Source organism: Mesoplodon mirus (assembly GCF_964341445.2).
Source record: "Mesoplodon mirus genome assembly, chromosome: 12".
Classification (NCBI taxonomy): Eukaryota; Metazoa; Chordata; class Mammalia; order Artiodactyla; family Ziphiidae; genus Mesoplodon; species Mesoplodon mirus.
The window spans coordinates 85,247,282-85,319,370 of record NC_138988.1 but is presented as its reverse complement, the minus strand read 5'-3'; the positions used below and the strand labels follow the sequence as shown (position 1 = coordinate 85,319,370).

General features: G+C 39.8%; 6 protein-coding genes across 7 annotated transcripts; 4 read left to right on the top strand and 2 right to left on the bottom strand.

Moving 5' to 3' along the window:
• Window positions 1–37,487: 37,487 nt before the first annotated feature.
• LOC309813535 (histone H2B type 1-J-like) lies at window positions 37,488–37,871 on the bottom strand (the record flags this gene model as incomplete). Its single annotated transcript, XM_082638510.1, has 1 exon — window positions 37,488–37,871. The coding sequence occupies exon 1, from the start codon at window positions 37,866–37,868 to the stop codon at window positions 37,488–37,490; it is 381 nt and encodes a 126-aa protein (XP_082494636.1). The 5' UTR covers window positions 37,869–37,871.
• Window positions 37,872–38,192: 321 nt separating this feature from the next.
• LOC309813926 (histone H2A type 1-like) lies at window positions 38,193–38,845 on the top strand (the record flags this gene model as incomplete). Its single annotated transcript, XM_082639121.1, has 1 exon — window positions 38,193–38,845. The coding sequence occupies one exon, from the start codon at window positions 38,193–38,195 to the stop codon at window positions 38,586–38,588; it is 396 nt and encodes a 131-aa protein (XP_082495247.1). The 3' UTR covers window positions 38,589–38,845.
• LOC309813169 (histone H3.1-like) lies at window positions 38,648–39,294 on the top strand (the record flags this gene model as incomplete). Its single annotated transcript, XM_082637749.1, has 2 exons — window positions 38,648–38,656; window positions 38,773–39,294. 2 exons carry the CDS (start codon window positions 38,648–38,650, stop codon window positions 39,139–39,141), a joined length of 378 nt encoding a protein of 125 aa, XP_082493875.1. The 3' UTR covers window positions 39,142–39,294.
• Window positions 39,295–45,270: 5,976 nt separating this feature from the next.
• LOC309813655 (histone H4) lies at window positions 45,271–45,582 on the top strand (the record flags this gene model as incomplete). Its single annotated transcript, XM_082638716.1, has 1 exon — window positions 45,271–45,582. One exon carries the CDS (start codon window positions 45,271–45,273, stop codon window positions 45,580–45,582), a length of 312 nt encoding a protein of 103 aa, XP_082494842.1.
• A 1,133-nt stretch (window positions 45,583–46,715) lies between these two features.
• LOC309813555 (histone H2B type 1-K-like) lies at window positions 46,716–47,117 on the bottom strand (the record flags this gene model as incomplete). Its single annotated transcript, XM_082638540.1, has 1 exon — window positions 46,716–47,117. One exon carries the CDS (start codon window positions 47,115–47,117, stop codon window positions 46,737–46,739), a length of 381 nt encoding a protein of 126 aa, XP_082494666.1. The 3' UTR covers window positions 46,716–46,736.
• Window positions 47,118–47,430: 313 nt separating this feature from the next.
• On the top strand, window positions 47,431–53,014 carry LOC309813436 (histone H2A type 1-J; the record flags this gene model as incomplete). Of its 2 annotated transcripts, XR_014295497.1 has the most annotated exons (3): window positions 47,431–47,825; window positions 50,073–50,250; window positions 52,948–53,014. XR_014295497.1 is itself a non-coding variant. In XM_082638299.1 (2 exons), the coding sequence occupies one exon, from the start codon at window positions 47,431–47,433 to the stop codon at window positions 47,815–47,817; it is 387 nt and encodes a 128-aa protein (XP_082494425.1). In that variant the 3' UTR covers window positions 47,818–47,825; window positions 50,073–50,266. The 2 variants fall into 2 exon arrangements, 1 of the variants encoding a protein (XP_082494425.1); XM_082638299.1 differs by lacking the exon at window positions 52,948–53,014 and having other exon boundaries at window positions 50,073–50,266.
• Window positions 53,015–72,089: the final 19,075 nt, after the last annotated feature.

Sequence of the window (72,089 nt, the reverse complement as noted above, 5' to 3'; positions counted from 1 at the left end):
GGGTAGATTGTCTTCTAACTCGTGAAAGATTACCACCAAACTAAAGAGCACTAAGCAAATGTGCTCTTGGAAGCCCACAGGAATTCTGGATGTTCACACACTCTGAGATAGCCTGCAACGGCTTCGTGGTCCTTCCACATTCACCCCCTTCCCAGGCTCAGAGAGCAAGCCTCCCTCCGACGCACCGAGGAGAAGCATCCCGGAGAGAGACAAATGGAAAGGCCCCGGGACCCACACAGCAGCAGAAGTCTCTCCCGCCCATTCTGCCCACTGAAAGTCCTCCTTGGAATGCTCGAGGAGGTCGGAGTCTCCCGAGTGTTTGCACTTTTCGCGGTCGTCTTGAAAGTATCCGCCCCCGTTTCCGCTAGCAGAGCATCCTCCGTGTCTTCAGGATTGGTGGCCGGGTGGGGTCTGCACCTGACCACAGTCCGCCTTTGTGCGCAAGATGCAGTTGCGGGACTCCGGGAAGGATGGAGGTACTTGGACCTTTGCGACCGGAGAAAAACTCTGAATATTCCTGCATAGGCCACGTAATGCGTGACCGGAAAGAAAATATAGGAGCTCCAGTGGCGCAATCGGACAGCGCGCGGTACTTATATGGCAGTATGTGTGCGAGGGATGCCGAGGTTGTGAGTTCGATCCTCACCTGGAGCATCATTTTCCAATCGGAGATTTAACATCCCTTGAAGAGACCCTTTCCCCTTTGCTTTCCTGTCTACTACACCATCTTCGATGTGTTTGTTTGAATTTGTCCTATAGCATTTATTCTTACCGCTCCCTTAGCGCCAATTAGCGTCAAGCAATTACCGACTGAATGAATCTTTTGTGCTGCAGTGGGTTAGCTTCTCTAATTCTTTATCTCCACCTTGTCTTGCAAGTTGATCTCAAATAAAGAACATTTCCTGACGCCCCCCCCACACCACCCCGTCTCACTTTGCTCTTATGACCACCATTCCTCAGGGATCCCCTGGTGCGTACTTAGAAATCGCTAAGTAACTTCCCAGAGGTGATAAGCATTGAACTCCATTAGAGGGAATCAAAAGTGGGAACTTGCATGGAGTTCCTGCTTGATTAAAGCTCTGGTTTGGGGGGAAAATAAAATACTGTTTTCTGAAAAGAGAGTCACCTGTAGTATTTTTCCCGCATTTAATTTCACCCTGATGAACTAACAACCATGCAGCTTTTATCAACTGAGAAACAAAACCTGGCATCCTCAAATGATCCAACTGTCTGGGCCTGGAAAAGGATGAGGGATAATGAGGCCCAGAAACCAGAAATCTGTAGAACAACATTACAGGAAAAAGCATATTGTTGTGAGTGGTGTAGGTAGGAAGTAGGTAATGATTTTGACTTAAAAATATGCTCCCCCTTCCACAAGGACACAAGGAGTATGCCTGGTCATACATCTTATCACATGCCTCCCTACTTCACCCCAAGAGGGTGAATTGAACTAAGTAATTTAGAGTACTTTTCCTAGCTGTAAATATTATCCCATACTTGAAAGCATGTATGTCCCACCCAGGACAGGTCACAGAAGGTGCATGTAATGAAGCTAGGTCCAGAGAACTCTCTCTTGAGGTCTGGATTCCTAAATATGTCCTGCATGTACCAGGACATTGTCCAGTCACAGAGTCATCTCCCTGGGAAAGGTAGGGAGGTCCCATCCAGAAAAGCACCAGATAATAAAGTGTATACTTTATCACTTCATAGCTCCTGCTAAGCCACGAGAGTATCTTGGAAGTATATATTTAGGTTATATGCAGTATTTTGTATCATACTAGACATTTTGTTTTATTTAATATGATTTTAATTTCTTATATTTAAAAACTTAACCATTGCACCCATTGAAACATAAACTGAAGCACATTAAAATTTATAAGGGTTTATTTGAGCAAGCACCCATTCAAATTAAGGAGTGCCAGACAAAAAGTGGTTAGGAGGCTCTGCAGGCAGAAGCTAGAGGGAAGACTTTTGTAGAGATGTCAGAAGCAAAGCAAAGCAATTATTTGATTGGCTATAGCTTAAGACTGCTTTACATGGGAAAGCCTAGCTGGCTTATTGTGATAAGCTGTTCTTAAATTTCATTTTCTCAGATTCCAGTTTTGGTTTGCTTACCTAAGCTACCAAGGCATTTAGAGCCATCTCAGTCTAATGGTCTCCTTGTTTAATTACTTTAACAAAGCCCTACGAAATTGTGTTTTCCTTTTACAGAATAGTATAAAAACATACAGTAAACATACATTGTAAACTTAGTAAAATAAAATTGGGCTTTATAAAATTAGAAACTTACATGAAAAGAGTAAATATGGTGTCTTAGTTGGTTTGGGCTACTATAACAGAAATACATAGACTGGGTGGCTTGTAAAAAAAAACCCAACATTTATTTCTCACAGTGCTGGAGACTGGAAAGACCAAGATTAATACACCAGCTGATCAGGCATCTGGTGAGAGCCTTCTGGTTTTGCTGACTTCCTACATAGTGGAAGGGGCAAGCAAGCTCGCTGGGGCCTTTAAAAACATTTTTTTATTGGGGTGTAGTTGATTTACAGTGTTGTGTTAGTTTCCGCTGTACAGTGAAATGAATCAGTTATACTCTGGGGCCTTGTAAATGAAGGCAGACATCCCATGCATGAAGGCTCTGCCCTCATTAGCTAATCATCTCCCAAAGGCCCCACCTCCTAATACCATCACCATGACCATTAGATTTTCAAAATATAAATTTTAGGGGGGCACAAATATTCAGACCATAGCACATAGAAAACAAAGTAGTTCTACTAATATATATTTTCAAATGCTTTTTTTTTGAGAAAAAAAAATGTAGTCAGAGCATAATATAGTCAGAAAATAATGAAAATGAGATATCTTAAAGTTTATATGATTCTGTCAAGGCTCCACTTAGGTTTCAATTCTAATCCTTAAAAGCTTCTATAATTACAGAGAACAAAATAAATATATGCACCACGGCCTTCTTTTTTTCCTCATTAAGTGTCATCACTTGCTCTGGATTTGTTCCCCACAACTGTGCCCTTGTCTTGGGTGTTGTAGAATGGTAAACAACCTCATAGAGAAAAAACATGAATGTTTTGACTACCTCCTTTTAACACATCCAGTTATTCCTGGCTTTGAATCTGCCTCAAAAGCCGCTGACCCAAAAGCTGGAGAATGTGGGTATCGATCCCACTACCCCTTGCATGCAAAGCAAGTGCTCTTCCACTTGAGCTAATTCCCCTCCACCTGTGAATTAGCATCATCGATGTCATCTCTATAGCCATATGTCTTTCAGGCCCTCTAGGATCCATTGGTGATTTTATGTCCACCAAGGCCAAACTGTATGGAATAGAGGTGGGACAACTCATAAGCAGCCTCGTGCAGGAATCCCCGACCACCGAGCAAAGGAGAGTGAAAAACAGCTAGACCTGGAAGGTCTCTCTAGGAAAGCTCTAGCTTCGCCCTATTTTAACTTCCTGGACCTCTCCGCAGAGGAAGAGGAAGCCCTGAGCAGGACCACCGACTCATCACTTAGCTCTCTCCAAATGCTCTGCACTCCTCTTATGTAATAAAAGGAGGGCTATCACTGAATAGAGAAGTTTAGAGACTTCTGCAGGTGTAAAGAAGAGCAAAGCTCCAGCACAGCCTCACAGTCCAGGCTTTTCCACATGTGGCTTCTGAAAAAATATGAGCTACTCTCACACATTTTCCCCAAAGAAGGTATTTTGATTTTCCCCAAATACATCGCTACCAAATACGGGATGCAGCCAGAGTGTGAGTGGAAGAGTGCAGGGGAGGCTGGTGAGAGAGGGCAGAGGTCTATTGCCAGGGTGTAGGTCATCGATAGTTATTAAAGGGTTTTAATCAGGCTTATAGTATGCTCAGGGTGCCAGTTTACAGTCTTGATGTCTGGGTAGACAGTGGGCTGAAGCTGGCATGCTGATTACTTAACTAGGAGACCTCTGACATCCACAGAGCATGGCCAGAGAGTGAGATAACTCAGTCAGGTTTTGAGAGTTAAGTCATCATGAGAATAGTTGGACCGGATGCCTAAAAAGGGAAGAGATGGATGAAGGCAATGAGGAGCAACTTTAGTCTTGATTTTAAAATGCAGGAGTGGAAGAGAGTGGCAGGGCAGACTATTAGGAAGGTAGTAGTCTTGAACTTGCAAGCTTACGTTACTCAAGCCTTGCACTTTTGTAGAAATCTACTGAGAATAATTTTGCTTCTTGTTTTACACATAGACCATCTCATTTTAAACAGTGAAATCTAGAAGCATTCCTACTTTGTAGACCCTTAATGGCAATAGAAAATAAATGGAAACACAAGTAATAGACAATAGCAGCATAAACAAACAAACAAAAACTATTGTTCTCTCCACAGCTGTTCCTGAAAATAGTGGCAGAATTGGCTGATTGAAAACTATTTATTGAACAAATTATACCGATAACTTCTAGAATTTTGAAGATGAATGAACACACTCTTTATCTATTAAAGATTCTTATTGAACAGATGAAAGGAAACACAAAATAATATAATGCCTGACATTAACCTCACAATAATATGGAAAACCAGCTTGGCAAAATGTTGATAATTGTTGAAGCATATGTGATGCGTACTTGGAGATACTTGACTCTTTCCTATTCTCTCAATAATTTCTTTTGGGACTATGATTAGATATATGGTAGAACTTCTTTCCTAGCCTTCATTTTTCCTATTCCTCTTTCCTAATTTCCAACTACCTGCATCAGTGGATAGTATTTTACATAGTTCCCTCAAATCTAACTTCCAGTTTCCTAATTCTCCCTTCTGCTCTATCTAATGTGCCATCTAATAAATCTGTTTAAGTATACATTTTCAGTGTTTTAATTTTCAAATTCCTCTTTAATAATTTCAAATACATGAGATTTAGTGCATTACTTTCCCAATGATTCACCGCCCCTTCCTGTGAAAGGCCTATTTTTGACAATTTTCCTGTTAATTATATTGTCCTTCCTTGTGAAAGTAATATAATTCCTTTACCCTTTGCTATCAGAACTGACAACAGGATGAATCATATGATTGCTTTGTATGCCTCCTTGCCTTTGCTCAGGCCCTTTCTTCAGTCTGGGACAACCTCATTCTTCACCACCGCTAGAAAACATGCTCCTCAAGACTCACCTTCAATATTACCTTCTTTTCCTGGGCATTTATGATCAATCTGATTAGTCAGAATTAGCTCCTATTCTTGTTCGTTCATCTGTCCGTTGTGTTCATTCTTATGAAACAATGAGATGGAGCTGAACACTCTTTTATTCCCTCTTTCTTCCTTCGAATTATTTTCTCGCTAGTGTTGAGTTTCTTGACGTTTTCAGTACCAGAACGCTTGGAAAACCTAGTAAAAGTTGGACAAACTCTCCCTAGAAAACACACTGGTTCTGGTGGGGCGCGGGGGCCGTGGAGGAATCAGAATTCGTGGTTCCTCCGATGCGGATGACCCGGGAGGAGAGCCCCACGAAGTTAAAGATTCTTCTCTATGCAGTTTCACCCTAAAGTATTGTAGAAGCGGCAATAACACGGAATAGAAATTGAGCCCTATTCAGATCTGTCGTCTAATTTTCCAGACTGCCTCATTAACCACGAATTAGGGGTCCACATTCGCCAGCTCCCCTGACAGCGACTCCAGTGGAACCGGCTCTGGGAAGCTCTGCCCCCGCGGACAGCCGGCCGCGCTCTCGGGCCGCGGGCCCAGGCTCCCCTGACGAGGGAAGGTGACAGCAAACTGGTTCAGCCCAGGTTGGCCGCGTCACGCCCACCGCCTGCCAGGACCTGACGCTGAGGCGCCTCCTGCCGGGGACCAGGCAGCCCGAGAAAGGGGAGTGAAAGCCCAGGCAGATGTGTTTCTACCACGTCTCAACCAATTTTATGACTCCTGTGAAAGCTAAGCCCGTTTTTTGCCCCCGTCACAGCTTTTCCATCCCAGTTCCTTGTCCATTCGTGTGGAAGCTAGCCACCTCCACGTCTCCCAGACGTCTCTCTAAGCCGTCTCCTAAGCATCTTTCTCTCCGGGGTAACCAGCGAGTTCCCTAGTATAAACTCTGAAATAAAACACGCCGAGTGGTTTTTGTAAGTGGACGAGGTGGCCGAGTGGTTAAGGCGATGGACTGCTAATCCATTGTGCTGTGCACGCGTGGGTTCGAATCCCATCCTCGTCGGGGGTTCGCTTTTGGTGTGAAGAATTGGGAGTGTTTTCGAAAGTTTACCAGCATTTCCAGTTATGCTCTCTTTAAGTATTTGTTCAGTATTCTGAGTTTGGCCTAATGAGGTCTGCCTACCTCTCCACTTTCTATGAGCTCTGTCATGTTTCACTCCCCTCTGTAAGTGTGCACGCTCTTGCATTCAAGGTGCTGACTTCTTGTAACAGGTTTTGCAGATTATTCTTCAACTCTACCATAACATACTGTTCTCTTGATATTTAACAGACTTCTTGAAGGAGCTTTTGTTTTCAATCAACTCGTATCTAGGAGAATTAATTGGTTAAGGGCTTTGAACTTTATGGATCTTTTTAACAATCGACCAATTTTGTTTCCAAATTTTTTGTTTCTTTTTCCAACACCTCCACTCATACTTGAGTAAGCCAGATTCTTCAGTACAAAGGACAATCTAGTTTCACAATGATTTTAGTATTTTATATTTATATAACAATAGAGTATAGGTTATGTATGTATAAATGTTTGAGGTCTATCCAATTAGGAGAATGACTGGAGGATTTTTTCCCTCCTCAAATTTCAATTACATTATCTTACAGTTTTTCCAATGACATTATCTTCTCTTTTAAAATTATTATCTTAAAAGATTATTTAGTAAAAATATTTTTCCAAACTCTTCCTTTTTGAAAAAAAAAAGTAAAAACATTTTATTTTGGCAATTTTAAAACATATTGAAAATTAGACATAATGTAAAAAGTATCTGCAAACTCAGCTCAGAGCTTCAGTTATCCCCTCTATTGCCTGGACTCGCCTATGAGTCTCCTCCTGGTCTGCTTTTCCCAATTCCTCTCTTTGGGAAATTAACCTCTCATCAGGAAACTGAAACTTGGCAGCCCCTCTTCCACATCCCCTAGAGCAGTTACCACCTACAAACTTCATTAGGCTTGCTTGCAAACCTATTTAGAGTCTTTGGTAATTTATGAAGAAGAGAAAAAGAAACTGCATTAATGGGAAAGGAAATCTGAATATATGACTCTTTGATGAAACACTTGGCTTCACAGAAGCAAGTGCTCTGTGGAAAGCCAATCTGAAGCAAACATTTTTCTTTCAAATAAAAGTACTCCAGTGTATAGTATCATTTTTGGTGAAAATCATATCTAGGTTGTGGTTTATAGCAGTGCAATAAGGCAGTGTGTTTTTATACTTAAAGATGGTGGTTTCTGGCTGACTGCAATGCACCTTTCCAAACTTCTCATTTTTTTTTTATCTTTCCTCCCTCATCTTCATACCCCAAATGATTCTTTATCCTTGTCATTTCTCTCTACATTTTTAATGCTTGTCCCAAAGAGTAACTGGAAGAGAACTTTATCTTACATTACTTACCAACCCTGTATGATATATATTTTAACTCATTCACTCATTCTCACATTCACTCAATAATTACTTCTTGAAGGTGGAGGATTCGGCCCTGGTGATGATGCGATGAACCAAGTGCTCCTGCCGTCATCAATCTCAAGGGCTCTAAATCTAAACCTAAAACAAGTCATTGGAAGTGTTAGGGGGGAAAAAAAAAGAAAGAGAGACAAAGTGTTAGGAGGGTTTACAGAGGCATTGGAAGAGCAGAGGGTTGTGTACTATTGGAAAGTATTCAAGGAGAGAACAAGTTGGCTTCTTTAAGGTATGGAGAGCAAGGAAGGAAGGGGTGGAAGTAAGATTTGCTGAAGGTCATTTGAACCCTGAGAGGAAAATGTCCAACACATACGGGCTTTCTGAACATGGACCTACTGCTACCTCAGTGTCTTCCTTTACGACTCATAGACATTAATTTGAAGAACTGATGAAAACCCTCATCTTCCTGTGTTCTACATTGATCTGAGAAAAACCAGAAGCTTATAAAATATTCCCGTCTCTACGAGCCGCACGTGTTTCCTGCTTTTTACACTGCCTACACACTAAGTTCTGTAACTGGAGGAGGCCAGTGTCCAACTCAGGTTCTGCTGCTCACTGCCAGAAAGGCTCATATTGGAGAGACAAGTGTTGGTGGAAAAGGAAAAGTTGCTTTATTCAGGAGGCCAGCAACCTGGGGAGATTGTGGACTCATGTCCTGAGACCATCTCCAAGTTACCAGTTAGAGGACAAAGGTTTTAAAAGGGAGTGTCAGGGGTGCACAAGTGGGGGAACTAGGTGCAGAAGAGCACAGTCAGCTCTGATAATCATCTCGAAACTGGTCGTGGGGTGGTCTGGTCAGCATCCTCTGATGGTTTTATGTGCAATTAATCTTCTATTCCAAGTTCAGCCATCTTCCACCACTTTAAGGCCAGTCCCTGGAATTCTTAAACAAGCAAGATTAATTCTCACCTAGTTAACTAGTCATTATCTAAGACATGTCAGGGTCAGCAAGAAAGGAAAACATATGTAAGTTAAAAAAATCCGTGCTGCTCAAGATAGAGCATCTTATGCTATGGCTACAGTTCTATAAAGAACCCACGACGCACTTACCACAAGAGGAGAAATTTTGGGGAACATGGGTATTGATCCTCCTGTTTCGTGCCCGCTGGCGTCTACCATTTGAACTATTCCTCCCGAGTACCAGTTGTATCCCTTAATTTCAGAGCGTTAGACGCCACGTCCCACCAGAACTTTCCAGGCAAACTCCCTCCCTTGGAAGCCTTTGCCTGACTTGGGTTCAGTCTCAGTACCATACAAACCCATCTGGACTTAAGGGGGCTTTAAGTCTTTAAAAAGGAGGGCTCGGCCAAGGCCAAGGCGATCCTTCATTGCTCAGCACTTAGCAAAGTGAAGGTGGCAGCAGGAAAGCTCTGATTCGCTAGTTTCAAGATCCTGAATTGTAAGGAGGAGCAGAGAGCAAACAGGTCCCAGCTACGGAAGACCTTGCTGGTTACTTCTGGGCTAAATAGTGCTGCAGACCCCAAAGGCTCTATTTACAATTTACAATAATATTTATAATATTATAATATTTACAATTGTAGTTGTAATGTGATTGTGGCCAATGTGTCCGGAGGGTGGAGGCGGTGGCTCTGTGGCTTCCTGTCGTTTCTGTCTTCCAGTTCCTCAGTCTCCACGAGACTCTGCTCCCCTGCCAGGTCAGACCCAAGCTCCCCTGCCAGGTCCCGGCAGGCTTGGGAGAGCTGTAGAGCCCCCTCAAGCCTCAGCCTTCCAGAATGTGGCCCTTGAGCCTTTATATTTAATATAAAAAATGTGCAACATACACTCAAATACAGAAGAATGTAATGACTTACGACAACCATGGGCCCATCCCTCAGCATCCATCAGTAACATAATGGCAGTCCTTTTCAAGTATCCTGTCTGTTTTTTCCCTACCACGCTAGAATATTTTAAAGTAAATTCAGGATATTATTTTATTCCATAGTAAATACTTCAGGATACATTGCTAATACATACTACAAAATAATACTATGCCAATATCACACCCAACAATTACACTAATTCTTTAATAACACCTAATACAAAGCAGACCTTCAGTAATCTTTGTAACTATATTGTTGTTATTAGCAGCAGTAGTCATATGATTTATTTGAAACAAGACTCCAGAAAGATCCAACAATGTGTTCTTTTCAATTGTCTCTTAAGCCTCTTTAACAAGTGTCTGTAAAATTTTCACTCCTCTTTTTAAATTTCATATCATTTACTTTTTTTCTGAAACCAGCACTGTTGTGCAACAGAACTTTTGACATCTGAATATTATTCATTCCCATGGTGTCATTAAATATGCTGTCATCTCCCATATTTCCTGTAAATTCAAAACTAGATATATAAACTTGATTGGATTCAGTGTGATGTTTTGGTTTTGTTCAGGTCCAGACATGAAGGAGGCATATTTTCCATTAGCGGCTTATGAAATAGGTGATCTAGTTATGATCAACATGACTATGGCCGTTCAGGATGCTCTTTGGAAACATGAAAATCCTGGAAGAGGTTTTAGAGCAAAGCCACCTGCAATGCAGAAACTAATTCAGAAACAGTTCCCAGATTGCTTGTGATTCCAGCTAGAGATATGCGCGTGGGAATGGATCTTAAGGGTGCAGGATCAAGCTGAAAGTAATATAAAGTTAGATCAGGTAAAATATATTGATATGGGACTACTGAGCAGAGATTATGAGTTCAAAATTTTAACTTGAGGGCCTAGGAATGACTCTAAAAGTTTTCTATGTTTGTTGATTAAAAAATAGACCCACATATGGCCTACACTAAATGAAGTTGAAATCTCAGGACCTTCTTACTATACTGTAGAGGGAAGTACCCAAAGTCTTAGGGATGCTAGAGACAATGTTTATGTTGGTTCTGTTCATCCAAACCAAGGGGTTCCAGAGGAATGCCTTTCACCATGGCTGTGACTAGTAAATTCATGAGGATAGCCCCAGCATAAATGAAGAGCTCTATCGTAGGTCTTCCCTATTGTACTGGAATCCCTAAACATAATGGTGATGACTGGAACTCAAGATGACAGGGGCCAGTGGTAGCACTTAATCATCAAAGACAAAGTGGGTACGATTACAGATGTTAATCAGAATAGGCTGACTGACAGAAATCTTTGGCAATGACTGGTTGATCATGGTGTCTGTAGAGCTGAAACATATGAGAGGTCTACTGAAGTCTTACTTGAACTGTATAAGGAGAAAAGCCTCAGATCTGGTGAACAGAAATCTGACATGAATCACTAAAACAGATCATCAATCAATTCCCAGACTTGAGCCAATTCACAGATCTGGAACGCCTGGGATGAAGGAGAAGACTGGAACCCATCCCTGCTACACTGCCAAAATTGTATATTGTTAATCTACCTCTCAGCCTTCCCCAGAAGGACCTGCAGTCATTTACTAGAGCACTATGTAATGGGAAAGGAAATGTAATCAGTATTTTCAGAGATTAATAGACACTGGCTCTGAATTGACAATATTCCTGAAGATCCATAGTGTCATTGTGGACAACCAGTTAGAGTAAGGGATTTTATAGGATCAGGTGATCAATGGAGTTTTGTCTCAGGTCCATCATTTCTTGTAAGAAAGTCACTGTCGTTTGAGAATTTTTGTTCCCTTATAGGTAAAACTATTGCTTCTCTTGGGCCATCTACAAGATTTTTTCTATGTTTTAATTTTTACAAACTTGATTATGATTGGCATGAGTATAAACAGTTTTGAGTTCTCTGAGGTTTTTTAAATCTGGAGCTTTATGTCTTTCACCAAATTTGAGATTTTTCAGCCATTATTTCCTTTAATTTCATGTGTGATTTCACAGGAAAAATTGATGCAGAGTTCATCGTCTTACTTCTTTCCTACTGGTAACAACAATTATAAATACATGAAAGGTAAGAGGCAGTTGACATGTCCACCAGCCATAGCTGTGTGTTCTAAAATTATTATCAGTTTCTGCCTCCTACCTGACACTCCTTTAGATATGTAACAGTTTAGTCATGTGTTCTTCTATTTTAAATTATTTTCTTTTTAAGATTCTAGAGTTAATTTAGATTTCTAAATTCAATTCGAATTTTTAAGAGGTAAGCACAGAATAGCACTTATTTGGAGAACTCAAATTTCAATCTACCATTAACCTTTTTGTGTCAGCAATCACACAACATCTCCTTATTTATATAGATACTTCCTGTCTATTCTTAGTGCTCAATAATCTTTTCTTCATGATTAAATTTTAAAATGATGCTCTTAATTTCTTCCAGGCTCTTATATCCCTTGCTTTTCCAACAATTACCAATGACCAACTTGGAGAGTGTTTTTTCTTGTTCTCCATGCTAGATATTAGGAAAAGGTTGTGAAACTTTCACAGGAAAGCTATGAAACTAAGGTAAATAACATAGCCCTTGCCTTCAAGCAGGCCACAGTAATATGAGGAAAATAAGCTCTTAAACAAATTTACTATAACATAGCTGAGTTATTCAAAAACTGTGTGGACATGGTATAATGAAGCCAAAAAGTAGACACTTACCATTTTTTAGTACAGGGATAAAAAACCTTAGCATACAAGGACAATAATGGAATACGGTAGAGAGAGTCTTAAAAATGGAGTAAAGCCTGCTTATATCAATTCTAAGATTTTGTACCATAAACATGTGTAACAAATTTAAAAGCATCAAATATTTTTCCAAATGGATTCATCAGATATCTTATTGCCAGAACAATGCATTGTACAAAATACCTATACTTAATGGCTCCAATTTAAGAAATCCTTCAGTTAAATTAAGGTAGAACTGGATTACTTTGTAGCTCTTTGATAACAAAAAGGCCGATTGTATTGTAGGGAGTACCAGGGAACTATCAAATGATGCCTAAAAAACCCCCATTATTTTCAATTTATTTATTCATTAAAACAAGATACAATCATTCTCTTCAACAAGTGGTGTTGGGAAAGCTGGAGAATTGCATGTAAATGAATGAAATTAGAACACTCCCTCACACCATACACAAAAATAAACTCAAAATGATTTAAATACCTAAATATAAGACATGACACTATAAGACTCCTAGAAGAGAACATAGGCAAAATATTCTTGGACATAAATCATAACGACATTTTCTTAAATCAGTCTCCAAAGGCAAAATAAAATAAAGGCAAAAATAAACAAATGCGACCTAATCACACTTAAAAGCTTTTGCACAGCAAAGGAAACCATGAACAAAATGAAAAGAAAACCTATGGAATGGGAGAAAATACTTGCAACCAATGTGACTGACAAGGGATTAATATCCAAAAATATACAAACAGCTCATACAGCTCAACATCTAAAAAACAAACAACCCAGTCAAAAAATGGGCAGAAGACCTAAATAGACATTTCTCCAAAGAAGACATACAGATGAGCAACAGGCACATGAAAAAATGCTTCCTATTAATTTTGCAGCCTGCTTTATCTGTATATGTTCTCCCAGCTGGGTGAATGGCAGCATTTGGGGTTTTTTTTTTTTCCTTTTTCAGTATGAGCTGATTTTTTACTCTTTCAATCCAGACAAGCTTTACTCTTTCAAACATCAAACATTTATACAATGCTTCCTATATATTAAAATTTTAATTTCACTATCATCAATTTACTGGTGAGAAAGCACAAAGTAATTTTCCCAAGGTCTCAGAACTAGCAATTAGTGGCATCAAACTCAGGAAAAGTAATTCTAGACGCCATAGATCATACCATTGTTCTTTTCTGCCTGTGAATATTATACTATATTATATCATATCATATTATATTATATAAAACTAGATATTAAGTGCTGCTATTTTCCATTTTCAAGAGACCTATCCAACACATAATGAGAGATTAGGTTGACAATAAAATTATGGAAGAAGATATCTTGACTAATACCAAACAATAAGAATGTTGGAGAACCCATACTAATACAAGGAAAAATAGTTAAGATAAAAGAGCATTATTGTGACCAGAGAGGGTTTCTCTATAATGGCAGTAAACTTTTAATAGAAATAAACATACAAGGAAGTACATAAATCATAAGTGAACATCTCAATTAGTTGTGTGAACTGATTCATATGCATATATCCAGCACCCAGATCAAGAAACCAGCATTCCAGAAGTTTCCTCTTTTGCTGTCTTCTAGATACTACCTATCATGGGTATCCAGTATCCTTCTTCTAACACTGAATGATTTTTCATTATCAATGAAGAGGATAGTTATACATTTTTTTTTTAAATGACCACTTCTGATTCTCAGATGTTTCTTCCAAATTGTTCCTGAGCTTTGGTGGTGAGTGGAGGGCATGGCAGGAGGCTGCAATAAAGTCTAGGAAACCTGAATCTCTCGGGGAGCAGCTGTGCAGTGGTAACTACTCATCCTCACAGTGTCTCCTACTCATTATTGTCCACTGACTATAACTGGCTTTGGAATATTTCTGGGCTCAGCAAATTATGGAGCATTAGGGAGAGGAAAGAGATGTGCCTCAGGGATCAACACTGTGCAGAAGCTCTTTACCCCTTGTGAAGGCAAAACTTATGATGTTGACATCTTGACAACAGTGAGAGTTAGGCATGAGTACTGGGGCTTTGGGAAATATAAACAGGGCCTGGCTGGTGCTGCTCTGCCAGAGCACCACACAGTGCTGCACAGAGCCACCAAGGTGAGTATACCTGACAACCGTGGATTGGGACAGCCTTTGGCTTTGGAAGAGAGGCCATTGGAGGCAGGGCTGGTGAGGGGCAGGCTGTAAGAGAGAAGACTCTGAGCTCTTTTGTCACTTATGGAAGAAGAAGCTGCCAGGACCCAGGGCAAAAACAGCTGATCATTTCCCAGCTGCCATCCAGAAACATCTGGGTTTTTTTTAGTCCATGAGGGAGCTGATCCATTATGTACTTCGGGATAGTATCTGAGTCTAACCCATTTTGAAAGTCTCAAATCAGAAAAATGCTTACTACTGAGATAGATAGATAGAGATATATAGATGATGATAAATGAAGACTTTAGGTCAGAATCAGAAGATAAGTTGGGCTTTATATGTACCATGATTAAATGTTTAAAATTTCTGGAAATTCTCCTTCTTGATACTGGACCCATGTTCCTTAATTATAGGCTTGAAAAATAATCTCACTAGTGAAGTTACATCGGCAGAGATTTCAACATCAGTAGGCCTCATGGCCAGATATCTCTTCAGGGTTATGCTGGTCCTCGTGTAGAAAGGCTATGCCAAAAAACTCCAGGAGGAGTATACCGTGTTTGCAGATTGCCTTTAGTTGATCCTTAAATGCTGGCTGTAAATACCTTGCAAAGGTTTTTTAGAAATTTATGTAACCTCTCACCCCTCCCAGCAGCCAGAGTAGATAAAAAAGTAACACCTGCCCAGTCCATTTTTCATCCTCTTGTGAAGAGCAAAGAAAAAATTCTCATTCCAAAAAATGCTCTGGGTGTCTTAGAGTGGTGTGTCTGTCAAGTAACAACTATTTAATCAGAAGCAGTAAAAGGCTAAGTGTAAATTTGTCAGATTTTACTGTTTCTTGAAAGATGGCACATGTGTCTTATTGGAGCCAATAACATTAATGGGAGCCTTGTAGTTCAAACCCACCTATTTATCTGAGAAGACACTGAGGTCCCCAGTAAATGTGCCACCCAACATAGATTGACTTGAGTTCTCCAGGTCATCGACTTTTTAGATTCATAAAGAAACAGAATCTCCTCAAATCCCTCTCCTAATTGGCCCCTAACTTCATATGTCATTAACATGTACTTTTACAACCATAACTCCATGCCTCATTTTGATTGTTTATTTTTAAACTGTTTATTTAATATTATTTTGCAGATACAGAGCCTGGTAATTTAGATACTAGGTGGAGAGTAAGTTAACCGTGTAGCTTAGAAGTGGAGGAAGAAAAGTGAGAAGCAACAGCATCACAGTTCAATGAATTTAGTGAGGGCTTATTAGGCAAGAGAAGTCTAAGCTGGTGTCTTAGTCTGCTCAGGCTGCTATAACAAAATACTGGATGCTGGATGGTTTAAACAATAGAAATTTATTTACCACAGTTCTGGAGGCTGGGAAGTCCAAGATCAAGGTCCAGTTGATTCAGTGTTTGGTGAAGTCCACTTCCTAGCTTGTAGTCATCATATTTCTGTTGCTCACATGATTTCTTCTTTGGGGGTGTGGGAAAGAGAGAGGGTTATGGTCTCTTCTTATAAGGGCACTAATCCCATCATGAAGGCTCCACCTTCATGACTTCATTTAGACCTAATTACTTCCCAAAGGCCCCACCTCCTAATACCATCACATTAGGGGTTAGGATTTCAACATATGAATCTGGGGAGACACAAACATTCATAATGGCTGGTTTATGATGAACGAACAGGAGTTAGCTATGAGGTTTTAGCTATGATTATACGGTGTCATAAAGATGTGACATAAACAGGGAAAAAGAACCATCTTTCAAAGGAGCTGGCACTTCAGATTCCTCTCTCTCAATCCTTACTGAAAAGCCAAAACCTTCTTCTAAAGCTAAAGAGATATACAAGAGGGAGCCAAACTAAGCATTCATCTGCCAGCATTGCCATTTTTCAGAGAAGTCTTATGAGAAACTCAGCAAGCAGGGGTGCCAATCTATAAAGAATTTGAAGACAACTGCTTGCGCTGAAGAGAAGGTCTTTGCAAGCTGTTTTCTAAAGTGTTAAATCTTTGAAGGATTCTGTTCTTAGTCCTAGCAGAATATAGAGAGTTCAAAGTCATAAAACAGATGCAATAATAATGACCTGTACTTTGGGCACAATCCTGTTTTAGGGGACCACATATTGAAATAATATCTTGACAAAAATGCTTACTTATGAAAAAGCAAGTTTTTAGGGGACTTGTCAAAGAAAATGTCAGACAATTTCCGCTATGAAAGTAAAGTATAGAAAACTAACATGAATGTCACTCAAATTACTTGTCACACCACGAAGTATCAATACATAATGAAATTTGGAATATGTACTTCTTTAGATAAAAATATGGATCAAACCTGAAACTAACATAATATTGTATTCAACTATATTTCAATTTAAAAATAGGATGAAAAATAGAGTACTGCCCTAATGTAACCTTTATTATGTAATCTTGTCAATTAAATCACAGATTAGTCTACTGATGGAATTCACTTAGCAGTGGTTATTACACAACTGACCGGAGGAAGGATGAAAAATTTAGTAACTTGAGCCTAAGCTAAGAGGTCATCGCATCATAAGGCTCCAAAATGTATATTAGTTGCAATTTAAATACAGTTATATTGATTAAATAGTCAGGAAAATTGGGGCTCATCCTTTTGACTCAAAGTGTGGGAAAAGAAATCTGATTGTAATTCTCTTTATATTAAGTATGGGCGTGCTTTTTTTTTTTTTTTTTGGACAGGTGGCTCGTTGGTCTAGGGGTATGATTCTCGCTTCGGGTGCGAGAGGTCCCGGGTTCAAATCCCGGACGAGCCCACCTCCTTTTCGACCAACTGGAATAATGAATCAGAAAAAGTATTTTCTCTAATACTATTGCCAAAAAGATGGGCTTTCATTACATTGACAGCAGGATTCCCTTCGGAGAAGCTGGGTGCTTGATTCCAGATCTCCTTGACTGGGAGGTATCAGGAGTGTTGATGCGAGTTTACTGGCGCCGGCCCAGTTCCAGTTCTCCTGTGGATCCCTTCCCGACAAGTCAAGAAGGCAGGCCTTGGGCATCTAGTCTGTGCGTACGTGTGTACGTGCATACGTACGTGCGTGTGCGTACTTGGCTGAGTAGGGCAGGGAAGCGTGAATTACGGTCAACCTGTACCTTCCTTCCTCTCGTAGAGACGTGAATATTCATTTCCACTGCTACGTCCAACTTGAGTGATCATTTTCGGAATCGCAGCATTTACTGCTACCGCACTGACTAAAGTAAAAGTCACTCCAGCTGCTGCTGCCGCGGCTCCCACTGTAATCGACCGTTTATATTTAATCCCACTGTAATCTGCCTCTTTCTTTTTCTGCGTTGCGCCATGGACCTGCATTCTCTGGTCAAAGTTCATTCACTTTTTCACTCAACGAATCGATATTCAGTGAATACTGCGTGTCAGCCTCTCCTGGATGCCAGGAATGCGATGGAGGACCAGGAATTAAAAAAAAATAATAAAAGGTTTTGTTTCAATGGAATTTAATATCACAAGTAACTAAATGTTTACAATTATCATGCATCCTATGAAGAAGTGTAGAATTCTCACAGAAGCACATAGCACCAGAGCCTACCTGTAGATTCCGGGGAATATTGCCAGCCAGAGTTTTTCCCCTCGGAGAGAAAAACCACGAGGAGCAATCGTTAATACTGGAAGTTCAAGGTCTTCCCCACCCCAAACGTGGAAACTTTTCAGTACCCGTATCCTTGGCCCCAGGAAAAGCTCTCACTTTGGAATTGTTGAAAACGCTCAGGTGAATTGATTAGTATGGAAATTTGGAAGATGAAAAATAGATGGAGAGGAAGGTATTAATCCAGTTACTTTGCTCATGCTAACTAAAATTATTTCCTCAGAATAACCGTGTGGTTATGTGGCCAAAACTGAAAGAGGACACACACACACATACACACATGCACACACACCACCTCAGTTTCTTCCTTGCTTCATGACACCACAGAGGCTCACCTGGCCCTGCTCATCTTGGTGTTCTGAAATAGTATGGATCATTTTACCTTCCCTTGTTCTGTTTCATCTTTCCTTGATCAGCTTTGGGAGCCCATTAAGTATGAAGACACAGGTCCTTATTCAGAAGTGGTGTGTAATATATTGTCTCTTTGTATATACAAATATAAATTTATAATTTATTTGTAATTTAACTTTATAATTTGGAGTAGATGGTGTCATTCATTAAGCTTGAGATTCAAAAAGAATTTCCTCCAACTCCTGTCCTTTAAGAATTTTCTCAGAATTCAAGAAGGCAGTTTTATGCCGTCTAAGCAGATTGAATGAATGATCCTTCTTCAAGGGATTTTACTATCCCAAGAAGGATGAGTTAAACATATTGCCTGATAGTAAATGGCACAGGCAGATCACTTTATCATATAGCCCACAATCAATAAACTGGGCTCATAATCTCACTTTCAGTTATTTGTAGGGCCTAATCATATCTATAGATCAGCAACCAAAGATCACTAGACATCTAAAGTTAATGTCTACTATGAAAGACAGAGATAAAAGTGAACTAAAAAAATAGAGGAAAATATAATTCAGAGAGGAGAAAACATCTCAGGAAAGTTATTATATCTATTCTTGTTTCTTAAAGAGAATGCTGGGTAACTCTTAAGTACAGATGTCTCTTAAAATTGAAATTGTGAGAGGAGATATGAAAAACGTAATGGAGTAATTGGAATAAAATGTAAAAGACATCCTCCAGAATGTGGAGTAAAACTATAAAGGCAACTCCAGCAGTCATGCTCCTTGGTATATACCCAAATGAGTTGAAAACTTATGTCCACAAAAAAACCTGCACATGAATGTTTATAGCAGCTTTATTGATAACTGTCAATACTTGGAAACAACCAAAATGTCCTTCAGTAAATGAATGGATAAACAAACTGTGGTACATCCGTACAATGGACTATTATTCAGTAATAAGAAGAAATAAGCTATCAAGCCACAAAAGGACATGAAGGAAACTTAAAAGCATATTACTAAGTGAAAGAAGCCAATTTGAAAAGTCTCCATATTGTATGATTCTAACTATACGACATTCTGGAAAAAGTAAAAGTATAGAAACAAAATATCAGGAGTTCTCAGGGTTATGGGAGCTGTAGGGATGAAGATGTGGAGCACAGGGCAGCGTAACTACTCTGTATGATGCAGTAAGGATGGATACATGTCATTATACATTTGTCAAAATGCATAGACTGTCTAAAGGGAAGAGTAAACCCTAACATGAATCATGTTAATAATAATATATTAATATTGGTTCATCAGTTTAACAAATGTACCAAAATAATATAAGATGTAAATAATAGGAGAAGCTGTGGGGGATGGGAGGAGGTATGTGTGAACTCTGTACTTTTGAATTTGACTCTAAAAAAATAGAGTCTATTTAAAAAGTATAAACAGAATGTAACTAGGAGAGAATAATAATTTTTTTTAAAAAAAGTAGAGGAGACATCCTGGAGGTTTAAAATCCAAGAATAAGAAATTCCAGAAAAAAGGTAAAGCAAGAAAATAGAGAACACATAAGTGAGAAAATTAGAGACAAAAAATTCAAGCTAATTTCTCAAACTGAAATACATGATTTTCCAAATTTAATGATGTAATGGAGGTCCCAGAACAGTGAATGAAAATAGAAACATACAAAGGCATATCTTTCAGACATTTCAGAGCATTGAGGACAAAGAAATCATTCTGAAAGAGAGAAAAACGAATTACAAATGAAGCATAGTAATTAAAATGACTTTGTAATGCTCAAAAGCAATACTGGAAACTAGAAGAAAATGGAGAACTCTTTCAAAATCCTGAAAGAAAATATTCCCCAGCCTAGCATTCCATACGCAACCAAGTATTCAATCAAGTGTTAGAGAAACTTGAAAGATATTCTCCAATACCCAAATATTCCAAAGTCTTATCTCCAATAAACTCTTTCTTAGGAAGCTACTTACTTGGGAAATGGGGTCTCCAGGGGAAGAAAGTATGCAGATAATGGTGAAGGAAGACCTCAGGATGAAAACAGTATAGCAAGTATAGAAAACACCCAATTTCTTTTGGCAAAAATTTATGGTTATTTGTTGTAATTTGAGAAAAAAAATCTAATGTTCAGGAAACAAAATATCATGAGAGATCAGTGAATGATATTTGCCAATCATAATATATGAACAGTGATACTAATTCAATACACATTATGATATAATTATATTTGGAAGAAAATTTGATAGGAAGAGTATCTGTATCTGTATATGGTGGTGTTTAAGGTGAGGAAAGAGAAGTGAATCTTCCTTTTGTATAAGGCGCAATCAATAGAAAATACTAAACTTAAAAAATCAAAAAGTAGAAATAAAAGCATCAGTATTAATTAGAATACAGTTTTGTCTTTGTAACAAAGACCCCAATCAACTGTAGCTTAAAGGAAGCAGAAGTTTACTGATCTCTCATGTAATAGTTTGAAGGTATAATCAAGAGCAGGGTGATACTTTGGCTCCAGGGTGTTGGCTCCAGTCTTCTATCTCATGGATCCCTCCTTTCTATGGGTTGCTGGGTCCAATCTCTTTATATTTCATGACACCTTCATTCCTATGATGTTGCCTTTTCCAGCAAGCAGTTACAGTAGGAAGAGAGAAGTGAATGGTATTTCTTTCCTCTTCTGGACATAACCTGGAAGTTTTACATCCACTTTCTCTCTAATGCCCTAGTTTAGAAATTGGCCACATGACCTTACATCAAGGAAAGTTGTGCATTGTAATCTTCTCATGGGTGGCTATGAACTCTACTAAATTTCCATTTCTTGGAAGGAAAACACAAATATTGATGGCAACTAGCCATCTCTGCCATAGCATGATATTTGGAGACATGTTGGTAGAAACAGAAACAACAACACAAACAAAAAGCCAAATGGCTGAAAATCTTTGCCTCTACCAAAGAAGGAGAGGAACACTTTTTTTACATACACATATTTCTGAATTACTTGATATTTTTAAACATGTGTGGTTAACTTTGGTTTTAAATTTTTAATTAAAAAAATAAGCTTTAAACTGAGAACCAGGTATGGATAAAAAATTTATCCAGGTTAAAATGAAAAAGCTCAAGAGCAACCCGTGAGGGAAAATGGCTTGTCAGAAGAGACAGGAAATAGATTCTTCTTGATACAAAATCATAAATTGGACTAAGCATGGAAAACAAGGTGGAGGGAAGTAGGTTAAATTGAGGTTGAAGATCCAGGCAGGACAATGCAACAAACACTAAAATATAAGGACTTTTCCAGGTTAAGAAGAGAGATTAATTATTTGGGACAAGCAAAGTGTGGTCTTCACTCAAGAAGATGTTTGAGCAACCTAAGGTAGTGTCCCCACACTGAGAGTGTGAAAATGCCGCAGGGGTCCGTTCCTACAGGATTTCCCCTGTGTTTCCTGTTGTCCATCCGGTTGTGGTTGATTTGCTTGGGCTTCAAAAGAAAAATCTTCATGACCACCTTCCATTCTCAGATTTATTGATGTTTCCTGATCAGCCACTCACGTGCTTCAACGCTCCAGCCACAGTGATTTCCAACAGTTTTCTAGATACTACTCACCTTTGATCACGTGCTTTCCTCAGTCTGGGACACCCTCATTTTGTGCACCTCTAGAAAATTTGCTCTTCAAGACTCGTCTTCGATATTACCTTCTTTTGTCAGGCATTTATGATTCATTATGATTAGTCAGAATTAGTCTCTACTCCTCGTTCCTTCATGTGCATTTTATTCATTCCATGAAACAAACCTATCAAAAACCAAAAAAAAAAAAAGCAGCTAAAATAGCTTTTTTTCACCCTTTCCCAGAATCATTTTCTCACTAGAAGTGAGTCTCAACATTTTTAGCACCGCATTCCTTGGAATATAGAATGAAAGTTGGGAAACATTTCCCCTAGAAGGCCACTCAAGAAACACAGGAATTTGGAAGGAAAACAGAATTTATGGCTCCTCAGATGTGGATGACCCGGGAGGAGAGCCCCACGAAGTTAAAGATTCTTCTCAATGCAATTTCACCCTAAAGTATTGTAGAAGCGGCAATAACACGGAATAGAAATTGAGCCCTATTCAGATCTGTCGTCTAATTTTCCAGACTGTCTCATTAACCACGAATTAGGAGTCCACATTCGCCAGCTCCCCTGACAGCGACTCCAGTGGAACCGGCTCTGGGAAGCTCTGCCCCCGCGGACAGCCGGCCGCGCTCTCGGGCCGCGGGCCCAGGCTCCCCTGACGAGGGAAGGTGACAGCAAACTGGTTCAGCCCAGGTTGGCCGCGTCACGCCCACCGCCTGCCAGGACTTGACGCTGAGGCACCTCCTGCCGGGGACCAGGCAGCCCGAGAAAGGGGAGTGAAAGCCCAGGCAGATGTGTTTCTACCACGTCTCAACCAATTTTATGACTCCTGTGAAAGCTAAGCCCGTTTTTTGCTCCCGTCACAGCTTTTCCATCCCAGTTCTTTGTCCATTCGTGTGGATGCTAGCCACCTGCACGTCTCCCAGACGTCTCTAAGCCGTCTCCTAAGCGTCTTTCTCTCCGGGATAGCCAGCGAGTTCCCTAGTATAAACTCTGAAATAAAGCACGCCAAGGGGTCTCTGTAAGTGAACGAGGTGGCCGAGTGGTTAAGGCGATGGACTGCTAATCCATTGTGCTGTGCACGCGTGGGTTCGAATCCCACCCTTGTCGTCTTGCCACTTTGTTTAGAAAGAGGAAGGAATCCTGTCTTCCCTGACCTCAACTTTGAATCCACCTAGGAGAAACCAGCCCTCCCTACTGCCGATATTTATATGTGTGGATTTTCCCAGTGATAGCTGTTGGCTATTTGATAACGTTTCTTCATGTAGGTGGAGGAGGAGAAGAAAGTCAAAGACACATGAAGCTGGTAGAAACTGGAGTCTGATCTCTCTAGTCCCTCATTTTAGAAGTCATTACTCCAATGAGTATTAAAATAAATTCATCAAAAAGATATTCAACAGGACAAACACACCAAGGTAGAATTTCAATTACTTAGATTCTCAAGAACAAATCTACTGACCAAAATTGAAGAAATGTATAGCACTGAAGAGATGAGTACACGAGTTTTTTAAAAATTAAGAAATTCAGAGGTAAGTTAGTTTCAAGTGACAACCACACAAACCTCTTTCCAAGAGGCCACAGGCAGGATGCAGCTTAAGGATGGAACCAAGAACCTGTTTTTGAAGATTGATTGGGTTGGACATTCCCAGACTGTACCCCTGAGGACTTGAAAATGAAGATGCCCCATGGAAGGGCCACATGGAAAAGAGAAGCATGGTTTAGAGAGACTCAGTGGAACAGTGTCCCAGGATTTGGTAGGGGAGATGGTCAGAAAGTCTGGGAAGAGGGACTTGTAGGACCCTATCTGAGCCCAACTTTAAATGAATTGAAGGTTGAATCAATAGGAAACAATAAAGCAATATTTTACCCCGTTCTGAGATTAATATTTGTTCTTTTTGGTAATACATGCTGCATACATGTTCTTCACTCTACCATATTGCCACTAAAATACCCCAAACTGAAAGAAAGGGTGTCCTCTTTCCCTGAGGTACACATATTTAATGTTCTTAGCCTGCTAGGAAGTGACATCCTTGACTATACAAAGGGTGGGCCTCTCATAAGCCACCAAGTGGACACCAAACAAATTTTCCTGGGAGCACTTCGCAGGCTCTAATGCATTTCCACTTGTGAACTAGAGTTCTTGTTCCTTACTTGTAGGCTTTTCATAACTAATTTTAAGAAAGTATATTGCAAATTTTCCTTTTCCTATTATATTTTAAGTTGACCAAAGAATTGAGTTTTTGCTTTTATTTTAAAAAACAGCTTTATTAAAGTATAATTGGCATATGATGAACTGCATATATTTAAAGAGTATATTTTAATGAATTTTGACATATGTATACACATGAAACCATGATCCCAATCAAGATAGTGAACTTATCTATCAGTCCTAAAACCTCATTGTCCCCTTTTTTTTTTTTTTTTTTTTGCGGTACACGGGCCTCTCACTGTTGTGGCCTCTCCCATTGCGGAGCACAGGAGGCTCAGTGGCCATGGCTCACGGGCCCAGCTGCTCCGCGGCATGTGGGATCTTCGCGGACTGGGGCACGATCCCGTGTTCCCTGCATCGGCAGGCGGACTCTCAACCACTGCACCACCAGGGAAGCCCTCATTGTACCCTTTTGTAATTCTTTTCTCCTGCCTCCTCTGTCCCCAATCCCCAAAGGACAACTGATTTGCATTTTGTCACTATAGATTAGCTCGTTTTCTAAAGTTTGTATAAATATAGTTCAGTATGTACTTTACTTTGACTCCTTTCATTCAGCCTAGTTATTCTGAGATTTATCCATTTTATGTGTGTGGTGGACAGACCCCTCCCATGAGCCCCACATCCAGGTGTTTGGGCTTTTGTCTATGTCCTCCCCTTGAGTGTGAGTTGGACCTGGGACTTACTTTAACTAATAGAATATGGCAAAGATGATTGGATCATTTCTGTGATTATACTGAGCTATATAAGACTCATTCTTGCTAGCTGATTCACTCTAGAGAGTATCCTTGCTGGCTTCATGATGTAAATGGTCAAGGAGGGAAAGTCCACTTGGCAAGGAGCTTCAGGCACCTCTAGAAAGTGCAGATAGCCCCTGAGAACTGAAAGATACTTCCAGCTAACAACCAGCAAGAAGACTGTGCCTTCAGTCCTAGAGCTGCAAGGAAATAAATTCTGCCAACAACCTGAGGGGGCTTGGAAGCAGGTTCTTCCCTAGCCAATTAAAGGGCAGCAGAATACGCCACCCCAAAATATGCCTCTTTGGCATAAGGATTATTTTGAGCTCATTATTTTTGAGAAGAAAACAAACACAGGAGATGCACTAAAAAACAGTAGACTTTACCCTTTTATAAGGGAACTTTACATTTATAAGGGAAGTCTCCACTTGTAAGGGTGAATCCCTACTAGGAAGAGAAACTCTTATCAATGGAGAAAGTACCCGACTTAAATGTTCATAAGAACATTACCCTTGTTCACTGTGTTTTTCCTGATAACCTCCTGTAACTGACGTCCCCAACCACCACCATCTTTCTTTTGTCTTTAGCTGAAGATGGCACTTAATGTAGTGGCTCGGGGTATTTCAGGGAGTTGTACTCAGTTTTCCTGGATATCTCCCACATATATACAAGGTAAACATGTTGTAGGGGAGCCAAATTTGCCAGCCCAAGTGCGTCCCTTTGGCATGAGGATTCATTTAGGCTGATTATTTTTAAGAAACAAGACTCAGGAAGTTTTCCTTGTTGCCTCCTCCTTAACTGCCTAAAAGAATTTAGATAAAAGGCCTGTTCCAGACTAGAGCTATCACCAGAGGTATCTACAAAAAACTCTGGGCTAGTTGTGGCAGGGGAAACTTGGCAGTGCATAGAGATCAGAGCTCACTCCATTTCCCATTGTCTCTGCCTGGTCCAGGGAACATTTGTTTACCAAGCATTTGTTTTCCCACCTCCATGTGAATTGCCTCCCTCCCTGTTGAAGTGCCAAACCACTACCCCAACATCCTTTTTTGTCTTTAGCTGAAAATGGTATTTAAGATGAGGATTTTGACCATTTTGTCAAGTTACTCAGTTTTCCTGGGTCTCTCCCACAGATACATGTTATTAAAGTTTGGTTTGATTTTCTCTTGTTAAGCTGTCTCATGTCCATTTAATTCTTAGACCAGCCAGAATGTTACGGGCTGGAGCCGGAACAGAACTCATATTTGGCTGCTCATCACTCAAAAGTCAATGTTCGAGAGACAAGCGTTGGTGGAAAAAGAAAGATGCTTTATTTAGGAGGTCGGCAACCTGGGGAGATGGCAGAATTGCCTCACAAAAAAGCATCTCCAAGTCGCCAGTTAGAGGAAAAGCGTGCTATGGGGAAAAACTGGAAAGTTTCAGGAGTGGACTTCCTTTCCCATTTAGATGACTCTTTCTCTTTCCCATTCTCTATCTTTTCTCCTCCCTTTCCCTCCCTCTCTCTCTTTCTCTCTCCCCTAAATAAAACAAATGAGACAATCCAGGGCAACAATTTTGTGGAAAGAAATTAGTATCAGGAAGTACTGGACAATGCAAACAAAATCTTGTACAGATTCGAATCCAACCCCTTTTGCTTACCAGTAGAATGCACAACAAATAATCCCTATATTGTATTAAAATTAATTTATTTGATATGCATCATATGGACAACTTTTAAGAGCATGCCAGTAGAGTTTTAGAATTTGTCATTAAGTCACATATTGTTTGGAGCAGGAAACATACCAAGGCAAAGCTCCTTGGTACAAAACCCTGTCAAGGCCTGAACACAGGAAGCTCTCAATTGTGGAAAAGGAAAGATACAAATTGTCTGTTTTTCATTTCCTGTCTTGACATCTATAAAAATTTGTTCTAAAACAACAACAACAACAAAAAACACAGGTCTTTCCACTCTCCAGGGCAAATCAACATATACTGAAGTTTACAAGCTAGGTGTTGAAAATGTGCTAGGTTACAGTGTGATAGTTACTGCTCTTGGGGAGATGGAGATGTTCAGAAAAGAAGCCACACACACCCCCTAAAAAATATATGGTGGGAAAGTAAAAACACAAAACAAGTATAAATAAAAAGCTGCGGGAGTTTAGAGAAAAACAATATATCAGATGAAAGGAATCAAGAATGGGCATTAAAGAATAAAACTGAAGCAAGAAAAGAGTGTAGAGGCCGCAGGCATGGAAATGGGAACTTCTCTCTGAGGAAAGAAGAACTTGTTTAATTGGGTATAAAACATTCATTCCGGATAGAAATAAATTTTTAGTGAGCTTGAAAATTGTACATAATGTTGAGTAATGGTTTGAAATTCAGATTAAGGGGATGGAAGATCTTTTGAAGAACTTTGAGCAGAGGAGTTACATTTCAAACTGAGTTTTGAAGTACACTTCTTTAGCTGTGTCAGAAAGATTACAAGATGGTGTGACTAGAGGTGAAGAAACCAGAAGCTATTCAAACACGGAAGGGCCCCAGATGCTAGGCCATGTTCCTTCCATCAGCCTCTGAAGTAAGAGGTGGCCTATATGTGACACAGCATTTCCTCTACAGTACTATGTACCACAAATGGCTGAAGGAATGAGTGAAAAGAAAAAGAATGTGCAGGAATAATCTACAAGATCTGGCAAGCCCTCGGAGGTGGGGATATCTCTTTAACTGGTGAAGGAATCCTCAAACCTGTAAATATGTGTTAAGAGAACTTGCAAGGACACATGGAGAAGGAACATGGAGAGAACATGAGCTGAGATGGAAGAAAGAACACACACTTTAGAGTCAAAAAAATTTGCTTTTCAGTACTGGCTTTGCCACTTACCAGCCATGTGGCTTGAATTTATTTTCCCCTGAGCCTCAGCTTCACGTCTAAAAAAGGGGGTAATGATATATGTTCATGACTAAATTAAATTAGATTAAATAAAACTATGTGAGTAATTCGATTTTTATCTTTCTGTGGTACACAGCACTGAATAGATAGTGGCGATTATTGCTATGAGGTCCTTTTGATAGTATTTTGAAGAGGATCTCAGGCCACGTGGTTCCAAGTGCAGATTTAAAGGTGTTTAGGCTGGAGACAAGTTTGGCAGTAATTCGTCCCTTCATTGGTTGGACTAGATAGAATACTCCATCTACTATGGCCAGAGAGGAGACTATGGGCAATGAAACAGTGATTGAAATTTCGGAAGGCAAGGGAGTTTGAGAAAATCGGAGCAGGTGAAGAAAAAAGACTAGCCAAATGCGTTCACAAGTGTCTCCACTCAGAAGTCCACAGGGTCCTACCCCTGGATGAGCAGCGAATGTCATCGACAGCACCGCCCTCTAGTGCTGGGTCCCTCTAACGGCAGGGGTGAAATGGAAGCCTTGGCCCGTGTGGAGAAGTCCTTAGACACCAGTGTTTCTCTACTGGTAGGAATGTTAATTCAGAAAACAGTACTTTGAGAGGAGGGAGGTTTGTCATTTCCTGTTAACCACAACCCCTGAAACCAACCAGGCTGCATGTCTTTCCTGACAGAATGGCGCTAAGTTTGAAATTCAGAGAGGGCAGACTATCTTGATGTGACACAATGTGTCACTTGCCTTATTTGGCATATAAAAATAAAATAAAATAATGTATGTACCAATAATCATTAGTGAAAAAAATTTAGGAAGAAGCAGCAATCTGAGTTTTAACAAAACCAAAGGTTTTTGCAGGGGAGAGAAAACTGGGAGTCACCAGAAGGAGCCCTCAGAGAATGGCAAGAAGTGAAGACAATTTGTCTTTGATCTGCTGAATCCCAAGGAAGGATTTCTTTTTTTTTTTCAGCAGGTGAAACAATTTTATTTCACAGTTTCTTTAAAACCACAAAGACAATATGTTCTTCATATAAAAACGTTAGTTCAGATAACTATACTTTCTAGAAAATGATTATAGAGACGCTCTTAAAGAAAATGCACCCCATTATATGGTTTTGGTGAAGTTGCTTGGAAAAAACTCACATCTAGACTGATTCCTAAAACATACCATTCCACCATTCCGCATCTTTTGGTTCAAAGTATATGTTATTGTCATCAATACATGTTCCTGCATTCTTACATGTATGATAATACATATATAGACTGGTTTTCTTTACTTTTTCTTTACTTTCTTTACACCCAAGGAAGTAAAGAAAATTCTTTGAGGGTCTCCCATAACAGCAGTGGAGCCAAGGATTATTACTTTATCCAGATATACTTTGTGCCAGGCACCGTTCTAGAAGTACCATTTTTTTTTAACTTAACATCTTTAAGGTTATAATTGAAATTCTTTTATTCTGAAAAACTTAGTTTTTGATATGATATGATATCATATGATATCATATGATATATGATAAAAAAATAACTTGTTTTCTCTATAGACAAAATAAGAAAAGACATCTTAACATTTTAATTATTCTGAATTAGAAAGTAGAATGAAAAAGAGAAGAAAGGTTTGAACCTACTAAAATCTGACCTCGAGTGAGGTCAAGGTCAGATTTTAGTAGAAATAGACTTTTCAACTCTATCCTCATTTAAAATTGATATTCACTAATATTCTGTCCTTCCCAAATTAAGAAAGAACATAGAGGGGCTTTCCTGGTGGCGCAGTGGTTGAGAGTCCACCTGCCGATGCAGGGGACACGGGTTCAGGCCCCGGTCCGGGAAGATCCCTACATGCCACGGAGCGGCTGGGCCCGTGAGCCATGGCCGCTGAGCCTGCGTGTCCGGAGCCTGTGCTCCGCAACGGGAGAGGCCACAGCAGTGAGAGGATCGCATACCACAAAAAAAAAAAAAAAAAAAGAAAGAACATAGAAGTCTTGATGCTGCAAAATAGTTTAAAAAGAAAATGCCTCCTCTAATGAAGTGTAACATAACACTCTTATCTTCATGGTTAGAACTTTTGTTTCTTGTTTAAGAAATCCTTTGGTACTGTGAGATATTTTCTTAGCTTACCTTCTAAAAAGGCTTAATGGTTTCCATTTTACATTTAAGGGTCTTTTTTCCTCTGTGAGTAACCAATTGTCCTGATAAATTTTTGAACAGCTTATCTTTTCCTCATTTACCTCACCGTTTTCATTTCTAAAGATTCAACAAAAAAATTAGATATGATCTTTGCCTTTCTATCTAATTCAGCTGGTAAATGTGTCCATCTCTGTGCAATACCACCCAGTATTATAGCTATATGACTCTTTTTTTATCACTAAATCATATTCTACCTCATCAGGAGTTTCTTGGATTTTTTTTTCCCCCTTTTGATCCTCAAATAAATGTTAGAATTAACTTCCAAATTCCAAAACTAGGATTTTTACTTAAATTACCTGATTTTGTCAGTCCTCCTTTGGATACTAAAACTTCTAAAAAAAAAAAAAAGTAAAATAAACACAGCAGAGATGCAAGGATGGAAAGTGAAACTTTTTCAAGTTGGTAATTAAGTAAGTGTAATAGCAGTGGTACCACTCCATTTCTACCTCTTAGTTCTTTTTTTTTTTTTTTTTAAAGAAGATGTCAGGGGTAGGAGTTTATTAATTTATTTGTTTTTGCTGTGTTGCGTCTCCATTTCTGTGCGAGGGCTTTCTCTAGTTGTGGCAAGCGGGGGCCACTCTTCATTTTTGTGCGCGGGCCTCTCACTATCGCGGCCTCTCTTGTTGCGGAGCACAGGCTCCAGACGCGCAGGCTCAGTAGCTGTGGCTCACGGGCCTAGTTGCTCCGCGGCATGTGGGACCTTCCCAGACCAAAGCTCGAACCCATGTCCCCTGCATTGGCAGGCAGATTCTCAACCACTGCGCCACCAGGGAAGCCCTACCTCTTATATGTGCCACTTTGAGTCTCCCAATAATTGATAAGGCTGCTTCTTTATCAACGAAGGATGTGGTACACATTAAGACTGCAGTAAAATAGGAACATACATATCGATAATTACCTTAAATGTAAATGGATTAAATGCTCCAACCAAAAGACATAGATTGGCTGAATGGATACAAAAACAAGAGCTGTATATATGCTGTCTACAAGAGACCGACTTCAGACCTAGGGACACATACAGATTGAAAGTGAAGGGATGGAAAAAGATATTCCATGCAAATGGAAATCAAAAGAAAGCTGGAGTAGCAACTCTCATATCAGACAAAATAGACTTTAAAACAAAGACTATTACAAGACACAAAGAAGGACACTACATAATGATCAAGGGATCAATCCAAGAATATATAACAATTGTAAATATTTATGCACCCAACATAGGAGCACCTGCATACATAAGGCAAATACTAACAGCCATAAAAGGGGAAATCGACAGTAACAATCATAGTAGGGGACTTTAACACCCCGCTTTCACCAATGGAAAGATTATCCAAAATGAAAATAAATAAGGAAACACAAGCTTTAAATGATACATTAAACAAGATGGACTTAATTGATATTTATAGGACATTCCATCCAAAAGCAACATAATACACATTCTTCTCAAGTGCTCATGGAACATTCTCCAGGATAGACCATACCTTGGGTCACAAATCAATCCTTGGTAAATTTAAGAAAATTGAAATCGTATCAAGTACCTTTTCCGACTACAATGCTATGAGACTAGATATTAATTACAGGAAAAAATCTGTAAGAAATACAAACACATGGAGGCTAAACAACACATTACTTAATAACAAAGAGATCACTGAAGAAATCAAAGAGGAAATCAAAAAATACCTAGAAACAAATGACAATGAAAACACGACGACCCAAAACCTATGGGATGCAGCAAAAGCATTTTCGAAGAGGGAAGTTTATAGCAATACAATCTTACTTTAAGAAACAAGAAACAACTCAAACAAACAACCTAACCTTACACCTAAAGCAATTAGAGAAAGAAGAACAAAAAAACCCCCAAAGTTAGCAGAAGGAAAGAAATCATAAAGATCAGATCAGAAATAAATGAAAAAGAAATGAAGGAAACAATAGCAAAGATCAATAAAACTAAAAGCTGGTTCTTTGAGAAGATAAACAAAATTGATAAACTATTAGCCAGAAGTTATCAAGAAAAAAAGGGAGAAGACTCAAATCAATAGAATTAGAAATGAAAAAGGAGAAGTAACAACTGCCACTGCAGAAATACAAAGTATCATGAGAGGTTACTACAAGCAACTGTATGCCAATAAAATGGACAACCTGTAAGAAATGGACAAATTCTTAGAAAAGCACAACCTTCTGAGACTGAACCAGGAAGAAATAGAAAATATGAACAGACCAATCACAAGCACTGAAATTGAAGCTGTGATTTAAAATCTTCCAACAAACAAAAGCCCCGGGCCAGATGGCTTCACAGGAGAATTCTATCAAACATTTAGAGAAGAGCTAACACCTATCCTTCTCAAACTCTTCGAAAATATAGCAGAGGGAGGAACACTCCCAAACTCATTCTACGAGGCCACCATCACTCTGATACCAAAACCAGACAAAGATGTCACAAAGAAAGAAAACTACAGGCCAATATCACTGATGAACATAGACGCAAAAATCCTCAACAAAATACTAGCAAACAGAATCCAACAGCACATTAAAAGGATCATACACTATGATCAAGTGGGATTTATCCCAGGAATGCAAGGATGCTTCAATATGCACAAATCAATGTGATAAACCATATTAACAAACTGAAGGAGAAAAACCATATGATCATCTCAATAGATGCAGAGAAAGCTTTTGACAAAATTCAACACCCATTTATGATAAAAACCCTCCAGAAAGTAGGCATAGAGGGAACTTACCTCAATATAATAAAGGCCATATATGACAAACCCACAGCCAGCATCGTCCTCAATGGTGAAAACATTTCCACTAAGATCAGGAACAAGACAAGGTTGCTCACTATCACCACCATTATTCAACATAGTTTTGCAAGTTTTAGCACAGCAATCAGAGAAGAAAAAGAAATAAAAGGAATCCAAATTGGAAAAGAAGTAGAGCTGTCACTGTTTGCAGGTGACATGATACTATACATAGAGAATCCTAAAGATGCTACCAGAAAACTACTAGAGCTAATCAATGAATCTGGTAAAGTAGCAAGATACAAAATTAATGCACAGAAATCTCTTGCATTCCTATACACTAATGATGAAAAATCTGAAAGTGAAACTAAGAAAACATTCCCATTCACCATTGCAACAAAAAGAATAAAATATCTAGGAATAAACCTACCTAAGGAGACAAAAGACCTGTATGCAGAAAATTATAAGACACTGATGAAAGAAATTAAAGATGATACAAATAGATGGAAGAGATATACCATGTTCTTGTATTGGAAGAATCAAGATAGTATGGTACTGGCACAGAAACAGAAATATAGATCAATGGAACAGGATAGAAAACCCAGAGATAAACCCACGCACATATGGTCACATTATCTGTGATAAAGGAGGCAAGAATATACAATGGAGAAAAGACAGCCTCTTCAATAAGTGCTGCTGGGAAAACTGGACAGCTACATGTGATAGAATGAAATTAGAACACTCCCTAACACCATACACAAAAATAAACTCAAAATGGATTAAAGACCTAAATGTAAGGCCAGACACCATCAAACTCTTAGAGGAAAACATAGGCAGAACACTCTATGACATAAATCACAGCAAGATCCTTTTTGACCCACCTCCTAGATAAATGGAAATAAAAACAAAAATAAACAAATGGGACCTAATGAAACTTCAAAGCTTTTGCACAGCAAAGGAAACCATAAACAAGACAAAAAGACAACCTTCAGAATGGGAGAAAATATTTGCAAATGAAGCAACTGACAAAGGATTAATCTCCAAAATTTACAAGCAGCTCATGCAGCTCAACATTAAACAAACAAACAAACAAACAAAAACAACCCAATCCAAAAATGGGCAGAAGACCTAAATAGACATTTCTCCAAAGAAGATATACAGATTACCAATAGACACATGAAAGAATGCTCAACATCATTAATCATTAGAGAAATGCAAATCAAAACTACAATGAGATACCATCTCATAACTGGTCAGAATGGCCATCATCAAAAAATCTACAAACAATAAATGCTAGAGAGGGTGTGGAGAAAAGGGAACCCTCTTGCACTGTTGGTGGGAATGTAAATTGATACAGCCACTATGGAGAACAGTATGGACATTCCTTAAAAAACTAAAAACAGAACTACGATACGACCCAGCAATCCCACTACTGGGCATATACCCTGAGAAAACCATAATTCAAAGAGAGTCATGCACCAAAATGTTCATTGCAGCTCTATTTACAATACCCAGAACATGGAAGCAACCTAAGTGGCCATCAACAGATGAATGGATAAAGGAGATGTGGAACATATATACAATGGAATATTACTCAGCCATAAAAAAGAAGGAAACTGAGTTATTTGTAGTGAGGTGGATAGACCTAGAGACTGCCATACAGAGTGAAGTAAGTCAGAAAGAGAAAAACAAATACCGTATGCTAACACATATATATGGAATCTAAAAAAAAAAAAAAAAAAAAAAAAAAATTGGTCATGAAGAACCTAGGGGCAAGATGAGAATAAAGATGTAGACCTACTAGAGAATGGACTTGAGGATATGGGTAGGGGGAAGGGTAAGCTGTGACAAAGTGAGAGAGTGGCATGGACATATATACACTATCAAACATAAAATAGATAGCTAGTGGGAAGCAGCTGCATAGCACAGGGAGATCAGCGTGGTGCTTTGTGACCACCTAGAGGGGTGGGATAGGGAGGGTGGGAGGGAGGGAGATACAAGAGGGAAGAGATATGGGGACATATGTATATGTATAACTGATTCACTTTGTTATAAAGCAGAAACTAACACACCATTGTAAAGGAATTATACTCCAATAAAGATGTTAAAAGAAAAAAGCCTGCAGTAAGTCTCATTGCCATTTGTACATCGCCTTACTTTTTCTCTATAATGTATTGAGATTGGTTTAAAAAATGTTGTGAGATATGAGGTATAAAGTATTCAATAAGTCCACAGATAGTCTTGCTAGCAACAACATAAGAGAAAGTGAAGCACATTCAAATCTAGAATCAGTGTCTACCTCATTGAAGACAAATCCCTGCCTCCAGGACAAAATTTATTGAAATCAATGGATAGTTTGTAAGTGTAGTTATTACTAATTGAGTATTTTCCATATATCATCAACAATTGAAAATAAAATTAACAGAAATTTGTATTATAATGAAATTAACTTTAACATAGCAAAGATAAAGTTATAATTGAAAAACAGATATCTGCATGGTATCTACATATAGAGCCACTAATCTTTTGACAGACTCTGTCAGTGTGTCTCTATTAACTTCTGAGGGAATGGGTGCCTTGATTTCAATAACTGTTGTAGATTAGTTTAAAAAGAAATATGTGTAGAGTAGAAAAGGCAATATAATCATTTAATGTACCTTGAAAAAAAGTCCTTAACAACCAGCTGGTTCATCTAAGGCAATAGTCAAGGCATCATTCTGATTTGACCTCTGGGGAAGACCTGGCAATTAGTTCTAAGTATTGTGAGCAAAAAATGTCTATTTATTTTGTGATAAGATACACCACAACGTACATTTTTTCAAATGACATACTGTGTTTGTTAGTTTAGCCTTGAACGAGTTCTTCTGAAACTGATTACCAATGAGATAAACTGATAGCATTTGGTGTTTCAAGCAAAGGAGTAAATCCACCCCTTACTCATAAGGGAATTCCATCAAGGTGCAAACAGCCCAAAAGATGAAAATTTGATTTATTTACCTGGTTTATTTATCTCTTAGGCAGTTTAATTTTCTGCGTAATAGGAGAATTGGCTGGGACTTTTCCACTTTGTAGTTTTCAAAAATTTAGTCTTTATGAATTTTCATCTGGGGATAAAGGATGACTCACCTTCTATTCCAATCCCTCTCCTTCTTCCACAGATTTTATTCTGGTTGCTATATACTAAAAGACAAAGAAACAACCAAAAAAGTATTTAGCTTGGAAATTATCATCTAATTATTTGGATTAATGGAGAAGATGGGAGGCTCACGTGACATATGACACAACAAGTAACAAAAATCGTTTATGTTCTGTTTATTTACAGGACTCGGTTACCATTAGTGTGGGATGGAGATGGTGAAAGAAAAGAACTTTTTTCTTTCTTCCTTTCTTTCTTTCTTTTTCGTGTCATAATGAGTGTACATTCTCTATATGGAAACACACAACAAGCCAGTTAGTAGCAACTCAAATAGATATATGAGACACTATGGAGGCAGTTTCCAAATTCTGGACAAGCTGTTAGAAAAAGCTCAAAAAAGGGAAGAAATTTCAGAGAGCAGGCAAGGCTGAAGTGGGCGTTGAAACATGGGTAGGCTTTGGGTCAACAAAGGGGAAGAGTACATTTGACAGTGGATTTAACAAATATTAATTGCTTTTAGACATTATTACTATGCTAAATTTAGATCCATTTTAGATAAATTAGGTAATTTATTTACGTAAATTAAATTCATTGAAAATCTCGACCTAAATCAAAAATCAGCCATAGTGGAAGCTTCCAAACTTTATAGATAATGGCTTTTGACCTAAAAGAGACACGTAATTTTAAACAACCGTAATATAGAGAAGCATTGTTCGTTGAGTGCCTGAGTGCCTGGTTCTCATTCATGACAACCTGAAGGACGCGGAATTTGTTTTTCTTCACTGGTTCCAGGCAAAGTTAAAATAGCATTTAAAATTCCAACCAAAGCAACTTTAAAATAGAAATGGATTTTTTTTCAGAAAAAAAGTTTGAGATAAACGCCCTCAAGCTTCTCGCCTTCATCGGACCCCAAATAGTCATGTTTAGTCTTGCAATGTTTCCTATTATATGGATATAGGGCAAAACGAAAGCAATATTCTAATATGAAATAAAGCGTTGGTGTTTCTCAGGCTGAAAAATCACATCCACCAAGTTCCTTTCTCTCCGAAGAAAATTTCGATTTTTAAATAAACCTTATTCTCGAAAGGGAAAAAGCACTAAGAAAAAGACAAATGAAAAAAGCAGGAACTACCCGAAAATGTTTATTAAAGAGCTTCTGTGTGCTAGACTGAGAAGCAGGAAGTGGATTTCTCCTGCGCACCGAAACCCCCGATCTCTTCCTGGATTCCGGCAACCAATCAGGCCGTGGAGGGAAAGAGCGGGCGTCCGGGCAAATTTAAACTGCCCGCGCAATCTCTGCACCCCCGCAGGAATCCAATTCTTTGTCCCAGAGCCATGAGTATTTGGATTTACTACGAATTTAAAAGTTAACTCCCCCCTCGTTACTTAACCCTAAATGGTAACAGAATTGGTACCTGAACCTTTTTAAATATACGAAGTACCTAAACGACAATGAAAAGGCCAGGGCAGGGTTACAAGGAGTTCCAGAGCTTTGCCAGGGTCAGGTAACATCATTTCTGTAGTTAGTGTATCTTAAACTTACCGTGACAGGAAAGTCCTAAAGGACTGTTCAGCACTTGCTCTACTTCGCAGACTAAATACTGTAATGAGCTACGAAAACCAGCGCAGAAACAAAACCAGCACCAGCTCTCTCTCTGAGCACATGGTGGCTCTTAAAAGAGCCGTTAAAATTGTTTGCAGCCAACTCACTGTTTACTTGGCGCTGGTGTACTTTGTGACAGCCTTGGTGCCCTCGGATACGGCGTGCTTGGCCAGCTCCCCGGGCAGCAGCAGGCGCACGGCCGTCTGGATCTCCCTGGACGTGATGGTCGAACGCTTGTTGTAATGCGCCAGGCGCGACGCCTCGCCCGCGATGCGCTCGAAGATGTCGTTGACAAACGAGTTCATGATGCCCATGGCCTTAGACGAGATACCGGTGTCCGGGTGGACCTGCTTCAGCACCTTGTACACATAGATGGAATAACTCTCCTTGCGGCTGCGTTTGCGCTTCTTACCATCTTTCTTCTGCGCCTTAGTTACCGCCTTCTTGGAGCCCTTTTTCGGAGCAGGAGCAGATTTAGCTACTTCCGGCATGATGAAAATCAACTCAAAAGAATTCAAGAAAAAGAAATGGCGTAGTAAAAGATACGATGTGTCCTTTTTATATAGAACCTCTTATGCAAATAAGGTGATAAGTTAAATCTTGTGTCTGATTGGTGGCTGTTTAAGAAGCCGTAAGAAATTAGTTCTGCCCAATCACAAGGCAAGAATCCTACTGCCGCCTTTCCATTGGTTAAAATGAAGCCACAATCCTAACCAATGACATACCTCCTTTTTCGCGCCCAATAAGGGTTATAAAAAGTGCTGCCGCCCTATGCTTTCGTTTTGAAAGATTTCTGAGGTATACTCGTTACTTTCATGATGTCTGGACGAGGTAAGCAAGGCGGGAAAGCTCGCGCCAAGGCCAAGACCCGATCTTCACGGGCGGGGCTCCAGTTTCCCGTTGGCCGAGTGCACCGCCTGCTCCGCAAGGGCAACTATGCCGAACGGGTCGGGGCTGGCGCGCCGGTGTACCTGGCGGCAGTGCTGGAGTACCTGACCGCGGAGATCCTGGAGCTGGCAGGCAACGCGGCTCGCGACAACAAAAAGACGCGTATCATTCCGCGTCATCTGCAGCTGGCCATCCGAAACGACGAGGAGCTTAACAAACTGCTCGGCAAAGTTACCATCGCTCAGGGTGGGGTCCTGCCCAACATCCAGGCCGTGCTGCTGCCTAAGAAGACTGAGAGCCACCACAAGGCCAAGGGCAAGTAATTGCATAGATTATAGCAACTCTAGTAAATTCAAACCAAAGGCTCTTTTCAGGGCCACCCATGTTTTCTGTAAAAGAGTTTAACATTTGTTACGTTGGACGATGAAAAGCGGTAGTGAGATTTAATAAAAGTTTCTGAAACATTTTGGTAACAAAAGAAGTACTACGCTGACTCGAATTTAGCAGACAGTGCAGCAAGTACCTGACCAGGCGGCCTGCGAGAGCGCGCCGGCCACGGGCGGCGTGAAGAAGCCGCACCGCTACCGGCCCGGCACGGTGGCCCTGCGCGAGATCCGCCGCTACCAGAAGTCCACGGAGCTGCTGATCCGCAAGCTGCCGTTCCAGCGCCTGGTGCGCGAGATCGCGCAGGACTTCAAGACCGACCTGCGTTTCCAGAGCTCGGCCGTGATGGCGCTGCAGGAGGCGTGCGAGGCCTACCTGGTGGGGCTCTTCGAGGACACCAACCTGTGTGCCATCCACGCCAAGCGCGTCACCATCATGCCCAAGGACATCCAGTTCCCCTACAGATCAACGGAGAGCTTCGTGGCACGATAGTCTCCCTCACCCAACTACTGTCAGCCACATACGTTTTCCCTAACAGTACATGTGCCACGAAGCAATGTTGCTACGTTAAAATATTGGGATTACATCTGTAGATGTGACACCACTCTGGAGCCCGAGAAAGGTTTCTCATATTTGGGGTGCGGCCTAAATCTCAAATGTTGTTGCCTCAGGAGAACTTGACAGGTTAGTTATTTCTAACGAACTTTAAACAGATCAAGACATTTGAAGAAATGTTTTCCATAACTATTGCTATTGAAATGTTGCCAAGTGTTGCCAATCACGCAGACTTAAACTTCTGCCTCGTAGACTTAAAGTAAGTGTGGGGTAAGGAAAATAATATAGAGGATTATGATATGGTTCGACAAAGTAGTTAGTAAGTAGTGGAGAAATGTAGTGTGTTGTGGGCTCCTGACAGAAACCAAGTCAGCAAAGCTGATAAGGGTTACCTTTGAAAGAGTTATTTGATGTGACATTACGAGTAACTTCTGTTGCTGTAACCAAATGAGGAATACCCCTGCCAATGGTTTTTACTGCCTAGGTTGCAGAATCTAGCCTCTTACTCTCCACTCACTGAACTCTTTTAATTGATGTCATCTCAAAATAAAAGACGTTAACTTTTTTTTTTCTTGAATATCGTGAACACCTTTGGCTGTGTGGTGACTAAGTGGAAACTTCTCAGAATAATGTTTTAAGTGTACAAAATGCAAAAGTTGCAAAAAAAATTTATTACATTACAGTTATCAAAGTATTTTTTAAAAGAATTTGATAGAGTGACATATGTGCTTATATAGTTAACACACTACATAACAGTCTTTTGGGGAGCCTAACTGCCATCAGCAATAAGATAAGTATAAAAGATGGTTTAAGATAACTCAGCAATTGTTATGAAAAATGAAACATCTGTGATTTCCACTGGGTAACAAAGTAACAGGTACTGAGGTTTGAGGCCTAAATTCATAATAAAGTGAAATGCCAAAGTTCAGTTAAAGGTTAATTAAAATATATATTTTTCTCCATCTAAACTCATGGACTTCGCCCCTCACCACTACAGCCACCACCCCATCCACATCCTGCTGATTTTTATCCTCAGAGGCATTGTGGCATATATGGATCCCAGGTGGAAAACTTTTGCTGTAAGATTTGGTCAATCTAACCCATTCTTTTGCAACTTAATTATGATTTTTCACTGAAACTGCCTCTTCATAGCTGGAATTTCTTTAGCACTTAAGTCTATTAATATCTCATATAATTATTCATACCCCTTTATTGTCTTTGTTTTTTGTACTTAAAATAGAACTACTTCCAATCCTAGTATAAATAAGACTCTTGAAATAAAAAGAAATGCTGACAACAATATCTAACAATGCTAGACACTCAAATGACCCATCAAAAAACAGTAAAATATTTGACTTTTCACAGGCTTTTTAGATGTTACGTAACGCAATGATTTCATTCATTATTCAATTGTTCTGTCTTTAAATACGTCTTCCAATTGTAGGGAAAAAACATATTTTTTCCTCCACCCTTCTGAGTTCTTGGCTAAGAGCCTGTAAGCAGATAGGTTAGGAGGTTCCCGCACCTGAGCAGGGATTGAACCCGGGCCCTTGGTAGTGAAAGCGTGGAATCCTAGCCACTGGACCACCGGGGAATTTCCAGAATGGCTTTATTTACATAAAAGAAGCCATTTTGGCCTAAGCCATTTTGTGATCTAAGCGTGGCGGCGATGCTTGCCCTTGAACATGTCTCAGTAATCAATGATCTTAAGGAAAGTAAGGGAGTGCAGGAACAAAGGAAAAGCAGTCAAGACACAATAGTTCAACAATAAAACAAAGTCCTAGTTCCTCCTCAAGGGATATAGATAAAAATCTGATACAGTCTTTGGGTTCTGCAGGAACTAAGGCCCCCACCTAGGTGGAGAATGAAATGATAATTTTGCCCCTAGTGACTTCAGATCAACTAAAGCTTGGACTCTGTCAACCTTTGCCCCAATTCTATGCTGAATTCTCTGCTCGAGCCCCTTCATGAATATGCATGTACCCTTAGCTTAAAACTTCCCCAGTTTTGCTGTTCACGGAGACACTGCTTTGGGAAGATTCCCGGTGTTCTCCTTACTTGCTGCAAGTAGTAATAAATTCTTCCTTCTGATTTTTGGCTTGGTTGTGTCTTTTGGTGCGACACCCACCAAGAGGCGAACCCAGTTTTCGGGTAACAAGCCCTGTAATAAAAGCCAAATTCGAAAGAGAAAAACAAGTTTCTTAACAACTATACCTCATCTATACATGGGAGAAACCCAGGGAAAAATGAGTACCTCTAGAGGTGCCTTAGAATTCCAGGGAATTCCCTGGTGGCTTTCACTGCCAAGGTCAATCCCTTTTCACTGCCGAGTTCAATCCCTGGTCAGGGAATTAAGATCCTGCAAGCTGTGAGGTGCGGCCCAAAAACAAAACAAAACAAATAAAAAGAACTCCAGCTTAAATACCATCTTCCGCTAAAGATGGAGATGTAGGGAGGTCAGGTACGAGGAGGTTAACAGGGAAACAAGGGTAAACTTTGTTAGGCATATTTAAATTGATGCCTTCTCCATTGATAAGGGTCTAAAGTTGTTTACTAGGATTAACCTTTGTTCTTCCTGGGAAAGAGAGGAGGAGGGACATCTCTGTAAATCTGTGTCCTGCTTTTAGGGAAACAGAAGGAAAGCAAGATTTTCTTGGATCTGCTTGATCTCAAACGCCTCTGTTCAGCGAAATAATCCTTATGCTAAATGGTGTATTTTGGGGTGGCCTAGTCTGCTCCCCTTCAACACCAAATACTAACATTTTGTTGTATACTATTGTCTGTATTAATATAAAAAATCTGAACTCATGCATTATATTTTAAATGATACACAGAGAATATTTCTAAACAAGTTTTTGCAAATCATTCTAAGAGTTTTGAACAGAGGAATGGCATAACCTGATTTACATTTCTTTGAAAGTTCACTAAGGCAACTGTATGGTGAATACAAAGTTTAGAAGTAATGATATAAATTAGGAAGCTATTGCAGTGGTCTTTTTGAGAGATAATGGTGGTTTGGCTTAAATTGGGGTAATAGACAATGGTTAGGTATAGGATATATTTCACAAGTGTAACCAATAAAGTTTGCTGCTGGATTTGATTTGTATTGTGTAGGAGAGGAAAAAAAATTCCCTTTGAATTCTTGGCTTAGACTGCCTAGAATAAAAGACAAGTTAAAAAGAGAAAAACCACCAAAATTTTATTAACATGTAAACCTCATGTATACAGGAGAGACCCAAGAAAAATGAGTAAACTCCTCAAGATGGCCCAAGCCACCACCTTACACACCGTCATTATCTAAAGACAAAAGAAAGTTGTGTAGGGGAGGGGGCCCACATTATCAGAAAAAAAACGTAATAAACAAGGGTTTGTTATGCAGGTTAAAGTGGGTGCCTTCTCCCATAAGATCTTTTTCATGATTTAGAATCATCCTTCCCTTCATAGTATAGAGAGGGAGACACAAATGGAGCTTTCCTCTATAAATATGTGTCTCTTACAAAAAGGTAACTTATGTTTTCAGAGATTCACCTGTCTATGCTGTTTCTCAAAAATAATTAGTTCAAAATAACCCTTAGGACAAAGAGACATACTTCGGGATGGCATATTCAGCCGCCCTTCAACAGTGAAAGAACATAAAGATACAAAGAAAATACTGGATTTGAACTGTTCATCTCAACATATTAAGTCAGTTACTATGTTAGAAAACGGCCCGAAGAGCATGGTATTTTTATCAAATAATATATTGTATGTTTATACAACAATAAACCTTTGCTTATCAATTTCAGAAATTATAAAGAATCTGACAAACTTTTCAGATATCCATCCATTGCTAGTCTTATAATCACTAGTTGTTATGCAAAAACTCATGAAATCAGTTAGGAAGGGAGGCTAGTAGTTGGTGGGAATTTTACTCATTTTTAAAGTAGAGAAGGGGGCCTCCCCTGTTGGTCCAGTGGTTAAGACTCCACGCTCACAATGCAAAGGGCCTGGGTTCCATCCCTGCATGCCGCAGCTAAAGACCCCGCAGGCTGCAACGAAGGTCCCGCGTACTGCAGAAGACCTGGCTCAGCCAAAAAAAAAAAAAAAAAAAAATGTAGAGAAGGGTCTGTAAAATATAATCCAGTTAACTAATGTTGGGAAAATATAATGTAAAACAAAAGAAGAGAAAGTTTATTATTGAATAAGCTTAATGCTTATTCAAAATATTATGCTCTACACGGGCAATCTTTTAAAGAGATTGCAAAGAGAGAAAAGAATCTCACTCTTTTATATAGGTAAGTAGATCCTACCCATTACATTAGGTAGGTTTTGCAATCTGGAGTCAGGAAACTGGGAAATAGATACTATTTTCCTTGATGATTAAAGAGAGGACTCTAAGGTCCTTGAGGAAACTTTCCTGAGTTAAGAGGCTGGCAAAGGGCTTTTTTTAGCCACCTTACGTACATTTGAAAAGGACAGAGAAAGAAATTTTGAAAGAGAAAAAGGAAAGGAAAGGGACACTCAGGGAGAATTAAACCTCTTATTTTCAACTTGTATTTGCCCTTAAATTAACTTGTTGAATTATGCTGGATATATACCCATCTCTGTAATATATACTGAATTTTGTTCCTGTTGGTTGAATCATTTTTGTTTTTGCAAAGGTTTTTATTTATTTTATGAAATTTATAGTTTATAGGAGTACTTTGAAAATACTGTATTGCAACCTTGCTAAAAGTAACTCATTGAAATAAAGGAAAGTGAAAGAAAATCATTGAATAACAATGGGATTATATGCTAATGCTGAAAGAAGGGATTCAAATTTCTCAATTTAAGCAATAGTAAAATAGTATATATTTTTAAAATTAAGTATATACAACCAAGAATGTTTGTAATATATAATCATTCTTTTAATAAAGGCTTTCTTAGAAAGACAAAGGTAGACTTTCTTTTCTCTGCATTTGAATTTTCTACTTGTTCACTAATGACAAATTAACTGCTCTTCTAATTAATGAACGTTAAAAAATTTTTTTAAATTATGTTACCTAGAAAAAAAATCTACTGAGACATTTAAAGACCCAGATTCGGTATTGTGCAGGTTAGGAGGACACAGTACTTCAAAAATAAGAAATTTACCCTAATAAATTTTATAGATTTAATACAATTAAGAGTACTAAAAGAACTACTTTGTTGCAGCTAGATAAAATGATTTATTTTTCTATAATAGTAGAAATTAATTTGAAATAAATAATTATGAGGTATGAATTCACTGGCAAATACTTATTTTTCAACATTACAAATAATTAAAATGCTACAGCACTATACATAGACTGATCAGCAGAATAAAAACTCAAGAAATAATTTTAAGTGAAATATTCAATAAACGATCAATTAAGTTCCTCAAATCAGTGGAGAAAATATTTACTATGTTATACTGATTAGCCAGCTGGTTATTTTTAAAAGTTAATTCTCTATACAAGAAACCAAGTCTGGATTATTATAGTTAAATTTTTTTAATGATTCTACCCATTATCAGTAAAATAATAATAGGAACTTACATTAAAAATGAAAATTGACACACATTTGGTGGAAGAGAATTTAGCAATATACCTGGAAGATCTTGAAATTCTCTATTTTATTAGCCCATTTTGCTCTATTTCTAGGTAATATATTTCCCCCATATATTGGGAGAAAAACTTCACAAAATGGTATTAACTGTATGCAAATATTGGTAGAGAAAGAAGACATGTATATAAGTAGAGATAAAAGCAGAATATTTTATTCTCTGTGCTATTTTATGTATCATCTACAATGTTAAAGTTTTGTTGTTTAACAAGGGTGAGGAGCGAAACACATTAAATGAGAAAAGGGGAGAAAAATAGCCTACGTCTTGAGGAGTCAAAAGAATTAACTGAAAGAGAACAAACGGGAGTAGTACGGCCGGCTCGTTCCTTTAGGTCTTTAGGTCCCCTCCCCCAAGCCAGAGGGATTCCCGCCACAGCTCTTTTGGTTTTCACTCTGGTCCGCAGAGGTTACTTTTTAAAAGGAGCTGCGACAAGTTGAATGCAGTTTTCTGCTCATTTCCTGAGGATGTCTGGACGTGGTAAGGGGGGGAAAGGTTTGGGGAAAGGGGGCGCCAAGCGCCACCGCAAAGTCCTGCGCGACAATATCCAGGGCATTACCAAACCCGCCATCCGCCGCCTGGCCCGACGTGGAGGTGTCAAGCGCATCTCTGGTCTCATCTACGAGGAGACCCGTGGGGTGCTGAAGGTGTTTTTGGAGAACGTGATCCGGGACGCCGTCACCTACACCGAGCACGCCAAGCGCAAGACGGTCACGGCCATGGACGTAGTGTACGCGCTTAAGCGCCAAGGACGCACCCTCTATGGCTTCGGCGGCTAAAAGGAAAAAGTTTGATCCTGTTTATTAAAAAGGCCCTTTTTAGGGCCCCCAAGTTTTCAAAGAAAGGGCTAAAGTAACAATCCGTCTGTACGCTGGTGTCTTAAACCATTTAACATAGATCGCTCAAGGCAGTTCACATAGTTAACTCTAGGGTGTGGAAAATGGGCTGAGCACAGTATTTAGTGATCGCGGGCCAAGATTCCCCCAGGCACGGGTGGGGCCTCCATCTAGCTTCTCGGCTGCGGGTTGGATTTGTCTGGAGGCCTGAGTTTTATGAGACCAGAGGCCCGGACTCAGGCTCCACTCTAAAATCTCTCTCCAGTCCTTTATATTTCTTAATGTCAGGGGTGAGGGATATGACCTTGTTTTCCCCCATTTTACCAACCGTCTGTTACTTGTTTCTCTAGCCGTATGTGTTTTTTAAAAACTAGTAAATTGACCACATAAGATCTTTTTGGTGAGCCCTCATATTACAATATCTTTACTCTGAAGACATGTTTCTCTTTGCCTTGCAGACTTTGTTCCTCCTGGCTGGGGTGGGTGGGGCGGGGGGCGGGCAGGGAGGGCGGCGCAGAGTTCTAGCATTGTCCTGACTCCAAATGGGCTGGAAAGGCCGAAATTTAAAAGCCGAGCGAAAGCATTGTTTTGCCAATTTAATGCCCTTACCGCCATTCTGTATCTTTTTAAGCACATCGTACGGCCAGGGACATGAGATAACTGCTGAGTTAAAAGGCTGCATTTGGGGAGGTCATTGGAGACCCAAGTTTACTGACACATAAATGCATATTAGAACACCGGTGGTGGAGAAAAAAGGACACGTGTCACAGAGGCTGTTAAGGCTTAAACAGGAAGCCACTGTACTTCACACAGAAGACCCCCGAAACAAGAATGATTCGCTTTGTGTTCACGTGTTAACTTACCAGATTCTAAGGGCCGTGTTTCTGAGGCACTTGGTAGTATAATTGGTTTCCTTCTATTCAGAGGCAATTTACGACCACAGTACGTATGATTCAGTACAATGGAATTCTCAATCGCTCACGTTATCGCTAGAACTTAAACCTAAATTCAGAGTCCGTATTTTCAGCTCTAATACTGACAACTTAGTGGCTCTTAAAAGAGCCTTTGGGGTTAGGTATAAAAATTACTTGACAAATTTACTTGGCGCTGGTGTACTTGGTGACAGCCTTGGTACCCTCGGACACGGCGTGCTTGGCCAGCTCCCCGGGCAACAGCAGGCGTACGGCCGTCTGAATCTCTCTGGACGTGATGGTCGAGCGCTTGTTGTAGTGCGCCAGGCGCGACGCCTCGCCTGCGATGCGCTCGAAGATGTCGTTGACAAACGAGTTCATGATGCCCATGGCCTTGGACGAGATGCCAGTGTCTGGATGGACCTGCTTCAGCACCTTGTACACGTACACGGAGTAGCTCTCCTTGCGGCTGCGCTTGCGCTTCTTGCCATCCTTCTTCTGCGCTTTGGTCACCGCCTTCTTAGAGCCCTTTTTCGGGGCCAGAGCGGACTTCGCCAGCTCAGGCATGATCTATAAACAAGCAACGTACAGCGACAAAAAACAGTAGGGACGCAAAGTACCTCCTTTATATAGAACCTCTTATGCAAATAAGGTAAGTCGAAGTCCTATGTCTGATTGGTGGCTGTTCAAGAAGCCGTCCGAAATTAGTTCTGCCCAATCAGAACGCAAGAATCCCAATTTCACCTTTCCATTGGCTAAAATGAAGCCACATCCTAACCAATGACACACCTTCTTTTTCGCGCCCAATAAGGGTTATAAAAAGTGCTGTCCTTGCACTTTCCCTTTAGTAGCTGTTTGAGGTGACGTTTCCGAGCTCGTAATGTCCGGACGAGGCAAACAAGGCGGTAAGGCTCGCGCGAAGGCTAAGACCCGGTCTTCGCGGGCCGGGCTTCAGTTCCCCGTGGGCCGAGTGCACCGCCTGCTCCGTAAAGGCAATTACGCCGAACGGGTCGGGGCCGGCGCGCCGGTGTACCTGGCGGCGGTGCTGGAGTACCTGACGGCCGAGATCCTGGAGCTGGCGGGCAATGCGGCCCGCGACAACAAGAAGACGCGCATCATTCCGCGCCACCTGCAGCTGGCCATCCGTAACGACGAGGAGCTCAACAAGCTGCTGGGTAAAGTCACCATCGCGCAGGGCGGCGTCCTGCCCAACATCCAGGCCGTGCTGCTGCCTAAGAAGACCGAGAGCCATCATAAGACCAAATAAGTAACAAGGTGAGAAAAGCTGAAAAACAAAGGCTCTTTTCAGAGCCACCTACACTGTCAAAGAGAAGGCTGGTATACACAATCTTGTGTTTTGAGTGATAAGATTACAAAGTGCTTCTGTTCTCTTGAGGGGGTGGAGCACACCTCCAATAGTACTTCGGCACGTGGTCTGAACTGAAAGGACTACTTGCAGATTCACATGGACTAGTATGTGCAGGAGAGGCTTGTTCACAAGTTGGGAGGTGAATCCGATAGGCAAGTACCTGAAGTCAGTTAATAAAACTAATGTTATCTAGAAGTAGTGTCCTTAGGCAGCCAAAATACGGATGCACTGATGACTTTTAGGAAACTTAGCAATTCTGAATGTACTGTTTAGAAAAGTCCTTTGAAAGAGCATCCTGGTTAAGTGACCTTACTAAAGGATAGTTTCATGAGATGATGAAATTCTTAAAATTCCACTCAGCAACCGTTTACATTTTCTTTAGGATTTAATTCTAATGGGAACTAGAGTTTGTCGGTTTAAAATATGCAGAACTTATTTAATCCCATATTAGTAAATCCTTGGTCCTATTTCTTTGGGACTCATTTAATGCACTTTTGTAGTAACTCAGGATACAACAGTCAATTCAAACCTAGAAAATCTACCTCCCTGGAGTTTACTCTAGGTGAGGGAGCCATAAATAAACATGTGAATATATAATATGTAAGATGATACACATCCTGTGAAAAACAGAGGACATAAGCCATAGAGCATTATGGGGACTCATTTTAGATACGGGGTAAATGGAGATTACTTCTTAAAAGTGTTACTTGCTCAGAGACCTACATAAATTTAAAAAAGAACGAGACAGGCAGATACTAGAGGAAGAGTATTTCAAGTAGAGGGAACTGAAAATGCAAAAGCCTTAGGACAGAAAATGTGTTTTTCTTGGGCACAGCCAGAAGGCCCATTAGGCGATGAACTTAAAGGGGGGTGGGGGGGAGGACACCATAATATAGGACTTCGGGTGTGTAAATTAATGTGTATAAGTAATCAAAAGCAATAGCAACCCTGATCTCTGAGATAATAAATTTGATAATACAGATTAGCTAGATAGAAAAAGCTGTGGAATCCAACCCACTTTTTAAAAAAGACACCATAAAAACAGTATTGACTGGGTGGGGGGGTGATGAATTGGGAGATTGGGATTGACATATATACACTATTGATACTATGTACAAAATAGATAACTAATGAGAACCTACTGTATAGCACAGGGAACTCTACTCAGTGCTCTGTGGTGACCTAAATGGGAAGGAAATGCAAAAAAGAGGGGATATACGTATACGTACAGATGATTCACTTTGCTGTACAGTAGAAACTAACACAACATTGTAAAGCAACTACACTCCAATAAAAATTAATGTAAAAAACAATATCGACTTTATTATGTGGTTCAAAAACTGAAAGATTGAGAACATAGTTTATAATTCAATACAGGATTTATTTGCTACTCCTAGTCTTTGCTTGCAGAAGCCCTGTCGAATGAAGTGCTAATAAAATGCAAGACACCCAGGAAAAAAATTATGGTGATATAGTGATGTAGGTTGAGTTCTCTGGAAGTAGATGCTGAGATGGAGTTTGGGGTGCAAGACGTTTATTAGGGACCAACATCTGTGAAGGAAGGAAGGAACTAGGATTGGACAGAGAATGTCAAACTGTGATACAGGCCAGACAAACATGTGGGGAGCAATGGAGCCTGTATTGCCTGTCAGAGTTGCCCCACATTGGGTGAAAATGTCTCTGGATCAGGCTTTACTTCTGCCACTGATGTGGACTGCCCTGAGAAAGGGCGCGCCTTGAGTTGGGTGGAGATCTGCAACTCTGGGGAACCCTGGAGATAAGAGCTGCTGCCTATATACTAAGTGTACTCTGCAGTTGGGCAGCAAGTCTTTCCTTGGTGGGGGATCTGGATACTGCATTTCCATGTCTATGACATACATTAACATGAATATAAATATCAGTGTTGCGTAATGTCTATGATGGTATTTGTAAAACTGACTTTAGCATACATAGTTTCTTTACCTTCATTGGGGAATTTAAAAGGGATGTGTTTTCTTTTTAGAGAAATGAGAAAACTTACTTTCTAAAAATCTTTACTAATTTCATATACTCCTGTAAGAGTTTTCGATGCCACAATCATTGCAAATGGAAGGTGATATAAAACAATAAGGAATACGAGAGAATCTTCCACTGGCCTTTTCTCCCTCCTCCAGATCCAGCAATCACTTCACTTATCCAGTCCTGGGTTCCAGTTTTGTACCATAATGTGAAGGCTTCAAAGTAAATAGTTGAGGCCCCAAAAGAGAAGAGAATGAGGCTTTAAAGAAAACATGGAAGAGATATTCAGTGCAGACATTTATGGGCTACATATGTAACATGAATGTGCTTGAGGTGGGTATCATTCCAGTTTCAATTTATAAAAGAAATGCTATGGGACTGAATGTTTGAGCCCCCTGCCCCCCTTTCATATATTGAAATCCTAACCCCGCAATGTGATGGTATTTGGAGGTGGGGGCTTGGGAGGTAAACGGGTTTAGATGAGGTCATGAAGGTAGAATCTTCATGATGGGATTAGCACTCTTGTAAGAAGAAGAGACCAGAGCTCCCCACCCACTCCTGGAGCCCACAAAGAAGAAATCACATGAGCACACAGAGAGGTGGCAGCACCTACAAACCAGGAAACAGGTCTTCACCAGACATGGAATCTGTTGGCACCTTGCTCTTGGACTTCCCAGATTCCAGAACTATGAGAAATAAATGTTTGTTGTTTAAGCCACCCATCCTATAATATTTGTCATAGCAGCCCAAACTGAGTAAGACAAGAAAGAACAATGTAATTTATTCAATCGGATTCTCAATTTGTAAGAAATAAAGCTATAAATCAAGATATTAGCTACCTCAGCACAGAACCCACACATAACTGCCTTCTCTTAACTATCTGGTCTTATACACTTTGGTCTAAGGTATGAGTAGGAACGTTAAAGGGAGATGTTGAAAAATTTGTACATGGACAATTTTGCAGTCACTGATTGGTTGGGATAAGAGGTTGACTGATACCCACGGGATAGATCATCATTTCTACCCCATTCTTAAGAGCCTCCTTCATCGTGGAAGCTCTCTGGTGGTCATTTTGGGGTAACTCATATACTGACTGTGTCCTTGTACATTACACTCCACAAGACCTTCATGATAATAATTTTCTAGTCATGTTTTCCATGTCCTTGATTAGCTGGATAACTCACTAGTCACTGTCTATAAATTAGTAAAGATACATATAGACTCGCTTTTCCTGCATCAGGCCAGATCCCCTACCATAAGAAGTGGACAACCAGATGTACCACCCAATATTCTGCTGACGGGGGATTTCTTTTCACTACTCTCTCTCAAGACCTCCCATCTCTAAGTGGAGGCGTAACTTGTAGCTCACAGCTATCCAATTCTACTAGTGCTAAAATGCTCTGCAAAGCCACTCTAAACAGGGCCATGATTGTTAATCCTTTGTTAGCTGGTCATAGGGAGTTTACCAAGAGGTTATAAAAAAGAGTTGAAGGAGAGGTGGCAAAGCAATAGAAACAGATAGCACAGGAGTCTGAGCATCACACATCTTGCTCAGACCGTCACAGATCTGGTCTTGTCTATAGAATTTCATTTTAAAATGAAATGCTACTGTGATATCCATCTTTATAATTTGGTAGATCATAGGACACCCAGTTCCTGGTGAATATTTTGGGGCACATATTTGCTTTATGTCCCACTGTCAGGCATTCAGTAATTAAAATGGCTCAGTAGATGCTAGAAGCTACTTTTCAAATAAATAATAGTTGCCATCAGAGTAAGACTTGGCCTTATTCTAAATCCCCAGGTGTGATACTCTTCATGAGTTTTGCAAGAGTCTCCTTAGAGCATTTCTGTCTGCCATGCATAACTCCAGACCAATGACTCTTATGCATCATAAAGCCCAAGTGGCAGGAAATGCACTTCAAAGTGGGGCCTACTGAAAACCAGCAGGCTTACAAATTATCTGATAGCTGGTGAGGGTAGCATATCCAGATATGGTACATGTCACTTTGGGGAAATAAGAATGTTAGTAGCTCAAAGGGTAGCAAGAGAACTTTTCAGATGAAAGAAATAAAAACTGATAGGAAAGATCCTGCAGAGGTTATTATTATTATTACTATTACTATTATTATTTGGCCACACCACATGGCATCTTAGTTCCCCAACCAGGGGTTGAACCTGGGCCCAAGGCAGTGAAAGCATGAAGTCCTAACCATTGAACCAGCAGGGAACTCCCCCTACAGAGATTTTTAAAAAATAATATAGGAAAGAGAGGGAAGCGTTGCTGGAGCTATGCCCCTGAGTAAGAGAGTTTTAAATTTATTTTTAATAGAAAATTTAGGAAAGTCAGAAGTAGAAAAGTCCATGGCATTGATAAACATAGAGCTAGCAGGTTGGATTAGGCCACCCTGTCTCTTATCCTACTCAGAATCACTGTAGTAAAAGTGTCAGGCAAAATCCTCAGAAAGACTTTCAAAAATAAAAAGCACAAGAAGAGAGGCCATTTTCTAGGCCTGTGCCACACCAAGGATTAACACACAGGACTGGCTTTTCTCTCTTCTTATAGAGAAGCACATGCAAATCAGTCCAATTGCCAAAAACACCCCAGCAGAAAATGCAGAAAAGCACTTGTGTCCATAAATAGGGTGCTTTCTAAATAGGGTGAGAGGAAGTCCCTGAGGGAAAGAAAGGAAGGAGAGGTCCAACACGAACAGGCCTGAGACAAAAGCAGCCTGTATTCCCTGTACAGGCAGCATTTCCTTTCCTTTAGCTTAGCTGAGCTCATTTCCTTGAGACAGAGAATCCCTACCTCTCTTCCCTGATCAAATTAATACTGGGAAGCAGGTAATTCTTCAGCAAACCTGCCAGTAATTAGGGTGGCTTTGTGTGATCTAGAAGAAAGGAGATAAAGAAAAGCTCAGAAAATTAAAGACATCATTTTGGCTCTGCTAAGAAGCTTTATATGGTCACCTGCTGAGGTAATTCTGAACTGCTTTGCCTTCATTTTCTAACGGTCTTTCCTACCCACAGCCTCTGCACTCAATAAAGTCATTTGTATGGCCACATACTGTTGGGAGAAGTTGCCTCCATAAAGGATTGGATTGGAATCTCTGTGCATTCATTCATTCATTGTGCACCCGAGCAATATTCATAAAGAACTTACTAAATGTGGAACCCTGGTGATAGACTATTGAACACGACAGTTATCTCCTCTTGGAGCACAGTTGGGGAGGGGAGGGAGGGAGGGAGGAGACTGACATTAATTTAAAATAACTTTAGTAACTAATACATCATAAGAAACTGATATGGGGACACTGACAAAAAAATAAAAAAAAGGATCATGGAACAGAGAAAATAAATTTGACTTAGACCAAGAGGAACGTGTTGTGTGGAGAGTGGAGTTCAGAAAAAGCTTCCCCAGTGAATTCAGTGGAGAGCTAAAGCATGAATGGAATTCAACCTGGTAAAGAGAAGAAGGGAAATCATTCTGTACCAAGGAAAGAGCATGTCCAGGACCCTGACTCTACTGTGCGCAGGCAGAGGTGTCTGTGACGGGGTGCGGGCGGCCCGTAGAGCTTCCAGGCCATACAAGAAGCACTGTCCCCTGTCCCCCTCGGGCAACTGGCAAAACTGGAAGAAACAAGTTTCAATGAGGTGTAAGCACCCCGAGACACCGAACATTTTCTCAGTTGGGCAGGCTGAGTCCAGGGGCGTGCCAGATTCACAGATGTGTGTTTCAGGATGGAGCCATATCCCTTCCTTTGAACTCACTTTTGGCACCTGATATGATGCTAGATTCTATGCCAAGCACCTGAAGATTCTGACCAGTTTGGCCAAAAATGGGACCCAGTAAGGTTCAATTCGAAGCAACACCCTCTCCATTCTATCGCTGGAGGTCTGAGGACCACGCTTTTTAAAACTAAGCAAGAGACCTGCATGGGCTGGAAGTGGAAGTGAGAGTAGTCAAATCTGCAAGTGTTAGCAACCCCAGAGAGGAGCCATCATGTTTGGAAAATTCCATGTAGTGAAACTTAATTTTGTTCCTTTTGGTTTGTTTGCCAGGAGCAACATACTGTATTAGCAAGTGGAGGAGCAGAATAGAGCAATAAACTGAGAAGGCATTTCTAAATAAAGACGGAAAACAAAGTGCATGTTTCTTTAGATGACAGAAATAGACGTTCCTGAGAAAAGAGCAGAGGTAGAGCTCTAAAATAGATGCTTCCTGATGGCATGCTGTGATCGTATAGTGGTTAGTACTCTGCGTTGTGGCCGCAGTAACCTCGGTTCGAATCCGAGTCACAGCAGGAGCTTTATTCCTCATATGCACATCACCGAGTTTTTTTCAACACTGCCATGGAGACAGCTTCTCTAAAACCTTTGCAAAATTGAAGACAAATGTTCAGCATCCTGCTGCCACTGGACGGCCAAACAGAAAGTATCCATGGTTTTGGGGGGGTTTTATGTTTGTTTTGGTTTTCTTTTTCTCCAATTCTTCTCTTCCCAACCATACCCGTGTCCAACACTCCTGTTGGCATTGGCTGGAAGTCCTAATGAAGAAGTTGAGGTAATAACAATAAAAATAGAAAACTTTTCCTTTTAAACAGGATGAAATGAAATATATGTATAAGTATTGTTGATTCACCTTGTTATAAAGCAGAAACTAACACACCATTGTAAAGCAATTATACTCCAATAAAGATGTTTTTAAAAAAAAAAACAGGATGAAATGACTGTTTAAATGCAGATCTGGTTTATTGTGGCAACCTTTTCTTGCACACAAAGGACTGATTATGAATCACACATTTCTTTTTTTCTTCTTTTGGATGCATTTTATTTTTTTTTAATTTTTATTGGAGCATAGTTGATTTACAATGTTGTGTTAGTTTCTGCTGTACAGCAAAGTGAATCAGTTATACATATACATATATCCACTCTTTTTAAGATTCTTTTCCCATATAGGTCATTACAGAGTATTGAGTAGAGTTCCCTGTGCTATATATACAGTAGGTCCTTATCAGTTATCTATTTTATATATAGTAGGGTGTATAAGTATCATGGTTAGGTCAGTGCTGAGAAACTGTAAACTTTGATAATCTGGGAAAAATTAGAGGAACTTTTAGGGGGTGGGGATCATGACTCAGAAGAATAGCCACTATCTCTAGCCTCTTCAGTTTCTTGAGTGAGTTAGAAAGAGGCAAGTGGACTGGGTAAGTGGGAGTGGAAGAGTGTTGATCTGAAGTGGGGAGGTGGCTGGAAAGCAGAAGCAGTAGATGCTACCTGGGGACCACAGTGAGATGACTAAAAAGAAGCAGATCCCCAGAGGAGTGGTGACTTCACTTCTCATAGCACAGCACTCTGAGAATACATATATGGCACCTCATCTCCCCTGGGCCTTGTAAATTTTCAGTGCTCAAAAAAATACTGTCTTCTGCCTTCTTTCTCATATTTTTAGCAGCTTATTAGAAGTTTCAGCATGAAGATATCTTCTTCGATTTCCTAAAGCCTTCCCTTCATAGGGCTAAAATAGCCCCCACTTCTTCCCCAAGTGTCCACCTGACACGGATTCTGAAACTCGAACCAACAAAGCTTCAGAGATATTGTAATTAAGCTGAAATGTCTTATATTTTCAGTGTCATCCCTTCAGCAGCCCAGATTTGAGGCTGCTTCCCAGTAGTCTAACAATATTCACAGTGACCATCCATGATCATTTGGATCACATCTACTTCAATTTTCTCTTTTGTGTGTGTTATTTCTACTCAATTTTATAAGGGTGAGTTCAAGGATCAAGTATGTATTAACCCAGACTGTCTCCTATCATTTTTTTTTCCCACCAGTGAGTGAGGAAACTCAGATTTAGAACAGAGACAAACATCTTGATCTTTCAATTCTCTAGAACATACTCTCTTCAGCAGTTATTGGCCTGAGTAGCGGAAATCCATGTACTATGGCCCAGAGGCTACTTCTTGGTAAGAGGGTTAGGGTCCTAAATCTGGCACAGAATTAACTTGTAGTGCCAGGCTAGTGATGGGTTATAGAAGACCTACACTTGGTGATTTGCTCAAAAAGTAGAGAGCTTGCTTGGCATGCACCACATGATACTTAGTGCCAATACATTTCTACTAGATATGTCAGTTTCTCTGGTTCACAGTTACATTGTGTAGCTTTGCATGACATCACTAGCAAATCTGATATAAACTGAGCAGGGGAATTATAAGATTAAAATTTTGTATTTTCCAGGTGTCCTTTTATGATTGCTTGAATATTGGTTGGGAGCATCATTCACAACCCGACAATCACATTTGAAGAGGGAAAACTGCCCTCCTCTATCTATGGCACTCATGGTCTGTTTTTTAATTTCTCTGTGCCTCATCATCCTCATCTTTCAATGGAAGTTAATAAGAGTTACCACTTTCTACAATTGTTCTAAAGATTTAAGGACATAATATGCATGGGGCACTAGTTCAGTGAGGTACAAACCAAAAACATGACAAAATAAGCCATTGTTGTTATTGTTAAATAAGTAAATAAATAGAATTGCTATCTGTGCCTTTGTAGTAGTAATGTTGTAATCACTGATGCTGAACTCAGCATCTACTTAAATTGACTACAGTCCTCAGCTATTTTGATGGTGATAAGCTAATTCCAGCCATGGCAGGAAGAGTTTTGTCTGTCCTCAGAATTAAGGTTCACTTCAAGATTTCAGCTAGGCTAATTATTAGCTCCATGCCTGCCAAAATGTTTGCCATAGTGTTACCAAGGCTGTTTCCCCAGAATCATACCCCTGCCCCCTCCGTCGAATAGAAACCAACTACTCTTATCTAAGTTTCAGGAGGAAGCTGCAAAGAGAAAAAATATAAGAACTGGTTAGAACCAACTACACGCAAGATGGCGGAAGATTTGACTTCCAGTAGACCTTGAGCCTCATTATATGTTTATTAGAATACATTAGCATGCTAAATGACACACCCACCAGCACCATGACAGTTCACAGTTACCATGACAACAATGGGACAAGCTCATACAAGGACTGAAAAGGAGGATTGCATCAGTTCTGGGCCTAAACCACACCGGTGTTCTCTGATGAGTCATGAATATTCCACCCACTCTTTCCAATTCCCTCCTTTCTACCTCCATTCTCCTATATAGGTATTTGTTTCATTATTTGCCTTGGTCTACATTGTGCTATCTATTCTGTTCCACTGGTTTATTTATCTATCTCTGCAAAAATACCACACATATTAATTACTATCCTTTAAAATACATCTGACGTTAGAAAAGAAAGCACCACTAACATTCTTTTCTTCTCTTTTAAAATAATTTAGTTTGCTAAAGCTCTCTAGTTCTTCCAAGTATTAGAATCTGTTGGAATTTTGATTGAAATCTCATTGTATATATACAATTTTATATAATTTTAAAGGAATTTTGTATTTTTATTTTATAGAACTTTTGCTCTCATTAATATGTTGTATCACTGCATTTATTTAGGTAGTTTTTTTATCTTTCCATAATATTTTATAACTTTCCCTGTGAAAGTACTGTACATAATTTGTCAGATTTATTCTTAGGTATAATTTTTAAAACCTTATTTTCTATGTATTTCTGAATTAAAATTATCAACAGTTATGTAGCAAATGTGTAAAACTCATTTATTGATTTTAAACATTTATTGATTCTCCAGTTTTCTCTGTAGATATCATCTGCAACTAATGATTACTTATTTATTCCTTTTCACTCCTTATATGTATTTTCTAATTTTAAACCAGCCTAACGAACTATTATTACTCCTCCCGTATGGAATAAGTAATCACATTTTTATTCGCACAATTTTCAATAGGTCTTATTATTTCAACCCCAAATCCATCCACCAGTTATTTAAATCTCTTTTCAGGGTGTTTATCCACATCCAGGTTTCTCTCAACTTCATCTCCTTGAAGAATTCTTCCCCAGACATTTCTGAACTCTTACAGTCTGGTCTTGCTCCCCTTAACACTCCATATGTATGATATTCCCGTCATCCTGGACTATCCCTTCACTTATCTCCTATGTTGCACTTGCATCTCATACTTTCTGTATCCCAAGTCTTCCTACTTCTTAACCCACACTTTCATTTTGGTAGAACGAATCCTCCCATGGATCCCAAGAAAGGAAGTACTGAAAGTAAATTATACAAGGCAGTGTATATTTGAAAATGTCTCTCTTTTACACTCATACTTGATGGATACTTGGGTTTCATATCAGATTCTAGGGTGGATTTCATTTTCTTTCAGATTTGAATCCATTGCTTTATTGTCATCTAGCTTCTGGTGCCAATTTTGAAAAGTCAGCTACTCTGTTAATTTATACTTTCTGTGACTTTTCAAAAATCCTTTTTACTGACCACTCAGTGATCCCTGCCTATCTAGATTTTTTTTTTAGTGTTGTGATATGTACCTAATTTTTTGAGGTTTATCATCCTAGCATTTTCCCTGTTCTTTATATCAGGAAGTAATACTACTTAGATATTGCACATCCTAGAATTTTCCTCTAATAAACTTATTATTTTCTCTGTATCACTAACTGTTTTGCTTGATATTCCAGGATATTATCACACTTTATGATCTATTTATTAAAATTTTTATTTCTGATAATATATTTTTATCTTACAAATGCCTCTTTCCTTGTGTAAATACACTTATATTTATTTCAGTATTCAATGTTGTCTCCCATCTCTCTGAGTATATTGATACTGGTTTATTCTCAGCATTGTTCTACCTATGTAGCCTTTGTCCATATGTTGCTTTTTGTTTCTGTTTTTGTTATATTTCTTTAATACATTCTTCAGAAATATCATGATTCTGACTTTCTATTCATGGTTTGGAGCAGGATATGTGAAAGTCTATTGCAAGCTCTGACCCTTTGGACGGTGCTTGCTTACTTTGAGTGGAACTGGGGTCGAAGAGGGTTGGGAAGATCACTGGGTAAGGTCAAGGTTTTCATAGATGTCTCTTGTCTTTAGTCTGGAACCTCAGCCATCAAACACATCAAATGCCTCTCAGGACAGAGATCGCTGTTTTATCCTTTTAGGAGCATAAACCTGGAGCCTTCTTCCTGAGACTTACAGGCAGGAGCTAGGAGAGCTTGACTTTCTAGGAGAGAGAACCTGAGTCCCCTGAAGAATTGAGAAATGCTGGAGGGGTCAGCCTCTGTTGAGCCCCGTCCACATATTTCTTTGGCACTGTTCCCAATCTGAGGCCCAGTCTACACCCTTTTGGCCTAAAATCGGATCCTCGCCCCTCCACCCAGTTTTACAATTTTAGAAATTCTTGCTGATTAGGCTCTCTCACTCTTGAGGTGAGAAAATGTTTATTGTCCCCAGCGCTCAGGCCTCATTGAAATCTATTTCTGCTTGACTTTTATGGTGACTGGAGATAACAGAAATAACAAGACTATTTTATGATGATTGGAGATAACAGAAATAACAAGACTATTTTTCGGTGACAACCCGATGCTCCACACTGCCTCAGAGAGCTAAGCAGTGTATGAAAGTGGAGCTCCCAAAGGAAAGTCGGGAGAGAATCTGCAATTCTGTTCCATAAATAGCTCTCAGACGCCTAATCTACAAAAACAAAAACGAAAGCGAAAAACCCACTGTGTTAGCTTTGGAGTGAGAGAAGGAAAATGAAAAGAAGTCTATAAGTTGGTTCCACTGGGGATCGAACCCAGGATCTTCTGCGTGTAAAGCAGACGTGCTAACCACTACACTATGGAACCACATGTGAATGTGATTCCTGTCCCCAGATACAAAAGTTTCTAGAAAAATACACCAGAAAATATAGCTATTCAATTCAAAGATAGATAACTTGGAACACAGGAAATTTTGGAGCTTAATTACATTTCTAGTGCATCTCACTCACGCACAAGCTTGAAATATGTCCTCAAGTTCCATCATCTGTGAACACATGATTCTTGATTTGTGCCCCTTTGAACGCCTCTAAACTAATCTATATTTATCCAGTCACTCAGAGAGTATTTATTTTGAGCCTACGTGCCAAGCACTTGTCGAAGTGCTGCAGATAGAGAAGTGCAACAATTAAAACCCCTGTGTGTACGCATCTTTTGCTGTAGTTCCTAGCAAATAACCGGGGCTGAATAAACGTATCTTTATTTCAAGGGAATTATAAACGAAGTTAGCAGCACTCACATGACCTCCTTTTTTTTGCAGCTGGGTTAGAGCTGGCCAATTGGGGACTGCTCACTAAGTTAAACTTGGGATATTTGTGCATTAAGGTGGGAGGCAAAAAAAAAATGTTTTCAATTGTAGGGGTTCAGAGCATGCCACCCCAAAATATGCCTCTCTGGTATGTTGATTATCTTAAGCTAAAGACACTTGAAAAACAGCAGATGCAAGAAGGGCACTCTTACCTTCCTTATTCTTTCCAAAAGCAGGAAATAAAATACCCTCTCTGTACCAGAAGGAAGGAAGCATTCTTATCACCAGAGACTGGGGAGTCCAAGCAGAGAGAAATCTGTACCAAAAAACCTCCTTAAACTAACCCTTATCTTCCTAGTCACTTTTCCACATAATTGCCCTAGTCCAAACCCTTTCATCTTGGCATGTTTTCACAACATTTGTCCAACCTAGTGCATAAGCGTTGGGCTCTGATTGCTTCTTTGAGTCTTCATTTTTCTTGTGAGGGCTCCCACGTACATGTAAAACTTACTTAATAAAATTTGTATGTTTTTCTACTATTAATCTGTTTTATGCTAGTTTACTTCTCAGGCCCAGCCAGAAACCCTAAGAATAGAGGAGAAATTTTACCTCCCGTTCACAATCTCTCTCCCCTCCCTCCTTCCTTGTGATATAATATTGGTCCAACACATCTCCTTCAAACTCTGGGCCCTGATATCCAGAGCCTTGTTGAAGAGTTGGGAGCCTTTTGGAAATCGAGTCACTGGTGAGGGCCATCAGACTGAGGAGGTTGTTTGCAGGTCACCTAATCCTAGCTGTTCAAGGTCTTCTCAGTTTTCACTTCTCTTTAGAATCAATTTACTTAAAAACTGATGGGCTTGGGGTGGTTATACCAAACTGATGGTGGGCAAGGACCACAGTGGAAAGATTCAACCATGTACCTATTAAACACTGCCTACTTGGATTTTTTTTCTATGCTCTGGAGGTAAGGTGTGGGATTATAGGAGAGCGAAAAATAGCCAAATAGCCTGAGCACAAAACAGAAACTCATAAGTTTTCTGGAACAAGCGTGAGGGGTTTCCAGTTCTTATCGATAAAGGACAAATTAGAAAATAAGCTCATGTGCCAGAAGCAAGGATTGAACCCAAGCAGATATGCAATTTATAAACTTTAAGTTCAAAACCTTCCCACTCACCAATCACAGCAACATAAGATTCTTGTTCTCATATCTTTTCTTAGAAGAAACCAAAAAGTATTTGTTTACAATCTGGGGAGTCTAGGATTGACCTCATAGGTTCATGAGACATTGGCCCAGGCTTACAAGAATATAAACAAAAAACAAATCTTTGGGAGGTTCTTTGATGGGAAATTCATAAAACATAATTCAAACAATTATTTTCATAAAATTTACTATTTATGTGCTATGACTTGTGCTGGGTTGTTAGACTCTCCCTGACCTTGCAGACATATATTTTAACAGAAAAAGCACACAATTTTACTAAATACATAATTTCATGAAAATGTGAGGAGGCTAAGTAAAGGAAGTGTAGGATGCTACTTGACCACCAACACATCCTGGAGACCCTTATTAAACCAAAACTTAGGACACTAGAAGACACAACCCCAAAGGACTATCATATAAAAACCCAGTACACTTCTCTAGATATCTAGACAGATCATGTCTCAAATATAAAAAAGAAAATCTACACTTTTTAAAAGAGAGAGTATTTTTTAACCTAGTAGCAGAGAAAGACCCTTTAAGCATAACCTCAAAAATACAAACCAGTAGGGGAAAAAAAGATAAATCCTTAATAAAATCAAGTCTCTGCCATGAAGTTCTGCCAAAGTCAACAGATAGGTAACATAACAGTAGACAATACTGCAAGTTCTAAAATTCACAATAGACTAATGACTACAATATACAATGTACCCCAGGTATATCAACATGAAAAATACACCAACCTCTATACGAATATGGACAAATGATAAGAAAAGTATCAGTGTACATAAGATGCAATTCGAATGACTAACAAACATATAGACAGATGCTCAAAATCTTTAGAAAATATAAATAAAATTTTAAAGAAAACAATGATGAGATTTATCACTTTACACATATTAGATTACAAAGTAGAAAGCTGAATAATGTTAAGCCTGGGCAGGGATAAAGGGATATGCAATGCTGGTGGGAGTGTAGACTGATGAAAATAAACTGGGATTAATTAGTACACACACACATATATATATATATATATATATACACTAATCAGTGTGCATATATATATATATACACACACATATATATACACACCCGCACAAGTACATAAAGGGGGATGGATGAGGAAGTGGTGTTATATGGAGTGGGGGGACAATGGAAGCAACCTATGAGCCCATCACTGGGACAGAAGAGAGGAAATACAATGCCCATTATGGGATCTTACATAGTAATTAGAAGCAATGATTTAAGTGCACACAGAGCAACTTTGATGGATCTTAAAGTCATAATGTTCTTTTAAAGGCATAAGAATATATATCATTTATATAAATTTATAATATATGTGCACAAGACAAAAATGTCAATTTTGCAAAAAAAATATATGATCAAAGTGATACACAATAAACAAATTAGAAAAGTTGTTTATGTAAGGAGAGGAATGGCAGCAGGACATAGGGACAAAGGGAATGTAAGAAAGGGAAAGTAGATTAGGCACAGGCTAGACAGGCAGGGAAGAGCTGAGGGGTGCCTAGAGGAAATCGGGTATGTAGATCTGTCACGGGATCTCCTAAGTGATTTCTCTTTTCTCCAGGGTCTTGTATTTTGTGGATGTTCAGTGAATACATAAGCCCTTGTCCTTTCCCTTAAAGCAAAAGGCACAAGGCACAAGGCGGTTATTTAAACATTTCAGAATGATGGTCTCATCTATTCTTCCCCCACGCTAAGCTGTATTCGGCCAACATGCCACAACCCCTTCTGCAGTCATCAACCTGACCTGGAAACTGAGAAGGGAGGTCATGTGACTCTGCTAAGACACGCCCTGCATCTTGCCCAAGTTAGAGGCTCCCACGGCATCCTGCGGGAGTTATTTACCACATTGTACCCTAATTTTCTCTTTAATTCTCTGCATCCTCCACTCATTTTTACAACCTATGAAGACAGGAATCAAGTCAGTTTTAACTCAACGGTGCAATGAGCAGAATCTCCTGTGCATCAGCGTGTCCTTATCTTTGCTTGCTTTCTTGTGCCAGGTTAGATAAAATAGAAGGAAGAATGATAGTCTTGCTCATGTGCAGTGAATTAGCTCAGAAAGTAGCACCGTGGGCTCTGTAACCTTGCGGTAGCGGAATTAGTGCTTACATCTCTCGTTGTTTGGCGGGGGGGGGGGGGGGGGGTTGGAGGGAGAAAATTTTAAAACTTGCTTTATTTCCCTGCTTCTAGAATACAAATGCTATAGATGAAGGAGTTTTCGTTTGGTTGGTTCGCTGCTCTATCTCCAGTACCTAGAAAATTACCTGAGATACAGTAGTGACCACATTTGTTGACAAAACGAATAACGGAGAAAATTTTTAAATGTGTTGCAATATCCAATATTTCCTCTAGAGGGCAATAGTCACCATGAAATAGGAATTTCACTCCAATTTAAAATAATTTTTAAAACCTCGCGCTGAAGAATGCATTTTTGTTTTTTAATGTTGAAGTTTCTGATTTAGTGTAGAAATATAGTTCAGAAACACAGGTGTGTTCTCTTTGTCACAAAATCAAGTACGTTTCTGGTAAAATGCTACATTTCACAGAAAATGTTACAAATATGATATAACTGAAGGGTAGTTCGAAAAGGGGCCCTGTGGCTTAGCTGGTCAAAGCGCCTGTCTAGTAAACAGGAGATCCTGGGTTCGAATCCCAGCGGGGCCTTCCTCTCTCGGTTTTTGTATTTCAACAGTGTAGTTGCCCCTAAACATGCTAGAGATGCATTGAGGAATTTATATTACTGGTAAAGTCTGTAATGAATTGCTATTCCAATTGTGGAGAGTCTTCTTTCAGATAATAGCATCACAATATGAAGAGTTGTGATGAAGGGAAAAGTGAATAAGTTTCCTGTAATTGATAGAAAGTGATGGATTTGCTAATGATTGGTATATGAATTGAGCACAAATTATCTTGCAGTACCTGATAGAGAGTAAGATTTCAAATTCTGTCTTGGAAGTTCAGTCTCAGCTCTCTTAAACTGTGACATCCAACATAGTCAGCTAAATGATGGAGTTTGTTTATCAGTGTCAGGCAAAGAATTAATAAGCCACGACATTTGGTTTGGAATCAGACTCATTTTTATTTTTGAGAACAAGAGAGCAATGTCAAATGTAGACCCTCATCATTTTGGTTTTGTACAGCCCTAAGAACTGTATTTGTTTGTGCATCAGGAGAACCTACTGAGTGCACAGGGGGAAAATTGGAGCTCAATGACATTTTGAGGAAATAAATCACAAGTAGATTATCACTTTCTGGAATCTTAAGTGACATTGTAGTTTATAGCTAAGATGTACACTGTGTAGCACTGGCCTATACATTGGGCTTTTCCCTTTTATCTAGAGAAATTTCAAAGATTATGACTGGAGTTCCACCAGAGTCACTGTCTTTTCACTTTAGTAGAAACAGTCCTGCACTATGCCTGAAATCCTGTTTATACTTCACTGGAAACCTGGTTTCATTTTCCTCAGTTTATCCATAGAGTTCTTCCCCATCTACTTCCCAAGGAATGTGAGCAAAAAAGGTAGTCATGAAGGGTAGCAGATCATGCCACCCCAAAATATACCACTTTGGCATAAGGACTACTGTGACCTGAAGACAAATGAGAAGAAGCAGATACAAGAAAAGCTCACTTCACTTTCCTTATTTGCCTATAAAGCGGGACATACGAAGTATATAATACATTTAAAAAGTCCCCCCCCCACCACCAGGAAGGGCAAAGATTAATCCCCAGAGACAACTTTAGACCCTATCAGCCTGGAATCTAAATAACAAATTTTACTAACTAGCCTTTCTGAAGTGAAAGATCTGATGAGAGTTTATAACAAGACTAATGCCACTAACAAGGAATTTTGGAACAAGAATAGCAAGGAATAACAGAGCCATTCCAAAATAAATTTTAGGCAAAAATCTCTGTAGACATAACAATCAACCATATTTTCAAAGAAGACAGAAAACAGTGCATCTAATTTATAAATGTGAATGAATATAATCTTTACAGAGAAAAAAAATCTTGATACATAACATATAATAATTCTGAGACACTATATGCCATGAATATCCAAACCATGTAATAAGAATATATAAACAATATATCAACAATATCAAGCAGAGAGATTCAGTAAGTCTGGAGTAGGTCCTACACATTTATATATTAATAAGCTTTCACAGGTAAGTAATGTAAATCCTCAATTGAAAGCCAGTTGCCTAGATGTTAGATTCAAAGTGTACCAAGTTAACATTTAGAAAGATAACTGAAATTATGACTCACTGTATTCTAATGATGTTGTCTAATACCAGGCAAAACAACACCAGGACTCTGACAAATAGAAATATGTTATGAACAGTGGGTACTGATAAATCTCTAGGAATTTCCCATTCCTTGAAGGCTGTCGGCTAGCGGTCATTCTCAGTTTCTAGTGAATGTCCACATTCCATGGCTGGTGGCCGCCTTCATCTTCAAAGTTAGCAATGACCTGTCGCGGCCTTCTCATACTTAAAATCTGTAAGTATATTATTTAATATGCAATGAAATAGTGGATGCCTTTTATTAATTAAAAACATTTTTTCAGGCGTTGGCTTTGAGCCAGTCACAGTACTTGACACGAAGGATGCAGCACTGACCAAAGCAGAGGAAGGCCTTGCCTTCTTGGATTTATTGAGCACTCACCATGTCCCTGGCGCTGTGCTTGAGACATTACTTACGTCATGATTTAATCAATATCGTGTATGTCATTTTCAAAGTAACTCCATACTTTTAAACAAGAGAAAGAGTAAAAATATGCTGGGAGTCTCAGGGACAGTGCAAGGGTCGAGGAGAGAAACAGGAGGAGGCTCGTGCTGGGCACACGGAGACCCAGGCGCCAGACTTCAAGAAAAGGACAGACAGGGAGAGTGAGGCACTTAGACTGAGAGCGGCCCCAGGGGCTCTTGCCCTCCTATCCCCCATTGCTCACCCCGTTTTCATTTTGGATTCAAATCTTAAATCCAATGCTTTTATGATAAACGTTCGAAAAAAATTTAGACGAGTTGTAAATGGCTTCTTAACTGGCAGCGCCGAGGTAACGGTCAAATATAACCCAAAGGCTCACCCTTGCTCCACTTTACCGCAGAGCATTCGCCGTTGCTGGTCTGAGACTACGCCACAAGCCTGAGATATTCCCACATTGAGAAGAAGAAAACTGAAATACCACGAGGCATATACTTCAAGAGGAATCGAATCAGCTACCTTGACATTATAAAAACAATAAACACCCTAACCAACTGAGCAACGTACCATGAAGAGGAATGATGTTTTCACATTTCAGAAGTATAAACTATATCAAAGCATTATTGCCTGAAGTTTTTTTCAGCATGATGCAAGACATTTTCTAATTCGCTCAGTTTCCTCTTCCCCTAAATACATGCACCTTACCTCATTCAATTTTCTTTAAAAGCTCTCCATCCTGACGCTGGTACTTTTTTTCTTTTAAAAACAAACACACAATCATATCGTTCAGTGGTAGTGATATTAGGACTGTCTGTAACTGGATGTACGGGTGCAATTTCCACCGGTGTTGTGGTCTATAGGTAGGACAAGAAAAAAGGAGTAAGGAGTACTGGCCCGTACGGGGATCGAACCCGCGACCTTGGCGTTATTAGCACCACGCTCTAACCAACTGAGCTAACCGGCCAGCCCGGAAGTCAAGCTTTTACTTACCTCTTTTACAGTCATACCTAATTAAAGTCAGTGGTCTTTGTAAAATGTTCTTAAAAATGTTCTTTTTTCTATCAAAAAGGAAAAGACAAATCCCAGTTGCCTGCACGGATGAACCGTGCTTCTCCCCAGGAAAACTCAGTCTTTCTCAAACCTACCGAGGAAGACTCAGATCAATGTCCGGGAGCAACTACCTCCTTGAAACAGTTCCCAGAAGGCCTCGGGAAACGCGAAGCCCCTGCAAGACTGAGATGGTGGCGGGAGGATCACGGAACTGAGCACAGAGCAGGGCTTGGTGGACTCGGCTTCCGCGCACGGGGTGCGGATTCTCTGCTCTTGGAGGTCATACCGGGCGGGCCATCTCCTCCCAGAGGCCTTTAGCGGGTTGGCTTCAGGGTGGTTCCGCAGTCGCCTTTAAGCTAAATCTGTAGCCGTTCGTCCGGAGCGGAGTAAGACAGGGACCTGACGCTGCAATGCCAGCCATAGGCCACTTGGTAGCGCCCGAGTGAAGGGCTGAGGTCTGAGGCAAAAGGACTGTGAAGACCGCCCCCCTCCTGAACCTCTGACCCCTCCCCATCCCCCCAGAATCTGCAAATCTATGACGAGGGAAGTCGAGACCACAGCGAGTCCGGAGTCAGGGCCTTGTTCCGGACCAGGGAGAAACACCGGAATCTGAGAGGAAGAGGGGAACTGAAGCCAAGGTCAGGCAACTCAGAGGAAGGAGTTGGGAAACCTTTGCCCTTTTGAGCCTGGCCTGATCTACCTGCAAGCGGGTGTCAACGATGGCAGGGACCTGTAGAGCAGCAAATTTCTGCTTGCTTTCTTTTCTCTGTTGGACCCTACAACCCTCTCTCTCTCTCTTTTTTTTTCTATTTTTTTGCATCTGAAGTTAATTGACTCATTTTATATATATAGTATATCGAGTAAGATTTGAAAGACTATTCTAATAAAGAGAGCTATTTCTTTTAATGAGGCAAGTTAACTATTCATTTACTTGTTTTACATTATGCAATTTATAAATTTTGTTTAAGATGGTATTTCTTATCTTTAGTACATTTCTTTAACTTTGTATCAGCATCCACCATATGAACTAGTAGCTGTCTTCATTTTCTTTGTCCTCTAGTAAAAATTCGGTGGAAAGTGAGTGGAAAAACCAATTTTAAAAATTTAATTGTATGTATTTATTTATTTTTATTAAAAAAATTTTTTTACTACAGTACTTGATCTGTAGTCTTTTCTCCTCCCTTTGTGTTTTACTGCCACTCTCCCGGATTTCCAAACCTTGAGAAACCTCTCTCTGCTTAACAGCCAGAATGTCAGCGGTTTGGGTGACTGGGCATTCTCTTTTCTCTCCTGTCCTCCCCCAGGTTTCTCTGGCTGTGAGATCTCTCTCCATTCAGTAAGCCTTGGAGAGATTTCTCTCAGCTCTCCAGTCCTGGCTGTTGGCAGCTAAAACACAAAGTGCCTGGTCCTGTTTGCTCTTCCTGACGTGCTCCCCAGCTTCAGAATGTTTTGAACTTGAGAGTGCCTCAGTAAGTATTTCCACTTTCTGGCCTTTTCCCTCACTCCCTTTTGACCTACTCTCCTCATCAGAGACAACCAGAACTGGTTTTGGCTACTTGAAGTTCTGTTTGGGTCAAGCAAGCCCACAAGCAAACCTTAAAAATGTCTACGTTTCTTCTGGTTTCTCCTAATCTGGTCTTCACAGGTTTCTCCTCCTCTGTGTCGCTGTCCATCTGCCAGGAATAATGACAGCCAGAGGCTTCTTTTCTCCTATGAAGGCCTCTTTCTAGAATTTAGTTTATGTTGATTCTTTTGTATCCTCAGCTCCTGATGGGTTCAGAAAATCTACTCCCCTTAAGCTTATGGCTTTGCTTTAGTTAGTAGGTTGAGAGGGACACACACTTGCAACTTCCTACAACTTAACCAAAATGGAACTCAGTGCTTTGTATTTTTAAAATATTTCCAAATTTCTGTGCCAAAAGTACTTCTGTCATTCCTTGAAACCATTTCCTTTACAATATATAGCAACAGACTAATCTCTCTCAATAAGGAAATTAACCATGTTGCCAGGTGCTTTTCATATTGTTTCCGGTAATCCTTATATCACATGTCATTTATTCAACTGATATTTTAAAATAGCCAGTTTTGTTCTTATATTGAACTTAGAAGAAGTGAGATATAATATCCATACGACACCATGAAAACTTCAAGAAGTGAAATGAGTGACCACCTGCAGGTATGTTGCCAGATTTTACTTAGGCTTCCAGGTGATACTGCTGGGCACTTGCAGAGCAAAAGAATGTCACATGGAATTTGGAAGGTTACCTCGAATATTGTCCCCTGATTTGACAAATGTTTATTGAGAACTACCAATGTAATGGTCCCAAAGCCACACATGATCCCTTCCTCACCTTCCCAGAGCTTAAAATCCAATACCACCATGACTTCTGATTAGTTGTCTAACAGTGGAGATGGTCTTCTCCACAGAAGCGATATCTTCATTTTACTTTAAGAAAGATCTTCTTCAGTGTTTTGCATCTGATACTGGTGTATTTTCTACACAAGTGATCAGGACAGATTAGCAACATTATCCAGTGAAAGCACTTATACTATGCGCCATGGAAAACTTCCATATATGGGCATGTATCTTCCATATGTCGACACATCTGCTTAAACAGAATATCCTGTTTGGAATCCTATCTCTTGCTTTTTGTAATTTCGGAGAATAATATCACCAGCAATGTTGAAGACAGCTTGATAAAGCAGATATTTTTAGAATTAAATGATGGAGAAAATTGTGAACCTGTTGTCAGCTAGGAAATGAGGACCCTGAGGTAAGGAGATGACAGTGGGGTGTTTTGTATAGAAATGCTGAGGTGGAAGGATTCGTTCATATAAAAGACTGCATGAAAAATCACTCCCAGTGGGGCCTCAAAAGAGTACCTTAAATTCTGTCTTGAAAACTGTAGGCTGCAGAATTCTCATTCCGTAACACCAGTATATTATGGAGAGCAGTGGAGTCTGAATGCAAGCATCATCACTGTAAAAAACAAACAAACAAAAGTAAAACAAAACATACAAACAAAAACAAACAAACAACAACAAACTTATATCCTTAATTCACCAAAAAAAAAAAAAAAAATCTCCAGGATGTGCCTTAGCTTTCCAAGCCTGGAATTTATTCAAGAATTGGGATTATGAAAGGTTTTTGGTTTTGTTTTCATAAATGGAGGAAAGAGGAGAGAAGTGCGCTGCAACAATGAACACTTCCTCAGACGGCATGAAGTGAACAAACCTGGGCTATACAGCAAAGTCTACTCAGTTATGTATAAGGGCTGGAGCTCTAATGTGCAGCTGTTTCCGTAGTGTAGTGGTTATCACGTTCACCTTCACACACGAAAGGTCTCTGGTTCGAAACCAGCCAAAAACAAGGCTTTTCCTGAAATGTTATGTACTTCTACTTGATTTCAACTTGCTTATATTAAAAAATAACAAACCCCACAAATCTTCGCACTTACTCTCTTTGTTTGAAGGAAGAAATTATCCTGAGAGTCTCGCGCCGATGCATGGTTTCGCTGTTCACACGGGGCAGTTTTCCCGTTTCTGCCTTCTCTCCTCTGCTGGGTTCCGACGAGGCCTGTGAGGGTCCCTGGGAAAATATCAGAGGAGATGAGCCGGCCCCGCGGAAATGGTTGCTGTCTTTGGAATTTGGATTTCTACGAAAAGAGGCTTCACCAGGAACCTACCCTGAGGGCAGCTTGATCTTGGGCCTGATCTGTAGCAGAAAAGTCTCCCAGACTCAAGCCAATTTTGAATGAAGAGAAATCTGTTTCCCCTTGAGAAAGACCACCGGCACATTGCCAAAAACTTATACTGTTATTCTTCCTCCTAGCCTTTCCTAAAGGAACCTGTGCTCATGTACCAAAGTGATTGTGCATTAGGGAAAGGGAAAAATCAGACTTTTCAGGAATTACTAGACAATGGCTTGGAACCGGCATTACTTGCTAGAGATAAAAAACATCATTGCTGTCCACCAGGCAGTAGGTACTCATGAAGGTCAGACAACCAATGAAGTTTTGCCTCCTGTCCATTTCACTGTGGGCACAGTGGATCCCTGAGCCCACCCTGTGGTTACTTTCCCAATTCCAGACAGAATCTCTATATCATTTCCATGACTAATGGAGTGAAGGCTATTATGGCATAAAAGGCCAATTAGAGGCCACCAGAAATTCCTCTGTGAAAATAATTAAACAAAACAGTACTGATATTCCTGGACCGATTGCAGAGATTAGTGTCAACATCAAAAACTTGAAAGATACAGGGACAGAGATTCACCAAATTTCTATTCAACTCACTTACTCAACTGTAGAAGGTAAATGGGTTGTGGAAAATGACAGTTATTGTAGATCTAGTCAAGTGATTATTTCCATTGCATCTACTATTCCAGATGTTCTTTTATTAATGGAGAAAATTAACACATGCCCTGGCACCTGGTATGCAGCTCCTGATATGGTTAGCGCTATTTTCTCTATACCCAGTCAGAAGGACCATCGGAAGCAGTAAGCCTTCAGCTGGCTGAGTCAACAGTACACCTTACCTCCCCTACCTCAGGGGTGTATCAGCTTTTCAATCATACGTTATAAATTAGTCTACAGAGACCTTCACCACCTTACCATATGTCCTAAAGTTGAAAGCTGATTTTTGTTGTTTTAAATATGAACACTGTAGGCAAATGTATATTGTGCAAACTGATCACAAGTGAATGGGTCTACCTTTCCAGAATTGGCTCAGTCCTGTGTGCCTCATTTGCATCTCTATCCCAGTTTTAGCCCACGTGGGTTGCTGTAACAAAAATACCATAGACCAGGTGGCTTAAAGGACAAACATTTATTTCTCACAGTTCCGGAGGCTAGTGTCGATTCTCAGTCTGGTGAAAGTTTGCTTCCTGGCTCCCTGTCTCATAGACAGCATTCTTCTCACTGTCCTCAGATGAAGGAAAGGGTGAAAGAGCTCTCTGACATCTCTTTTTTGAGGACCTAATCCCACTCATGAGGACTCCATCC